General features: G+C 44.1%; 1 protein-coding gene across 1 annotated transcript; it reads right to left on the bottom strand.

Moving 5' to 3' along the window:
* Positions 1–21,683: 21,683 nt before the first annotated feature.
* Positions 21,684–50,383, bottom strand: LOC137362408 (probable G-protein coupled receptor 139; the record flags this gene model as incomplete). The annotated part of the gene is made up of 3 exons (XM_068026815.1): positions 21,684–22,582; positions 43,479–43,655; positions 50,365–50,383. Coding segments are annotated over 3 exons (1,095 nt in total), but the record flags the coding sequence as incomplete, so codon positions are not given.
* Positions 50,384–72,089: the final 21,706 nt, after the last annotated feature.

Genomic DNA, 72,089 nt, shown 5'->3' with positions numbered 1-72,089 from the left:
ATAATATCACTGGGCTAAGAATCCAGACACCCAACCCAATGGCCTGGTAACGGGAGTTCAAATCCATCTATGGCAACTGCTAGAATTTAAATACAATCAATTTACAGAAGTCTGCAATTGAAAGCTAGTCTCTGCAATGGTTCCATGAAACTACCATTAATTGCTGCATGCAGCCATTTGGCTCGCTTCTTCATTTTCAGGGAAGGAAATATGCCGTTCTTTCCTGATCTGGCCTGCATGTAGCAACAGATCCAGAGCAATGTGGCTGACTCTTAACTGCCCTCTGAAACGGCCCAGAAAGCTGTCAGGGGCAACAAGTATTGCCACGAAATGTAAACGCATTGAGAGAAAGTGGTCGGCACAAAGGGATACTACTCTTGCAAGTTCTAATGGTTAGCGACCATCCTAAAATTATCCTTGGTTGGTTAAGAAAGGCATTCTTTCATACAAAACGAACCACTGATTGGGAGAGAGGAGGATTAACAGGAATGCTGCCAGGATAAAATAAGTCCTGACTTTGATACTATATGGCAGAGAATATTCGAAAAACAACCAGAGAGAGAGAGATTGACCAAAAGCTAGACGACCAAAAGCTCCAAGAGAAAGAGTTGAGCACTTTGCCATCCAGTCTCTAATATGGATGATATCTGCTTTAGGCTGTTCATTACTGCCATGGGTTTTGCCTGTAGTTTATCTGAAAAAAAATGACAAACTTGCCTTTCCGCGAAGGCCTGCAAATCTTAGACTTTCAGTTTCTTATCCAATTTCCTCTTTAAAGCCATGATTGAATCTACTTCCACCACTCCCTCTGGCAGTGCATTCCAGATCCTAACCACTCCATGTAAAAACAAACTTTACCTCACATTGCCTTTTGTTCATTCACCAATCACCTGAAATCGTTGTCCTGTGGTTCTCGACCCCTCTGCCAATGGCTGCAGTTTCTCGACTGATTTATTATGTCTGGACCCTAATGATTTTGAACTCCTCTATTAAACCTTCTCTCAATTTTCTCTTATCGATGGTAAACAGCCCCAGTTTCTCCAATCTATCCACGTAATGGAAGTCCCTCATCCCTGGAATATTTCTCGTGAATCTTTTCTGCACCCTCTCCAATGCCTCTACATTCTTTCTAAAGTGTGATGTCCAGAATTGGGAACAATGCTCCAAGTTGAGGTGAAACCAAAGTTCTACAAATGTGCGTCATGTTTTCCTTGCTTTTGTACTCGATGTCACTTTTTATAAACCCCCGGAACCCTTATATCTTTGAACCGCTATCTCAACCTGCCCAGCCACCTTCAGTGATTGGTCCACATTTACACCCCCAGATCTTTCTGTTTCTGCACCCCCTATTACAATTGTATCCTTTAGTTTAGGTTGCCTCTCCTCCTTCTTGTTGCCTGTGGAGGTGGAAGATATGGGCGTGGTTCATAATGAATACATTGCATCCGTCTTCACAAAAGAGGGGACGACACAGACATTGCAGTCAAGGAGGAGGAATTTGAAAGCTGGATGCGGGAAATATATTGAGAGGCAATATTAAGGGGTTTAGCATCTTTGCACAGAGGAGCAAGGGAAGAAATAGCAGAGGCTCTGACCATCATTTTCCAATCCTCTCTGGTTACAGGAGTGGTGCCAAAGGGCTGGAGGACTGCTAAAGTTTGATCATTGATTGAAAAGGGAGAAAATGATACACTGAGTAATTACAGAACAGTCAGCCTAACCTTAGTTGAAGGCAAATTATTGGGGAACATACTGATAAACAGCAGTAAGCGCCACTTAGAAAGGTGCAGATTAATCAATCACAGTCAGCATGGATCTGTTAAGTGAAGATCGTGTCAGACGAGCTTGACTGATTTTTTGTGGGAGTAACTAACGGGGTCCATGAGGGGAGCAGCTCATCACCACCTTCTAAGGAAAATCAGGCAACACATTCTGGACTTGTCAACGCTGCCCATATCCCGGGAATGAACTTAATACAGTGTCAGCTCCTGTACATATAGAGTACACAGCGGGGACAAGGGAATGATTCACTCCTGTCTGGTACTGTGTGTCTCAGTGTCTTCATGCCTATGCCTCTGTCACGTTTAAAGCAAAAACAGTACACTTGCGTGGAGTCATTCTCTGGAATACATATCCCAGTGCTGTTGTAACATAAAATAGCCACCGAGAACAAATCTAAAAGTGGCTGACTGATGTTCTTGGATATCCAGAGATGTTCTGAGATAAGAAGGAGAGAGACAGACAGTCAGAAAGAGAGACAAAAAGGAGAAACGGGCCGAAAAGGTGACCCAGACACAGAGAGCGATAGCAGGATATTTGTTGTAGGACAGAGAAAGAGGAGGCTATTTTGACCCTCAATCCTGTTCCATCATTCAGTGAAATCATGGCTGATCTGTGATCTAAATCCATATACCCGTCTTTGCCCCATACCACTTAATAACTTTTGATATCAAAATCTATCAAACGCAGATTTAAACATTACCAAGTGGCTCAGCATCAATTGCTGTTTGCGGAAGTGAGTACCAAACTGACACCACACCTGGTGTATCGAGCTGCTTCATCGTTTCACTCCTGAATGGTTTTAGACTACATTTAGATTTTTAGACTCTGCCCACAATGTCTAGAATCGGCAGCCAAGTGGGAAAATCTCTCTTGCTACCCTTTCAGTTTCCCTTAAAATTCTGAAAACTTTGATCAAATTGCCGCTTAATCTTCTAAATTCCAGGGGTACAGAGTGAAGCTCCATCTGCACACTGTCTGCTTAAAGACTCCCAAGCAAAGCACAGTGTTGGGTTAGACACAGAGTAAATTTCCCTCTGCACTGTCTGATAAAACATTTGCAGGACAGGGGCAGCATGGGGTGAGATACAGAATAAAGACAGGGCCTATTGCATTATAAACAGCGAAATGGTCGTGTGCAGGACAAACTGAGGCCGGGTGAAACGCAGCAGAAGCAGAGTGAATCTCGCACTGCTCTGTCCAAAATCAATCACAGATTTAATCATTAGCAATTAAGCCATCATAACTTTCCGTTTGAAGAAGAGAGTTCCAAAATTGCAAAGAGATCCAAATGAATGATTGGACAGGCTGCTATTGTTTTCTCTGGAACAAAGAATCCTGAGGGGAGATTGAGTTGAGGTGTGTAACATTATGAGCGGCCCAGATAGAGTGGTTGGGAGGAACCGGTTTCCCTTAGCACAGAGGTCCAAAAGCGGGAACATAGATTTCAAAATGTCTAAAACCACTATCATGAGGGTGTAATGGCTGCCACAGTGGAATAGCTTGCTGGATGTTTAAATTGCAGGATATTCCTTCTGGATCATAAAAAGTGGCCGCTTAGGCCTTAATTTCATCTACATATCTCCCTCTCTCCTGATGTTTCTCTTTCCATACCTATCTCTTATATGTTTGTGCACACAGCAGTGAAGGATTACATCGAATTAATATATCTTGCATTCTCATTTTCAATCCACCCCAACAATCACTCTCTCTCCAACCTTGTCCCTCTCTACAGCGCCCTTTTCACCTGCATATATGATCCTCTCTCCATCTGCCTCTCTCTCTCCTCGTGTCAGAGATAGCAGGAGGGAGAGACAGAGAGAGGAGGACAGAGAGAGAATGTTGAAGGAACTGCACTCTAATCCTAAGCTGTGCTGAACCTGCTGTCAGAGTGTTTGATGGGCTACATTAATCGGCTGTGTACAGTTCTGTATCAGGCTGTGCAGAAGCAGAGCATGTTCAGAACACAACGAGTCAAAGGGAACGAGTCACTTGTATCTGCTACTGGGAAGAGAGACTGACCTTTACATCAACGCAGCATTTGACTGAGTGCAGCATCGAGGAGCCCAGGTAAAATTGAAGTCTGAGGGAATCAGGGGGCACCTCTCCGCTGGTTGGAGTCCTACCCAGCACAAAGGAAGACGTTTATGATTGCTGGCGGTCAGTCATCTCAGCAGCAGGACATCACTGGAGGATTTCCCATGGGTGGAGTCCTCGGCCCAACCATCTTCAGCTGCTTCCTCAATGGCCTGCCCGACATCGTAATTCCAGAAGCGGGAATGTTTACTGTTGATTACACAGTGTTCAGGGCCATTCGCACCTCCTCAGATAATGAAATCCCAGCAGAACCTGGTGAAAATTCTGAGCAGGTCAGGCTGCATTTATGGAGACAGAATTTTGGAAACAAATTATTGGGAAAATGCTGATAAACAGTCGTAATTGTCATTTATAATGGTGCAGATTAATCAAGAACAGTCAGTATGGATTTGTTAAGTGAAGATCATATCAGACTAGCTTGATTAATGTTTTGTGGGGGTAACTAGGAGGGTCGATGAGATAACGATTCATCACCACCTTGTCAAGGGAAATCAGTGATGGACAATAAATGCTGGTCTTGTCAGCAATGTCCAGTTCCTGTGAATGAATTTAATAGTGTCAACTCCAGTGCATGTACAGTACACAATGGTAACAAGGGAATTATTCACTCCTGTCCAGTACTCGGTATCTCAGTGCCTTCCGGTCGGTGTCTCTGTCACTTTTAAAGCACTAAACATAAATTAGTGAGGAGTCGTCAGTCTCTGAAATAAATGTCCCCCCCCCCCCCCCCCCCGCAGTGCTGTGGTAACATAAAATGACCACCGTGAACAAACCTAAAATGGGAGACTGTTGTTTGTAAACTCATGTTAAGTGACTGAATGGCTAATGTTATGCCTGCATTTTGTTACTGAGGTTCTCAGCGAGGATTTAGACAGAAGTTCAGAGAGAGAGAAATGGACGGAGAGAGTGACAAATAGTGGCAGACGGACCAAGCGAAGCAGTGACAGTTAGTGATGATTCAGAACAAATATGTTCAGAATAAAACAGCTGAAGCCCCAGCACTCATCCTTGTGGCACTCCATTAGTCGCAGTCTACCAAATTGAAAATGCCCTGTTTATCCCTACATTTTGCTTCATGTCCATTACCCAATCCTCAACTCTATGAGTCCTATTCTTTCATTTTAATCTTATGTGTGGCACCTTTTCGAAATCCAAGTGTAAAATATCTACTGGTTCATCTTTAGTTACCCGAATAGTTGCATCCTCAAGAAACATTTCTCTTCCGTGAAATCGTGCTGGCTTTGTTTGATTTACAATGGCACATTTGTCATGAGTGTGCAGGTGCAGAGGAAACTGAAGGTTCAAGAGCAGTGATCTTTGAAGTCGGCAGGACAGATTGAGAGAATAATTAGCAAAACATCTGGGATTTTGGGCTTCAGCAGAGAGAGAGGGAGATAGAGGGATGGAGAAACGAGCATGCAGAGGGAGAAGGAGACGGGGAGCAGGAGGGAGGCAGAGATGAACAGAAAGAGGGAGGGATAGACGGACAGAACGAGGGAGGGAGAGACAGTGAGAAAAACGGAGGGAGAGACGGGGAGAAAGAGGGAGGGAGAGACGGGGGAAAGAGGGAGGGATGGACGGGCAGAAAGATGGAGGGAGAGATGGGGAGAAAGAGGGAGGGAGAGACGGGGGAAAGAGGGAGGGAGAGACGGGGAGAGACAGGAATATTTTCGGAGAAATTTTGCATTGGAACACTTGAAAAGATCAGAATTGAAATTGTAACTGGACTGTGCATGGAAAAATCTGGCCGTGCGTCACTGCTCAAATCACACTCCATCCTGACTTGCAACTATATCGCCGTTCCTTCATTATCACTGGGTCAAGGTCCTGGAACTCGCTTTGGAGCAGCACTGTGGGCGTATCTACACCACATGGATTGCAGTGGTTCAAGAAATTCTCGTCTTGTCAATGACACACAGGTACATAAATGAATAAAAAGCAATAACAATTTGGCACCGAGTTACATAAGGAGATATTAAGACGATACGACCAAAAACTTGGTCAAAGAGTTTGGATTTAGGGACTGTCTTCAAAGAGGAAGGAGTGTTAATGAGAAGGAGAGGTTTAGGAAAGGAATTTGAGATTTAGCGCCATTCAGCTTGTTGGCACGGCAACCAATGATGGAATGATTCAAATTGAGGATACCCAAGAGGCCAGAATTAGAGAATTACAGATATTGTATGAATCTGGGGCTGCAGGAGATTGCAGAGATAGGGAGGGGTCATTTGTGGAAGACAATTCCAGAATTCAACCACTCTTTGTGTGCAGAAGTGTGAATACATTTCAACCTTGAAAGGGTTTTTGACTAAAATTCGATTTTTAGACTGCACCCCTCTTTCGAGATTCCCCCAACCAGCGAGAAGTGTTTTTCTCTACCTACCCCATCAGATTCCACGATTATTTTATAATCTTTGATCAAATCACCCATTTCCCTTCGAAATTCCAGGGAAACAGCATAAAGCTCCGGCTAAACTTTCCCATAAAATGCTGACAAGCAGAGTTAGCTACAGAGCAGGTCGATCAAAGACTCCCAGGGCAGGTACAGTTTGGGGTTGGATACAGAGTAAGAGGGTGGTGGTTGATGGCAAATGTTCATCCTGGAGTTTAGTTACTAGTGGTGTACCGCAAGGATCTGTTTTGGGGCCACTGCTGTTTGTCATTTTTATGAATGACCTGGAAGAGGGTGTAGAAGGGTGGGTTAGTAAATTTGCAGATGACACTATGGTCGGTGGAGTTGTGGATAGTGTCGAAGGATGTTGTAGGGTACAGAGAGACATAGATAGGCTGCAGAGCTGGGCTGAGAGATGGCAAATGGAGTTTAATGCGGAAAAGTGTGAGGTGATTCACTTTGGAAGGAGTAACAGGAATGCAGAGTACTGGGCTAATGGGAAGATTCTTGGTAGTGTAGATGAGCAGAGAGATCTTGGTGTCCAGGTGCATAATTCCCTGAAAGTTGCTACCCAGGTTAATAGGGCTGTTAAGAAGGCATATGGTGTGTTAACTTTTATTAGTAGGGGGGTCGAGTTTCGGAGCCACGAGGTCATGCTGCAGCTGTACAAAACTCTGGTGAGACCGCACCTGGAGTATTGCGTGCAGTTCTGGTCACCGCATTATAGGAAGGATGTGGAAGCTATGGAAAGGGTGCAGAGGAGATTTACTAGGATGTTGCCTGGTATGGAGGGAAGGTCTTACAAGGAAAGGCTGAGGGACTTGAGGTTGTTTTCGTTGGAGAGAAGGAGGAGGAGAGGTGACTTAATAGAGACATATAAGATAATCAGAGGGTTAGATAGGGTGGATAGTGAGCGTCTTTTTCCTCGGATGGCGATGGCAAACACGAGGGGACATAGGTTCAAGTTGAGGGGTGATAGATATAGGACAGATGTGAGAGGTAGTTTCTTTACTCAGAGAGTAGTGTGGGCGTGGAACGCCCTGCCTGCAGCAGTAGTAGACTCGCCAACTTTAAGGGCATTTAAGTGGACATTGGATAGACACATGGATGAAAATGGAATAGTGTAGGTCAGATGGTTTCACAGGTCGGCGCAACATCGAGGGCCGAAGGGCCTGTACTGCGCTGTAATGTTCTAATTCTAAAAAAAAAAACTACCTCTATATATGCCTCTATTTCTCCTTCTTTGAATGTTGGTACATCATACACAGAGAAGCGAATGCAATGTTTAGGATTAAAAATAATTTCCCATAAGAAAATAATAATGCTGCTGTTGTAAAATATATTTCATGTTGCATTATATTCCACGTGCCTGAAAGGAAACAATGAGAAAAACAACCAATGCTGTAACTCAGATTTATATGTCCTTAATACAAGAACAATGCATTGTGCTTATCGCTAAGCAACGCACTTTAGAAGGGCTACCAAAGCCTTCGAGAGGGTGCAAAGGCGATTTACTGGAATGGACTTGGAATGACGGAACGCAGTTGTGTCTAGAAAGCAGAATATTTGGGCTTGCTTTTCCTAAAGCTGGGAAGGTTTAGAAGAGAGTTGATCGAAGTTTCTAAAGTCATGAATTGTATTGGCAAGCTGGATTTTGTGGTCAGCGGCAAGGTGGTGGTGGTGGCTGCTAAAAAAGTGTAGTGCCATACCCGAAACGAGATATTTAACTTCTTCCTGCAGCATGGCCTCCTGATAGGAGGAGCAGTGAGGCACTTCTTTGAAGAAAAACATTCTGGGTCTGCCATGCCCTTCTGGAAACCTCCTGAGTTGAAAGCACACCCATTCATATTAGTATTCAGCTCAGAGGCAGGTAGGTGTTTTATAATGATTTATAAACCTTTTAAATACGCTTCAACTATTGTGAAATGGTTTACAATTGTTTTCTGATCTTGGCATATTTTAATGTACTGAAAAGAAATTTAACACTTCTAGAAAACTTACAATAAATGATAAAGTGCACTGGACAATATATATACAAGTTGAACTGAGTAACATGAACTATTATTTGAAAAGGCAGATAGAAAATAAAGGTGCCATAAGTTTAGTGATGAAGATTATGCGCAGACTCATCAATTAGGTTTATTGGCATCAGTAAGTGTATGGCACCCAACAATGTTCACAGAGCTTGTAGCTGCATTCAGAACAATTCCACAGACCACAGATCTTTGGGGGGGGGGGGGTGGTGGTGGGGGGACGGGGTGGGGAAATGACTGATTTAATGCAATCTGCAAAGGTTTGTGGTGGTCTTGGATTTTTTTGATTTCAATTAAGATTTAAAATATAAAATGTTATGTAATGAAGGTCTTGTTTGTGGGTAGTGTTACGACCGAGGCAGGAGGAGTGCACTGCTCTCGTCCCCCTTCTTCACATTTCAGAACATATTATTTTACATTTTTCCTCATCATACAGCGGACTTCACAGTGTCTTTTTTGGAATTGCTGGAAAGCGAGCTGGGTTGTGTCTTTCGTCCTTACTTGACACCTCAGCAGCTGACATGACTATCCCATTCCACCACACTGACACACAGCCAGAAAGTGTGTGGGTTTTGTGCCCATTGCAGCTGCTGGACTTGTCCAATCACTCCGCCCCTGTACCCAGGGTTCCATTTCTGTCTTCAACTTGAGTCATGTGACAACCAGTAACATTGTTGCCAATCCGGTTCCCTCAATGCCTCAATGTCAATGTCCCTGATGACTCTCTTTAAAAAAAAGATCTGGCCTAATATTAATTCAGTTTAACTTTAAATTCACTTAAAATATTTTGACAAAAAAAGAGTCACTTTCATAAAAACAGGTTGATGCGAAGTCAAACGGTCGGAGCAGAAAGTGCTGTTTTATGTGGTTGTAATGATCTCTTACCTGCACGCCATAGAGTGGAGGTGTGAAATTGTTTTCAGTGAATGAAAACTGTCTCCAAATGTATCATGCAGGCTAATAAGGAATGACAAACTAATATTTATTTGACACGTATTTTTATAGTAATTTGGCTCATAATGCCTTGGAACATTTATTGACCAGCGGTGTTGCAGCCTTTCTGAAGGATATTAACGAGTATGAAGAGAGGGCCATGCAGCGGGTGGGAATCAGCAATATTGTCATTGGGTTGTCACCTGGTGGAGAGAGCGATGTTTTCCGAGTGGATAAATTGCATCAACATTGGAGCAAAATAATTCCACAGGGCTATGAGATTAGAGCAGGAAGATGTTACTGACTAGATTGTTCAATAGAGAGCCAGCATGGATTCGATGGGTTGAATGGTTTCCTTTTGTGCTCTGATGACACAAAAGGAGCACCTGTATTGCAGGGTACCCCGTTAATTCCAATGGATGTGAAGGACTGATACCCGTAGAGAGAGTAAAATTGATATTTTCCGGGTAGCAGTAGGTAGCGGGAGAAGGCGCTGGTACCTGGCTGGAAGAGGGGCCAGTTCTAGCGGATAGGGATTGGTGACTTCCTGTGCAGGAAGATGTTGATCATTCAGAGTAATGGATCAATTTCTAAGAGGGTGAAGTGCTGATAGCTTCCAGGCAAAGACAGACTTCCTGGGGAGAGAAAGGTGAATTTCCCCGAGGCGCTCGAGGGGTGGAACTAATACTTAAATGGGTTGCAGCACATATCCACGGTGAGTAAAGGACACGTTTTGGATGCGAGCAACACCCCACGGAAAAGGGCAGTGGCCAATTTCCATCTGGAAAGGGGCGAATTTATGCAGAGGGGAACAATTAATTGTGGCAGGGACCGTGGATTATTCCGTATGGGGAGGGGTGGTGGGCGTGCTCGTGGAAGCAGAAAGTCTGCTGTGAACCCAGGTTGGACGTTGTTGTCGGAGCTTGAAGGGTTCAAGGAATGATACCTTAGAGAGGGGGGACAGACATTCGCTACCCACGGGGCTGGGAGCTGTCAACCACATAGAAATGCTGTTAACCAAATAAGGATATGCTAACACCAGCAGGGTGGAGGTAAGATTCTGAGTCCCTAGGTTGGGACTGGAGTTAACATGTACTTTGTCGGAAGAGTTGCTACGCTAATGAGGGCCTGATACCCGCGGGAGCATAGGAGCTAATTCCCACAAGGGCCACAGCCTAATTGGCGTGGAGGAGGAGCTAATACATACGGGGAGAAGAGCTCACAAACGCAGTGATAAAGATGAGCAGATGCTCGTGGTTAATACAGACTAAATACACGTGCGAGCGGCGTTGATACAAGGGAGGGGTGGGGACGTGCTCAGGTGGGGGGAGGAACTGATAGGCAAGTGGTGCTGGGGGAGTGCTGTGTTGGGGTGATAAGTGATGATACCTCTGGATTGGGAGAGGAGTTGAAACAAGCGTGTGGAGCGTTGCAGACAGACAAGTCGATCTGATATCCTCGTTTGGTGTGTGCAACTCGAGGGTGTGGAGATTAGCTGATTGGGACCTGCAGATCTAAACATGTAGCCACAATCCACGCATGGGGAGTGGCACTGATACACGCGGTGCTGGGGGGAGAAAAATAAATCTGTGGGTTATGGAAGAGGATTTGATGCCCACGAGTGGGGAGAGGATTTTATGCCCAAGGTGGGAAGAAGAAGTGATGCCCTTGGGTGGGGCAAGGCGCTGACACATGAGAGGGGCTGATGCCCACGTGGAATGAAACGTGATGATATCGAGGTTTTGTTTCATTATCGGCGGGACAAGAGGTTATTTGGGAAAACCTGGTGGACATTACTAACACAAGGATATATTGGCCTTGGAAGAACAGCGACATCTTTCTATAGATCGATTCCTCAGATAAAAATGTTTTTTGTGATATAAAATTAAGTAGTATGGGCCTGTACTCTCTGGAGCAGGGTTGTCAAACCTTTTTTGTATAGGAAGCCACCTTACAATTATTGTCTTACATTGTGGGCAATAATACAATTTCGGAAAGGTAAAAGCATAAAAATGCACCTGACTGTTAATCAAAACAAAGGCAAATGTGCTTTTTTGCGAAGAAGATTTAAATCATAGATTAACTTATTCACTTACTTTTCCTTCATGCTGTTGGACACTGATTTAGTGCGATACCTGTTTTTTTTTCTTTTCCTTGCACAACTAGCCAATGTCTGTATGCACATTTGTTGTAGCAGTTTGGACTATTCTGGAGAGATGCCCATCTGTTACGAGTGGTCTTGATCACTCTCTCTCCATCTCTTTCTCTCTCTCTCTCCGTGTCCCTGTGTCTCCACTTCCAGTGTCCCTCCTCTCCGTGCCCCCCCCTCTGTGTTCACCCCTCTCCGTGTTGTTGCCTGTCGTGTAGTCCTTGCTCTCTGTGACCCTCCTCTCTCTCTCTCATTCTCTTACTCTGCATCCCTTCTCTGTCTCTGTCTGTCGCCTCTCCATCCTTCTATGTCCACCTTTCTCTCCCTCTCTCATACCCCACTCTCTCTCTGTCCTTCTTTCTGTCCCTCCTTCCCTCTCTCTGCCCCCCGGTCTCTCTCTCTACCCTCTCTCTGCCCCTCTCTCCTTGCCTCCCTCTCTCCCATCCCCTTTCCCATCCCCTCTCTCTGCCCCCTCTCTCTCTCTCTCGCATTCCCCTCTCTCTCTGCCCCCAAGATCTGTGTCCTCCCCTATTCTCCTTCCCTCTCTCTCTGTCCCGCTGGTTCTCGCTCTGACAGATAGGGCGGCACAGTGGCGCAGTGGTTAGCACCGCAGCCTCACAGCTCCAGCGATCCGGGTTCAAATCTGGGTGCTGCCTGTGTGGAGTTTGCAAGTTCACCCTGTGTCTGCGTGGGTTTCCTCCGGGTGCTCCTGTTTCCTCCCACATGCCAAAGACTTGCAGGGTGATAGGTTAATTGGACATTCTAAATTGCCCCTAGTATAGGTAGGTGGTAGGGAAATATAGGAACAGGTGGGGATGTGGTAGGAATATGGAATTAGGGTTGGATTAGTATAAGTGGGTGGTTGATGGTCGGCACAGTCTCGGTGGGCCGAAGGGCCTGTTTCAGTGCTGTATCTCTAAAAAAATAAATAAAACGCTCAGCAGATGGTTGGTCAGTTTTTAAATTAACTCGCGCTGCCAGTTTTCACGGCTGCCAGGTTTGAGAGCGGGAAAAGCCGTTTCTGAAGTCTGGACAATTTCGCGTATTCTAGCGGGCTTTTAAAAAATACCAACCCCGCCGGAATACCCCGAATCTGAAAAATGTTAGAGAAGTGTTGTTCCTGATCGAAACATCTGTCATCTATGAAAATGACTTGCAACCTTTTTATTAAAGCCAGTTTTCAAGAAGAAGCCATTGGGAATTGTTTTTATCCGTGAACTTACCAGTCACGGCGCCCTGGCGAGGATGAGGATTGGCCTTGTGCATTCTCCATCTGCGGGCTTCATTCTGGATCACAAGCCTGCGCTAGAGTTTGGAAGAATGAGGGGTGATCACATTGAAAGGTGCAATATTGTTCAATGGCTTGACTCTTTAGATGCTGCAAGTGTGTTTCCACTGGCGAGAGATTCTAAGGCTAGGTGTCATTGTCTCACAATAAAGGATTTAAGCCAAAGGTGAGCAGAACGCTTTTCAGTGAGAGAATTGTGCATCTTTCGAATTTTCTGCCCCAGAAGTTTATGCATGTTCAATTGCTGTGTAAATTTAATACTGAGATTTTCATTATGAAGACTATCAAGAGACATGGCAGTGAAGCGGGAAAGTGTTTTTGATGTTGAAACTCAGCCATGATCTTATTAAATGGTGGAGAAAGTTGGAGGGTCTGTATGCCCTGCTGTTATTTCTTGCTGTTTTATAAGAAGAGACAGCAAACACTCAACAATATGAATGGTGTGCTGGAACAGTGAGACGTGGCAAACCAGGACAAGTAGAGGACGCTGTTAAAGCACATAGGCTATTGTTCTTTGTGCTTTTTGTTTAAGAGAGGCATGGAACACAAAAGTAAGGACATTATGAAAGCCTTTAGAATGCATTGCATAGGTCTCAGCTGGAGTACTGGGACCAATATTGGACAGAATAATTTACACACAGTGAAGGGAAAACACATCGTCCAAACAATCAACAGAGCTGAGATCAATATCCTTCTGGAATGACTGTTAGTGCTGTTAGGGAGGTTTTAATCCAATTTGGAAAGTGGTGGGCCAATTGAATGCAATAGAAAGAAGAAACAAAAGCAAAGTTCACCAAAGGATTATGAGAGACAGGTACCTTTGGAATAAGAAATAGTAATGTATCAGATTGGTTCAGAATAAGGTCTGAAATCAATTTACTGTGCATGCATGTTAACACACAGAAGGTGCTGAATAATGCTGGTGAACCTCAGGCGCAGGTAACGAAATGGAAGTGTGATGTCATGAAAATGGAAACCTAACTCACAAATGGACAAGACTAGTTAGTAAATATTCTTGGATACAAGGTGTTCGTGAAAGATGGGAATGAACGAGATGAGGAGTGGTTGCAATATAGATTAAGGAGAATACTACAGAGCTGGAGAGAAAGGATGTTTCCGAGGGGCCAAGAACAAAATCCATTGGGTTAGAGTTTGGAAATAATAGAGGTACAGTATAGCCAGTATTCCATAGGCCATCAAGTTAAGGGAAAAATATCGAGCTCCACATTTTCAAGGCAGTTGCAGAGATGTGTAAAACAATGTGGTAGTGAAGTTTGATCATTTTAATATGGATGTGGAAATAAATACAGTAAATATGGACAGAGAGGGGAATAGTTTTTGATGTGTGTTCAGCAACATTTTATTGATCAGCACCTTCCTGGTCCAACAGGAAGAAGGCATTGCTGTCATTGCAATCTTTATTAACCTTACTCCCATCACTCCATATATGAGATATCCGGAGACAAGATTTGTGTGGACACATTATCCAGTCTCCCTCTCTCCTTTTTTGTCAAGCATTTGGAGCCCAGAGCTGTGCACACACTCATCGGGCCTGAATCTCTCCATCCCTCCCTCTACATATCTAGTCGATGGACACCCCCTGCTCTGGGCATGCCTTATCTAGCCTTCAACCCACTATATGTCTATTATATTCAGCTTAGCGTTTACACACTATACATCCAGCCTCCTTGCTTCTATATGGCCTGTACCTGAAGCTCAGAGCTGTACGCATTCCATATTTACCCTCCCTCCATCTCTATGTATATCTGGTATCCTGAGCCAGGAGCTTTCCCACTCCATTTCCAGCCTCCCTCCTCTAGTTATCTGGTGTCTGGAACATGGACCTGTGTGGACTCCTTACCCAGTTTCCATTCCTCTCTCCATCGAGATATCTATTATTTGGAGTCCTAAGCTGTACTGACTCCTTATCCAGCTTTCTTCCACCTGCAGAACTAGCATCTGGAGGCCAGTGCTCTGAACATTCCTTTTCCAGCCACCCTCACACTCTCCATATACCTGGTATATATGCAGACTCCTTATCTGGTCTTTTCCCCATCATCGAAATATCTACCATCTGGAGAACAGGTTATTGCACGCTGCAAATCCAGCCTAGCACACTCACCTATGTATATAATATCTGGAGTCCAGAGCTGTGCACGTTCCTTATCCAGTCGCCCGCATTCTCTCCCTCTATATATCGAGTATCTGGAGCCCACAGCTGCGGACACACTTGTCAAGCCTCCCCGCTCACTCAGTCTATATAACTGGTCCCTGGAGCCGACAGCTGAGCACATTCCTAATCCAGACTCACTCTCTACCCGATGTATCTTGGAATTCAGCCCAGAGCTATACACACTTCTTATCCAGACTCTCTCACCCGCTCCATCCCTCAATCGCTTTATATATTTCGAATCTGGAGCCCAGAGCTGTGCACATTCTAATCAAGCCTCCAACCTCCCATAACTGTACAATATCCTTATCATGCCCCCCGCTCTCCCTCTATATATATAGTATCTGGAGCCTGGAGCGGAGCACACACCTTGTGCCGTTTCTCTCCACACATCCCTTTATCTATTGCCTGGAGTCCAGGGCTCTGTACGTTCGTTCCCAACCTGCCTCAATGCCTCACTCTATATATCGAGTAAGTGGAGTCCAAAGCCCGTCCCGCTCACTGCAAGCCTACCTCACACTTTATATTTAGTCTTGCCCACCCAAAGCTTTGCACACTGATTATTCAGTATTCCGCCCTCTCCATATAATTCACATCTGTAACGCAGAGATGTGCGCAGTCCATATCTAGCATCCCTCCTGTCTGTACTGTGTATATCGATTATTTGGATGCCAGTGCTATGCACATTCCTTGTTAAGCTTCACTCCCTCTGTCACTTCAGGTAGTTAGTGCCTGGATCCAAGAACTGTGCACAGTCCACAGCCTGCCTCCCTCCCCTAATTTATCTGTATAGCTAGTACGTGGAATCCAGGGCTGTGCACACATTTTGCCAGCCTCCCTACTTGTGTTCTTCTCTCTATCTAGCATCTGGAGCCGAAAACTGTATACACTCATCCAGTTCCCTCATTCCCTCTATAGTTCTAGCATCTGTAGATCAGAACTGTGAAAGGACCTTATACAGACTCCTTATGTCCATATATATAACAAATATCTGTGGACATCACTTGTCCAGCCTCCATTCCCTCCCTCATTTTCATTAACTGGTATATGCACACTCGTTATTCAGCCTACCTTTCTACCTCTCTCTATGTGTTCTAGGATCTGCAGCCCACACATTAACCAGCTTCCATCCCTTCCTCTATATATTTCGTATCTGGAGCCCAAAGCTGTGCACACACCATATTCAGCCACCCTCTCCGAATCCATCTATATATCTAGTACTTGCAATCCAGGGTTCTGCATTAAGTTGCCGGCCTGCTGACGTGTCACCCCTTCTATGTCTAGTGTCAGGAGGCCACAACAGTGCACAATCATTATCGTAAAAGCAAAATATCGCAGATGCTGAAAATCTGAAATAAAAACAGAAAGTGGATGGTCACAGACCTGACACTTTAACTCTGCTCCTCTCTCCACAGATGCTGCCTGACCTGCTGATTATTTCAAGTACTTTCTGTTTTTATGTGCACACTCATTTTCCAGTCCATTCCATTCTCTGACTTTCTAGTGTCTCAGAGCTGTGCCCGGACCTTATGCAGCCTCCATCCCTACCTTTATACTTCTAATATATGGAATTTAGAGCTGTGGACATTACTTGCCCAGACTCCATTCCTTCTATCATTTTATTTTACTGATACGTGCGGCCCAGAGCTATGCACACTCCTTATTGCGTCTACCTCCCTCTATGTATCTGTCACCCCCACTTGTGAACCTTAACCATCCTCCCTCACCTCATCTATATATATATATTGTACCTGGAGCCGACAACTATGCACGCATATTATGCAGACTTCCTCCATCCCTCGTGATCTAGTGCTCGGAGCCCAGAGCTCTACACACGACTGATTCAACCTCCCTCGCTCCTTCCCTCTATCTGCATATCAAATCAAAACATTTACAGCACAGAAGGAGGGCAATCAGCCCATTGTGTTCATGCCACCAGAAAGGGAGCCATCCGGCCTTATATCACTTTCCACCTTTTGGTCCATAGCTTTGCAGGTTACTGCACCTCAAGTGCAAATCCGAGTAACTTTTAAATATTGTGAAAGTTTCTGCCTCTTTATGCCAGATCCCCACCACCATCCGTGTGAGAAAACTTCTCCTGCAATCCCCTATCAACCTCACACCACTTACCCTACATCAATAGACGTTCGTTATGGACCCCTCGGCAACGGGGAAGAAAGCTTTCCTATCCACTCTATCCAGACCCTTTATGATTTCATATGCTTCAATCTGGTCTCCTCTGTTCCAAGGGTAAGAACTCTATCTAGCCTCATCACTATAATTCTCCAGTCCAGGGAACATCCTCGTGAACTTCCTCTGTCCCCTCTCGAGTGAAATCACATCTTTTCCATAGTGTCGTGACTAGACCTGCATGGAAAATCCCAGCTATGGCCCAACTAGTGCTGTGAACGTCCCCCTTTTAAATCACTTTATATTTCAGCAGTCCTTGCCCAGTACGGGGTATATTTCGCTCTATAGATGAAATCAAATATAAATATTTTACTTAACAGCAAAAGTTCATAATGACAATTTAGTAAAGAGTATCTCTTTGACTTTAGACACACACTGACAGTGAAGCTTATTGATACGCAGGTCTGCGTTTGGAATGTATTCAGCCAAGGTCATATGTGTATTTCGAATCAAAAATATTAATCTCAAGACATGTTTCTTTCTATTGACATCAGTGGATAAACTATATTTTTTGAGATGTGAACCACGTGCTTTACAGATAACTGATCATCAGTTTGTTGCTTTCAGTGATAAATAGCTTTTGTCTCTGTAAATTCCTTGTTTGTCTTTTGTATAATGCAATCATCCATTGATATATTCAAAAAGAGCTGCCAAGCAAGACAAATAAAGAAGATATACTGAGATAGCGAGAGCCTTGGCACTCAATCTATTATAAAGCGGTTGAGTGTCATTATCTTGCCTATTTATTTTATGTTGGCTGAAGCACAGTTACAAATGTTACAATTCGTTTTCGTGCTACTGCACCGAGAAAACAAAACACCTCAGATTTAATATTTGCTCTTCTTGATTATACATTCACAAGCTGTTTAATCTCTTGAAGAAAAATATTGAGATGTAGAATTGGCTAGAAAAACGTGAGGTAATTTCAAAGCAGTAAAGACTTTTCAGAAAGTTTTGTTTTCTGAAGATCCGCTAAAGTGTTTGTCTTAAATTTGATCAGGGATATCTTCATTTTCTTGCCTTGAAGTCGGTTGCCACACGACCCAGATGTGGCTAGTGTCCTTTTGTTGGCCTGTGAAAATTCATGGTAGATGTAGTACAAGTGGTTGCCTATTTTTAGTTTCATTTCAGTGTGAAGACAGATTTTCATTTTATTTTCCTTTTCTACTTGCCAAAAGCATTTAAACCCCAGGCAACATGTTTTCACAATCGTCAAAATGGCTGGAGTGAGGAACATAGAAACATAGGAGCAGGACGAGTAGGAGGAGCAGGAGGGAAGCAGAATATCTGGAGTGAAGCGTTGTGTTCGATCCTTATCCAGCCTTTGTCCCTCCCACCCTCTGCATATCTGGAGCCGTGACCAGTGCAATGCCTTGATTCAACCTCCCTACCTTCCTCTCTCAAAATATCTCGTATACCTGGTCTTTCAAGTCTCCCTCCTTCCCACTACATATCTAGTACCTGGAGTCCAGAGATGTGCTTATTCCATACACAGCCTCCCTATCTACCTCCCTCAAAATATCTTGCATCGGGAGCTCAGAACTGTACACTTTCCGTACAGGAACGTAGGAACAAAGAAGCAGGAGGAGGCAATTCAGCCCATCGAGCCAGCTCCTCCATTCAGTACGATCATGTATGATCATCGACTACAATGCCTTTTCCCCAGAATATCCTCAAATCCCCTAATGTCACCTGGATTTAGAAATCTGCCGATGTCTGCTTTTAACATATTCAATGACTGAGCTTCTACAGCCCTCTTGGGTAGAGACTTCCAAAAGTTCACAACCCTCTGATTGACGAACGTTCAACTCAACCCTCTCCTAAGTGGTTGCTTCCTTATTTTGAAATTGTGCCTCCTGGTTCTCGACTTCCCAAGCAGGAGAAGCATCTTACCTGTATCTACCCTGTCTACCTGTTCCTGTATTTTGTATGTATCTATGAGATCTTCGAAACTCCAGAGAATATGGACCCATTTCCCCCGTCCCTCTTCATAGGATAGTCCCGCCATCCCCGGAAGAAGTCTGGTGAACATTCGTTGCACTCCCTCTATGGCAATAAAATCCTTGCTAAAGTAAGGGGAACAAAACTATACACAGTATTCCAGGTGCGGTGTAACCAATGTTCTGCACAATTGAAGCAAGACTTCACGACTCCTGCACTCAATTCCTCTTGCAATAAAGGCTAACATTCCATAGCCTTCTTAATTGCTTGCTGCACCTGCATGTTCGCTTTCGGTGACTTGTTGACAAGGACACCCAGATCCCTTTGTACATCTACACTTTCTAATCTCTTATCATTTAAGGAATACTCTGCACATTCGATCCCCCTACCAAAGTGGGTAACCTCACATCTTTCCACATTATCTTCAATCGGCCATCTTCTTGCCCCCTCAATACGTCATTCCACATCACCTTGAAACTACTTGGCATCTTCCTCACAACACATATTCCCACCGAGTTTTCTGTCATCCGCGAACTTGGAAATAATACATTTGGCCCGCACATCCAAATCATTGATATATATTGTGAAGAACTGGGACCCAAGCACTCTTCCCTGCGGTACCCCCTAGTCACAGCCTGACAATGCAAGAATGACCCGTTTGTTCCTACTATCCGTTTTCTGCCTGTTACCCAATCCTTAATCCATACCAGTATATTACCTCCTATCCTATATGCTTTAATTGTGGTAACCAACCTCCTATGGGCGACTTCACCAAAGGCCTTCTGAAAATCTAATTATACTACTTCCACCAACTCCCTGTTTTCAATTCTACAGTAACAACCTCAGAAAACTCCAACAGGGTCGTCCAACATGATTTACTGTTCATAAATCCATATTGACTATGCCTTATAAGATGGTTATTATCCAGCTGTCCATTTATAACATCCTTTAGAATAGATTCTAGCATTTTCCCAACGACTGATGTAAGGCTAACAGGTCCGTAATTCCCTGTATTCCCTCTCCCTTTCTTCGTAAACAGTAGGGTGATATTTGCGACCTTTAACTCTGCAGGAACCGCTCCAGAACGTATAGAATTTTAGAAGTTGATCAGCAATGCATCCGCTATCTCCATAGCTACCTCTTACATCGCTGTAGTATGTAGATGATCAGGCCCTGGGGACTTATTAACCTTCAGCCCTATTAATTTCTCCAATACAACCCTCATACTAATAGTAATTTCCTTCAATTTCTAATTCTGGGAGATTTCTTGTATCGTCCTCAGGGAAGACAAAGACAAACTAAGCATTTAGCTCTCTGCCATTTCTCTATTCCAAATTATAAATTCTCTCGACTCTGCCTGTAATGGACCCACATTTCTCTTAGCCAAACGTTTCCTTTTCCATACCTGAGGACAGTTTTAACGCCCGTTTTTATGTTTTTATTTTTGTTCGCTCACATACATATTCTATTCTCCTGTCTTTATCAGTTTCTTAGTCCTCCTTTTCTGGATTCTAAAATCCTCCCAATCCTCAGGTTTGTTGCCGTTTCTGGCAATTTTAAAGGCATTTTTAAAAATCCTATACAATTCTTAACCTCCTTTGTTATCCACGGTTCACTGCCTTTATTTTTGGGGTTCTTGTGCTTTGAAGGAATGTATAGTTGCTGTAAACTATGTAACATTGATTTCAAGACTTTCCATTGCATATGTACTGCCATACTTTTTAATACATTTTCCCAATCCAGTTCAGCCAATTCGCCCCTCATACCTTTATAATTTACTTTGTTTAAACTGAACACCTTGGCTTCAGATTGAACTATCCCACTTTGCAACATCATGTGAAATTCTATTGTATTATGGTCACTCATCCCTAAAACTTATTTTACAACATGATTATTAATTAGCCCATTCTCATTGCATAATATTAGATCTAAAATAGCATGTTCTCTCGTCAGCACCTCAACATAATGCTCTAGAAATCCATCCTGAACACACGCCAGAAACGCGTCCTCCAGCCTCTCTCCCTTCCTCTTTCTATATAGTTTAGATTGAGGCTGAAGCTTCTCACCATTTTCTTTCCTTCTATTATCTGCTGTTCTTGTTGTTTTCTTTTGTTTATCCTTGTTGTTGATGGGGCTGCCTGTGTTACTTTTCCCTCCTGCACTCTCTCAGCTCTCCGTGAGTTGAGAGTGGTGAGGAGCTTGCAGCCGATATGCCCCGCCTCCTGTCTATTGTGTCATCACCATGGCGTCCAGGCTGTGCCCTCATCAAATCATGGTGTCGTTAATGAGAGTAGGCCCCATCCAATTAATCTCTTCCTGCCATCACCATGGAGATCTGGAAGCGGCTCCAAAAATGTATCAAAATTGTGTGAAGCCCTGTTCCCTCAGCTCGCCCACAAACGTGCGTTGTCAGCTACTTGGCCGGGCTTGCATTCCACTTTGTCAACTACAAGACAGGCCCCAATATCACTGTGTTGCCATAGTGACAGACCCTACTGCTCTGCATGGCAGAGATCTAGATTACAGAAGCAAAATACTGGGATGCTGCAAATCTGAAATTACATCAGTGAATACTGGTTATATTACACAGGGACAGTTATTATGAAGTTTGACTCGACACCAGGAAGGATCTATATGATTGACACCTTCGGGGAGAGTTGGTTGAAATGAGGCTGGTTTCAGTTCTGATGCTGGTTAGTCTACAATTTTTCTGATCATTTAATTAATTGAACAATTCGAGTAAAGGGATATTTCACAACATTCTTGAACTGCTCTCGGAACTTCGCCTGTGTCACGGCATAAATACAAGTGTGTGTGCAACAACTCAGAAGCTGCAGCATGAAACCCATTTCTTCCACAAAATCAGCTAACCATACAGACTGATACCCCAAACCCCACATTCTGGCCCATATATAATAGAGCATTAACATTGCCCATAACAGTATGAAATTCCCCGAGATAACTACGAGCAGAATAATGGATTTCCTTCGGCTCTGCATCTCTGGGTCTCTGGGACTCTCCCCTCTGCTGTGACCTCGGAGTCTCCTGCGTACTTTGCTGCTCACTAAAATGTGGCTAACGGTGAATGCGTTGAACAGCAGAATCAGAAAAAATGGGACACAAGGGTTTAGAATGTGATGAAGGAACTCAATCGTTGTCCAGGCTGGAGAGAACCAAACATCAACTGTTACAAAACAAAACCAGGGCGTGTTCGCTAACCGATAGTGATCTGTTAACATGAAATACCAGAAAATGTTCTTTAAACAACTCAGCACAGTCACTGTTCCCAGGACCACAATCGCCGTTTTCTCGGTGCAATATTCAATTCTCAGATTCTGGCGACAAATGGCCACAAATCGATCAAAGGTGAAAGTGACGGTGAACCAGACAGAACAATCTGTGGTTGCAAAGAGCAGGACAGCATGGATATTACACCCACGGATGGACTCCAAGAAAATAAATTGTTTGTTATAGACAATTGGAATGTGCCTCAATATCAGGTCGAATATAATGACCAGTAGATCTGCCGCTGCCATGGCCATCAGGTAGTGAGTGACACATTTGGAGAGACCACACTTTCCTCGAGACAGGATCACAATCGTTACTAAGTTAACTGTAAGGAAGGGTAATACACAAGGAAAATACATATCAACCTGGGAAGACAGTTATCAGTTTCACTTATTACGTTTTGAAATTTAAAAACGTGCTACAGTCTCCAGTAATGTATTGAAATGATTGTACATGAAAGAAGAAACGGAAGTTCTCTGATATGGTAGAAGGCAGAAGAGATCAATTGATGAAAGAATGAAAGAGAAATTATTGAACTCAATTTTGATCATAATCCCATCCTCCCTTCTTTCCCTGACTGGCTTATAAAACTGTTTTATATTTAAATACTCCCAAATCTCATAAATATTACCATCTTGAAACATTAATTCTGTTTTTTCATCCACAGATGCTGCCAGAATCACAGAGTTTTTGCAGAGCTGAAGGAGGCCATTTGCCCCATCGTTTCTGTACTGGTTCTCTGAAAGAGAAATTCCCTCAGTCCCATTCCCCTGCCTTCTCCCCATAACCATGCACATTCTTATTTTTTTTAATTAACTGTCTTATTCCCTTTTGAATGCTTCAAGTGAACCTGCCTTCACCACGTTCTCAGACAGCACATTCCAGACCTTAACCACTCACTGCATGAAAAAGATTTTCCTCATGTCACTTTTGCTTCTCTTTCCAAATAATTTAAATCTGTGCCCTCGTTCTCGATCCTTTCATGAGTGGGAACAGTATCTCTCTATATACCTTGTCCAGAACCATCATGATTTTGAATACCTCCATCAAATCACCTCTCAGACGTCTCTTCTCCAAGGAGCATAGTACTAACTTCTCCAATCTATTTTCAGAACTGAAATTCCTCATTCCTGAAACCATTCTCATGAATCTTTCCAACGTCCTCACGCCTTTCCTCAAGTGTGCCGACCAATGTTTGACACAATACTCCAGCTGAGGCTGAACTAGTGCCTTATACAAGTTTCATATACTGTATGCTTTATTAACTGCTTTCTCAACCACTTCTGCCACCTTCAATGAATTATGGACATATACACCAAGGTCCTTCTGCCCCTGCACCCTCTCTAGAATTGTGCCCTTTATTGTATATTGTCTCTCCATGTTCTTCATGACCAAACAAATCACCTCAGATTTCTCTGCATTCAAGTCCATATGCCACCTAAGTGCCCATTCCACCAATTTGTCTTTGTCCTATTGAAGCTCTACAATATACTCCTCACAGTTCACAATGCTTCCATGTTTCGTATCATCAGCAATATTTGAAATTGTGCCCTGTTCACCAAGATCTACGTCATTAATAGATATCAAGAAAATCAAGCGTCCCAACACTGATCCCTGGGGTAATTGACTACAAACCTTCCTCCAGCCTGTAAAACATCCATTAACCACTATTCTTTGTTTCCTGTTACGAAGCCAATTTCGTATCCATGTTGATACCGTCCCTTTTATTCGACGAGCTACAACTTTGCTCACACGTTTGTTGTGTGGCACTGTATCAAACGCCTTTTGAAAGTCCATGTACACCACCTCAACAGCATTGCCCTCAACAACCCTCTCTGCTAAACCCTCAAAAACTCCAGCAAGTTAGCTAAGCATGATTTTCCCTTAGGAAATCCATGCAGGCTTCCTTAACTAAGTCGCATTTGTCCACGTGAGTATTGATTTTGTCCCGAATTATTTTTTCTATAAGTTTTCCCACCACCCAAGTTAAACTGTCTGACCTGTAATTGACATGCTTATCTTTACATCCTTCTTTGTACAAGGGTGCAACTTTTTCAATTTTTCAGTCCTTTGGCATAACCCCTGAGTCTAAGGAAGACTGAAACATTATGGCCTGTGCCTCTGCGATTTCTACCCTCACTTCCCTCAGTATCCTTGGATGCATCTCATCTGGCCCTGATTCTTTATCCACAATTAGTTCATGCAGCCTAACTAATAATTCCTCTAATCAAATTTAAATCCCTCTAGTGTCTGACTTACCTCCTCTTTCAACATTGCTGCATTTTCTTCCTTGGTAAAGACGGGTGCAAAGTATTAATTTAATATCTCAGCCCTCTTCATCCATGTGTAAATCCCCTTTCTGGTCTGTAATCGGCCCAGTCCTCTTTTTAGTACCCCTTTACTATTTGTATTCTGTAAAAAGGTATGGAATTTCTCTTTATGCTAGCTGCCAGTCTCTTTTCATGCTCTCTCTTTGCTTCTTTTATTTGCTTTTTGACTTCCCCTCTGGAACTTTTATATTCAGGCTGGTTTTCAATATTATTTTCTCCATGGCATCTGTCATAACACACTTTTTCTTCTTTATCTTAATCTCTACCTCTTTGGTCTTCCAGGGAGCTCTGGCTATACTTTTTCCCATTCAAGGGAATATACTTTGACCGTGCCCGAACTAAGTCTTCTTTGAAGGTAGCCCATTATACATCTACCAATTTTCCTGCCAGCTTTCGACTCCAATTTTTTCGCCCAGCTACATTCGTACCCCATTAGACTTGGCCTTCACCCAGTTAATTATTCCTACCCTGGATCGTTCTTTCTCCATTTCCATAGTTACCCGAAACCTTCTGATGCAATGATCACTATCCCCTACATGCTCCCCTACTGATCATTGATGCACTTGGCCCACATCATTCCCAAGAACCAGAACTAGCAGTCCCTCCTTTCTTGTTGGACTAGCAACACACTGGTGCAGAAAACTTTCCCAAACACACTCTAGGAATTCTTGACCTTGACTTCCATTTGCAGTACTATTATCCCAGTCTATGTTTGGATATTTAAATACCCCCATTAAAGCTACACTATAATTCATGCCGTCTCTGTAATTTCCTTGAGCATGTCTTCCTCCAAGTCCTTTCCACTAGCTGGTGGCCTAAAGACAACACCGAGAAATGTAACTGCACCTTTTTTGTTCCTTAGCTCCAGCCAAATGGATTCTGTCCTCGGCCCCTCTGGGACGTCCTTTTTCTCCAGCTCCATAATGCTTCCCTTAATCAATACTGCCACCCTATCCCCTTTTTCATTTTCTATCTTTACTGAACATCTTGTATCGAGGAATATTTAAACATAAGGAAGAATTCCAAGAGTGGGACCCACCATCCGTCATTAACTTAAACAGTTAATGGTGGTATTAACCTTAAAGAAAACGCCTACAATTGCATAAAGAAGGAGGTTGGTCAGAAGATTGGACGTAATATTAAAAAAGGCAAAGAATGACTTGAAAGATTGATAAGGAAGGTAAAATTAGAGTACGAGGGAAAGATAGCTAGAAATACAAAGACGGAGAGTAAGAGTTTCTATAAATACTTAAAAAAAGAAGAGTGAATAAAGTTGGTTCTATAGAAAGTGAGTCTGAGGAATTAATAATGGATAATAAGGAGATGGCAAATGAATTGAACAGATATTTTACAACAGTCTGCACTATTGAGGATACAAGTAACATCACAAGTAACTGTCAGTCAGGAAATGGAAGGGAGGGAGGAACTCAAGAAAATTATAATCACCAAGGAAGTGGAACTGAACAAATTGTTGGAGCTGCGGGCTGACAAGAACCGTGTCCTGATGGATTTCATCCTAGGATGTTAAAAGAAGTGGCTACTAAGATAGTTGATGCGTTAGTTTCAATTTTCCAACATGCCCTAGATTCGGGAAGGCACCACTAGATTGGAAAATAGCGAATGCAACTCTTTTATTCAAAAAGGGAGAGAAATAGAAAGGAGGAAATTGCAGGCCAGTTAGCTTGACATCTGTCTCAGCACAAATGTTGGAAATTATTATTAAAGACGTAACAGCAGGGAATTTAGAAACAATCAAAGTAATAAGGCAGTGTCAACATGGTTTTATGAAAGTAAATCACGTTTAACCAATTTATTGGTGTTCTTTGAGGGAGGCATTGGTGATCCCACATCTTTAGTACACTTCTGGTTTTCTTATTTAAGGAAGGATGTAAATGCGTTAGAGGCAGTATGGAAAAGGTTCACTAGACTAATACCTGGAATGAATGGGCTGCCTCAGAAGGAAAGATTGGACAGGCGAGGCATGTATCATTTTGCAATTTAGAATAGTAAAAGGCAACTTGATTAACACATATAGGATCCTGAGGGGTCTTGACAGTGTGGATGTGTAAAGGATGTTTCCCCTTGTGGGAGAATCTCGAACGAGGGGTCACTGTCGCAAATACAAGACAGAGTTTAGTTTTAGTTTAGAGATACAGCACTGAAACAGGCCCTTCGGCCCACCGAGTCTGTGCCGACCATCAAGCACCTATTTATACTAATCGTACACTAATCCCATATTCCAACCACATCCCCACCTGTCCCTATATATTTCCCTACCACCTACCTATAACTAGGGGCAATTTGCAATGGCCAATTAACCTATCAACCTGCAAGTCTTTGGCGTGTGGGAGGAAACCGGAGCACCCGGAGGAAACCCACGCAGACACAGGGAGAACTTGCAAACTCCGCGCAGGCAGTACCCAGAATCGAACCCGGGTCCCTGGAGCTGTGACGCTACGGAGCTAACCACTGTGCCACTGTGCCGCCCCACAGTGATGAGTAGAATATTTTTCTCTGAGAGAGTCGTGAGTCTTTGGAATTATTTTCCTCAAAAGGCGGTGGAAGCAGAGTCTTTAAATATTTTAAGGCAGAGGTAGTTGGATTCTTGATAAATAAGGGGGTGGGGGGTTATTGGGGGTAGTTGGGAATGTGGAGTAATCAGTTTAGCCATGAACTTATTGAATGTCGGAGCAGACTCGAGGGGTCGATTCGCCTATCCCTCTTCCTAATTCGAATGTTCGTATGAGTTACCTGTGTGGTTGGTGAAGGGGAACCGGTGGATGTATTGTACTTTGTTTTCCAGATGTCATTTGATAAGGTGCCGCAACAGAGGTTATTGCAGAAAGTAAAACTCATGGAGTAGGGAATAACGTTTTGGTATGGAGAGAAGATTGGCTAGCTAACAAGAAACAGAGATTAGGCACAAATGGGAATTTTTTGGGTTGGCAAAGGATAACGAGTGGTGTGCCACAGGGATCTATGCTGGGGTCTCAACTTTGACAATGTATATAAATGACGTAGATGAAGGGACAAAAGGTATCGTTGCTAAATTTGCTGATGACACAAATATAGGTTAGAAAGTAACTTATGTGCGGATATAGATAGGGTAAGTGAGTGGGCAAAGACCTGGAAAATGGAGCATAATGTGGGAATGTGGGAAATAACCCATTTTGGCAGGAAGAATATAAAAAGCATATTATCTAAATGGTGAGAGATTGCAGAGCTCTGAGCTGCAAAGGGATCTGTGCTCCTGGTGGATGAATCACAAAAAAGTTAGTGCGTAGGTATAGCAGTAATTAGGAAAGCTGTCCTTTACAAAGTAATTCCTGACAACGCAGCGGCTCGCTGACGTCATAAGAGCGCGCCAAGTTTCGCACATGCGCATAGCATCTTGGCAGGACTAAGTGGGCGTGGAAGACTTAACCGCGCAGCGCAAATGTCATCGCTAATCCACACCTGGCCCATCTTCCTACCTGCACGATGCAGCATCATCGGGCATCCAGCCCCCGACTGGGCTGGAACGAGCGGCACAATGGGAGACTTTGAGGCTGGACCTTTTCCCCCGAGCTCCACGCCTCGATGCTTCGTCACCTCAGCTGCTCGCTCCAGACTTCGCTGCTCCCCTGCCCGATTGTTCTCTCCTCAGCACCCGGTCTCCAGCCACTCGCACCCAGCTGCCCCCCAAGCCCCCCGTCCAGGCCTGACCGCTTCCCTCTTCTGAGCCACTCGCTGCAACGTGCCACGTCACCTCTTGTTTCTTCGAGCCGCATGCGGAGACAATCAAACGTGGGAGCGACTGGCCAACAGGAGGGAACCGGTGGGGCCTGGAGTGAGCGGCTGAGGGGGGAAGCGGCTGTGGGGGCAGAAAGCGATTCGCCGAGTGGTAAGAGCGGCCAGTGGGGCGGGAGCTAGTAGCTGCGTTCGGGTGAAGTCAGTCATTCACACGCATCTAATCGAATCATTATAACGAATTGGCAGCACATTTCATACTCTGCCCGATTTCCTTTTCCAACTATTGAGGTGCCAATTCATTGTCTTCCAAGAGAAATGCAGTCATAAAATTACTTTTGTATTTCATAGAATTGCTGGAATATTAAATGGATCTGAAGATTACCGTTTGTATCATATAAATACGTAGTAACATGTTACTGGGCGTCCATGCAACTTAATGTAAGGTTAGTTTGCTGGAACGATATAGCAATAAGAATTTCCTGTGACAAATTGAACAGCGCCATCTTCAATAAAAGCAAAATACTGCAGATGCTGGAAATCTAATATAAAAACAAAAAATGCTGGAAATCCTCCGTAGGTCTGGCAGCATCTGTGGAGAGAGAAGGAGGGGGAGCGTTTCAGGTCAGTGACCCTTCATCAGAACTGACAAATATTAGAAATGTAAAAGATTTTGGACAAGAAAAGCGGGGAGAGTGGCAAGAGATAAAAAAATAAAAGGTGTTGATAGGACACGGTCACAGAATAACTGACCAGAAGCTCATGGGGCAAAGGCAAACAATATGTCAATGGTGGGCTGAAAGGCAAAGAATTAGTACACATAGTTTGAGAATAGACTATAAAGCACAAAGAACTCCAACCACAAACATTAACAGACAACATAAACGGTGGTAGGCACAGTAGAAACAAACTAAACACCCTAAAAAATCCGAAATAAAATCACTAAATAAAAAAAGACAAAAGGAAAAATAATAACTCAACTGTAATAGGCTCATGCTCTGAAATTATTGAACTCAATGTTCAGTCCGGCAGGCCGTAGCAGGCCTAATTGGTAAATGAGAAGCTGTTCCCCGAGCTGGCATTGATGTTCGCTGGAACACTGCAGCAATCCCAGGACAGAGATGTGAGCATGAGAGTGGGGGGTGGGTAGTGGGGGTGGGGGTGGGGGTGGGGCGGGGGAGATGGTGTTGAAATGGCAAGCAACTGGAAGCTTGGGGTCGTGCTTACGGACTGAGCAGAAGTGTTCTGCAAAGCGGTCAGCCAATCTCCGTTTGGTCTCCACAATCTACTGGAGACCACATCGTGAGCAGCGAATACAGTATACTAAATTTAATGAAGTACCTGTAATTCGCTGCTTCACCTGGAAGGAGCGCCATCTTTAGACCTGGCAGCTGCCTGAACGTCGCAGACACTGATGTTGCAGTTGAAGAGCCTGCATTTGCGCAAGTGCAAGTATTGTGCCACCTGGTGACTGCGTTGTCAGCAAACACAGCCTACCGTTTATTCCGAGGGGAATTGAATACACAAGTCGGGTGGTTTTGCTTCAGCTACAAAGGGCATTGGTGAGACCACATCTGGAGTACTGTGTACAGTGCTGGTCTCCTTATTTAAGGAAGGATGTAAATGCGTTCGAGGCAGTACAGATAAGATTTACGAGACTAATTCCTGGAATCTGTGGGCTGTCATGCGAGGAAAGACTTGACAGGCCAGGTTTGTATCTCTTGGAATTTAGAAGAGTAAGATGCGACTTGATTGAAACACATAAGAACCTGAGGGGTCTTAACAGGGTGGATGTGGAAAGGATGTTTTCCACGTGGAGAATCTAGAACTAGGGTTCACTCTTTCTAAATAAGTTGTTGTCCATTTCAGACAGAGATGAGGAGAAATTTTTTCTCGCAGAGGGTCGTGGGTCTTTGGACTTCTCTTCCTCAAAAGGTGGTTCAAGAATAGTCATTGACTATTTTGAAGTGAGAGGTAGATAGATTCTTGATAAGCAAAGGGGTGGAAGGTTATCAGAGGGAGGTGGACATGTGGAGTAATCAGTTCAGCCATGAACTTAATGAATGGAGGAGTAGGGACAATGGGCCGAATGGCCTACACCGACTCCTCATTTGTATGCTCGTATATTTAACACTCAGTCATGCACTTCTTTGAGCCAGGTTTCCGTTTTAGCCACACCATCATATTTGCACAAGGATATCTGCACCTATACCTCACCAGTCTTATTAACCACACTCCATGCATTCACAAAAATGCACATTAGCCTGATTCATACTTTATTACATTTACCACTTACTCTGACCCCACTTACTAACGTACTATTCCTAACTCTCGTGCTATCTGTCTCCCCAAGTATGCTGTTCCCCTTTTGTATTCCTCTCTAGCATTTGTTCCTTTTCCCCATAACCCTGGCAAGTTATCAGCTTTGCTGCCTTCCAATCTGAGTTCCCTCTCAGGATCCTATCACCTAGCAATTAAGTTTTAACCCTACCCAACAGCACTCGCAAAGCTCCCTGTCAGGATATTTGTCCCAGTCTTGCTAAGATGCAACCCGCCCATCTTGTACAAGTCCCACCTGCCCCAGAACTGGTCACAATGTCTTACAAATCTGATGTCCTCTCTCCTACACCATTGCTCCAGCCGCGTGTTCAATCGCTCAATTCTCTTATTCCTATGCTCACTCACACGTGGAACTGTGAGTAATCCACAGATTACTGATTTTGAAGATCTGCTTTCCACTCTCCTTCCTAGCTCCCTAAAAGCTGCGTTCAGGACCTCATCACCCTTCTTACCTATGTCATTGGTACCAATGTAGACCACGACCTCTGACCCTCCCCCAGAAGAATGTCCTGCAGCCTCTCAGTGACATCCTTGACCCTGGCACCAGGGAGGCAACACACCCTCCTAGAGTCACGTTTAATGTCGCAGAAACGCCTGTCTATTCCTCTAACTAATGCATCCCCTATCATTACGGCTCTTCATCTACTTTTCCTCCCCTGCTATGCAGCTGAGGCACCTGTAGCGCCACAAACCTGGCTTTGACTGCACTTCTCTGAGGAACCTTCACCCTCACCAGTATCCAAAATGGAAAACAGATTAGCGAGTGCGATCTTATCAGGGGGCTCCTGCACTACCTACCTGGTTCTCTTAGACTGTCTGGTGGTAATCCATTCCCAATCTGCCTGCATTCTCCTAATCTGTGGTGTGCCCATCTCCCTAAACGTGCAATCCACCTAATGCTCCACCATGCAGATGCACAGCAGTGACTCCAGTCACTGCTCGAGTTCCAAAACCCAGAGCTCAATCTTCTGCAGCCGGTGACCACTTTCTGCATATGAGTTTGTCTGGGACAAGTGGTGCGTCCATGATTTCCCACATGCCACAGGCTGTACATTCCACTCGGCAGAGCAGATCTGCCATACCTTAACTTTATTATGAGTAGAATAGCTTGCCGGGTACTCACAAAACAGCTCCATCCACTGCACTGAAGTAAGAAACAAATACTGAAGGGTTAAAAGTAGAAATAAAGTAAAATTGTGCCCACTTCACGGAATGCACCACTCACCAAACTCGCATCTTAACACTCAGTTTGCAATCTGCGCACTGTGAATCTAATAAACCTAAAATGATAATAAAGCTTCGCTAATATTAACAAACCTTACTATCAGTAAACCTTATAAATTCTGATAAACCCTAATCATGCTAAATGCAGCTTATGCATTATGTTGTCCTAATTTGAACTAATGCACTTTCTCACTGCGTATTGTAAATGCTAAAATTCGCTTTAGTTTTTAGTTTATATCCTAATATATCGATCAGGTCTTACAATATATTTGATCTTAATTATATTAAAATTAAAAGCTTAACTGTGCACTCAACATGTGACTATTCAATACTCTGTGTCCCTGCTCGCTCTGTTGATTGTGACCTCAGTCTGATGTCACTTTTCAATTTTACCCCGACTCCTGTTTTAGTCTCTCTGTCTCCGGCCTCGGATTCTTTCCCTTTTGGTGTGCTTTTTTAAGCGCCGCTCCTGCTGTGCTCACTCTCTTTTTCTCTCTCTCGGCCTGTCTCCAGCTTCCCACTCTATCCCTTTTGCTGCCCTTTTTAAATCTCCGCCCCTATTGTGCTCTCTCTCTCTCTCTCTCTCTCTCGGTCTGTCTCCAGCCTCCGACTCTGTCCCTTTTGGAGTACGATTTAATCCTCCGCTCCCGCCGTGCTTTTTTCTCTCCCTTGGCCTGTCTGAATATTTTCAGCATTTTCATATTTGAAGCTCCCACAGTACTTGGGTCTTGTACAAGAATTTAATGCTTGATGGACTACAATATGTTCTCACCTGTGACAGGTAGCATGGCAATAAATTATGTTCAAACAATGATTGGAAATGAAGACATTAAAAAGTCAATGGAACAAATAATCACGGCCGTCACTAAGTTACCTGTAAACAAGGGGGATTATCAGGGAAAATATACATCCCATTGGGAGAACAGAACAGCAGTTGAAAGGAGTTCAGGTGGCAGTTGTACATTTGTAACCACATTCAGTGAAAGATCTAATGATTATAACTGTGACAAGGCTTCCAGATGGAGACAGGGCTTTAATTAAATAATTATGATTGGACATGGAAATAGAGGAAAAATAAAACAAAAAACGGAGATGTCAGCTACATTCCGATGCTGATTGAGAAGTAAATAAAATAAAATAATTAAATTATACTTGTGTAATAGCAGATTTGTAATAAACCAGAAGCCCTGTATATATTGATGGGGCTGGTAACAGACGTAAGGGTGCCTTTAATCGCCATTGTGGTGATTTTTTTTCGGACTGCAGGGATGTCCTTAGTGTTCTCCAGGATTCCGTACTAGGCTTGCAGCTGTTTCTGATATACATTAATGAATTGGGTGTCGGGGTAAAGGGCATAATGTGGAACTGTGAGTAAGACAAGCAGATTGTAAATATAGTGAAGAGTGAGGAAAATAGTAATGACCTTCAAGAGGACAAATGCAGGTTGTTGGAATCGGTGGGAAAGCAACAACAACCACAACTTGTAGTTGTACAGCGGCTTTAAGGTCAAAAAAGGTCCCAAGGCGCCCCATGAGAGCTTTATAAAACAAAATATGACAGCAATCCACAGAAGGAGAGATCGGATCAGATGGATAAAAGCTAGGTCAAAGAGTTGTTTTAAGGAGGAAAGCTAGGTATAAAGATGGAGGGGTGGAGGGAGGGAAATCCTGAAGTTAGGGCTTTGGCAACCGAAGGCACGGTCAATAATGGTGGATCAATTGAAATCAGTGATGTTAAAGTGTGCAATTATCTCACAGAGTTGCAAGATGGAGGATATTACAGCGATAGGGATGGGCAAGGCCATGGAGGGATTTGAAATGAAGGATGTGAATTTTAGTATCAAGAGGCCGCTTGAATGGGAACCAATGCAGACCAATGAGCATAGCAGTCATGGGGAATAGAACTTGATGGAGTTAGGACACGAGCAGCAGAGTTCTTAATCATCTCAATTGTATAGAGTGTAGAATGTTCGACTCCAGCCTGGAGTGTATGGGAATAGTTAAGTTTGCAAGGAACAAAGACACGAATGATGCTTTTGGGAGCAGGTGGCTTTGACAGGGAGGACGTCAGTTGACACTATGGAAGGTTAAATAGGCGCTCTTCGTGCTGGCGTGATTATGTGATCAGAAGTTCATCTCGAGGTCTCATATTGCACCAGGGTTGTGATAAGTATGTATAATATCAGGCAGTGCCAGGCAGAGGGATGAAATATGTCGCCAGGGAAGGGATTTTGAATTGGGGACCGAAAACAATGGCTTCAGTCTTCCCAATGTTTAATTGGTATGACTGATGTGGGAGGAAGTACATTTTGGTAGGGGTGAAAGAGGAGAGACAAAACAAACTAAATTATTCAACTTTAAAGAACGTTGACGAGCAGAGAGCCCTTAGGGTGTTTGTACGCAACTCATTGAAGGTGGCAGGACTTGATAAGAAAGCAGTTAATAAAGCAGATAGTAACATCGATTTTATAGATAGAAGCATCGAGTACATAAGCCAGGATGTTATGCTAACCCTAAATACAAGTATACATACTTTCGCCCCAGGCTGCCTGAAGTATTGCGTCCAATGCTGCGGACCAAGAGTTTGACCAGCACAATTCTTGGGATCATGGTTACAGTTATGTGATTAGACTGGAGAAGTTGAGATTGTTCTCCTTTGAGTAGAGACGTTTAAGAGCAGATTTGGTAGAGGTGTTTCACATTATGAAGGGGTTAGATTGATTAGAGTAAGAGGAACGGCTTACAATGTCTGAAGAGTCGATCACCAGAAGACATAGATGTAAGGTGAATGGAAAACGAAAAATAAGGACAAAGGAGCAGGAATAGGCCATTCCACTCATCGTGCCTGCTCTACCATTCAATGTGATCATGGCGGATCATCCACTTCAATGCCTTTTGCGCACACTATCATCATATTCCTTTATGTCATTGCTTTAGATGGCTATGAATCTCTGCTTTGAAGATACTCAATGACTGAGCTTCCACAGCCCTCTGGCGTCGAGAATTCCAAAGATTCACAACCCTCTCAGTGAAGATATTTCTCCTCATCTCTGTCCTACGTGGCCCCTTATTTTGAAATTCTTCCCCCTCGTTCGACAATCCCCAACCAGGGGAAACATCATAGCTGCATCTACCTGTCTATCCCTTCAAGTACTTCGTAAGTTTCAATGAGATCACCTCCCATTCTTCGAAACTCTAGGTAATACAGGCCCAGTTTCTCCAAACTCTCTTCACTGGACAGTCCCGCCATCCCCGGAACAAGTCTGGCGAACTTTCGTTGCGCTCTGTCTGTGGCAATAATACCTTTCCTAAGGTAAGGGGACCAAAACTGCACAAAGTACTCCAGGTGCGGTCAAACAAAGGTTCTATGCAACTGAAGCAAGACTTTGATATTCCTGTACTGAACTCCTCTTGTGATAAAGGTTAAAATACCATCAGACTTCCTAATTTCTTGCTGCACCTGCATATTAGCTTTAAGTGATGGAAAGATGAGGACACCCAGGTCATTTTGTACATCTACACTTTCTAACCCCAGATGGGACATGAGAAAAATCTACTTATGCAACGAGTGGTTAGGATTTAGAAAGCGCTGCCTGATGTTAATATAGAAACATAGAAAAATAGGAGCAGGAATAGGTCATTCGGCCCTTCGAGCCAGCACCGCCATTCAATACGATCATGGCTGTTCATCCAAACTCGGGACCCTGTTCCCGCTTTCTTCCCATATCCCTTGATCCATTTAGCCGTAATAACTAGAACTAACACTTTCTTGAATATATTTAATGATTTGCCTTCAACTGTTTTCTGTGGTTGAGAATTACACAGGTTCACCACTCTCTGGGCGAAGAAATCCCTCCTCAGCTCAGTCCTAAATGGCTTACCCCTTATCCTTCGACTGTGAACCCTGGTCTAGCACTCACCGACAATTGAGAACATCCTTCCTGCATCTAGTCTATCCACTCCTGTCAGAATTTTTAGTGTTTCAATGACATCCCTTCTCATTCTTCCAAACTCTAACGAATACAAGCATAATCGACCCAACCTCTCTTCATATGTCAGTCCTGCCATCCCAGGAATCATTCTGGTGAACCTTCGCTGCATTCCCTCCATAGCACGAACATCCTTCCTCGAAAAGGAAACAATACTCCAGATGTTGTCACAGCAAGACTTGTATAATTGCAGCAAAACACCCTTGTTTCTGTATGGAATCCTCTCGCTATGAAGGCCAACATACCATTTGCCTTCTGAACTGCCTGTTGCACCTGCATACTTACATTCAGCGACTGGTGCATAAGGACACTCATGTCACGCTATACCTCCCCCTTTCCCAATCTGTTACAGTTCTGCCTCTGTTTTCGTCACCAAAGTAGATAACCTCACATTTCTCCACATGATACTGCATCTGCCATGTATTTCCCCACTCACTCAACCTGTCCAAATCACACTTGCACTTCTCTGCATCCTACTCACAGCTTACACTCCCACCCAGCTTTGTGTCGTCAGCAAACTTGGATATATTACATTCCGAAGAAGAGTCACTGACCCGAAACGTTTACTCTGCTTCTCTTTCCACAGATGCTGCCAGACCTGCTGAGTGATTCCAGCATTTCTTGTTTTTGTTTCAGATTTCCAGCATCCGCAGTATTTTGCTTTTATATTACATTTAATTCCCTCATCTATATCATTAATATATATTGTGAATAACTGGGGTCTTCGCACTGATCCTTACGGTACCCTCGTAGTCACTGCCTGCCACTCGGAAAAAGACTCATTTATTCCTACTCTTTGTTTTCTGAATGCCAACCAGTTCTCTATCCATGTCAGTACGTTACCCCCAATCCCATGTGCTTTAGGTTTCCACATTGTAATGTGGAAACTTATCGAAAGCCTTGTGAATGTCCAAATACACCACATCCACTGGTGCTCCCTTATCAATTCGAACACGGTGGTGGATACAGATTAACCAGTAGCTTCCAAAGGGGATTTGGATAAATATTTTCAGGAGGCAAATAATCACGGATAGTGGGAGAGAGCCGGTCAGTGGGATGCACTGGAATTAAAAGACGTTTGATGAAGTAGCAGACAATAGTCTTGTTACCAAAATTGAAACATATCGGATTAAAGGGCCAATGGTAGTATGGCTCGGAAATTCGATGAGCGACAGATAGCATGAGTGAACTGTTGCTTCTCAGATCGGCGGGGAGTATTGGCCAGGGATAGTATTGCATCAACTGCTCTTTTAATGCATGTTAATGCCACGGACTTGCGTACACAGTGGATAATTCTTAAGTTTTCAACTGGCATGATATTTGGAACTGTTAATAAACTGTGAGGGGATACCAACCGACTTCAGGAGGATCGCGAGCGACTGGTGATATGGGCAGGCACCTGGCAGAAGCAACTGAACGCAGACATATTTTGGAAGGAAATATGAGGGAAGGCAATGTAAAATAAAAGGTACCATTTCAAAGCGGGTACAGGAACAGAGAGACCTGGGTTGTACGCACATGCATCTTTGAAGGTGGCCAGACAAGTTGAGAGGTCTGCTAGAAATGCACATAGTTTCCTAGCTGTACAAAACGAGACATAGAGCAATGGAAGTCAGGAAGAAATGTTTATCTTTTATACATCATTGGTCAGCCCAAAACTGGAGAATTGTGTCCAATTCTGAATACTAACATTTTGAAAGGATGTCGAGGATAAAAGCACAATACTGTGGATGCTGGAAATCAGAAACAGAAACAGAAAATGTTAGAAATACACAGCAGGTCTGGCAGCATTTGTAGAGGGAGAAACAAAGATAACGTTTGAGGTCGATGCCTTTTCATCAGAAATTGCTAGAACTTCGTGAAGATGCAGACTGGTTTACCAGAATGATTCCAGCGATCTGGAACTTCATTTAGTTGGAGAGATTAGAGAAGCTGTGGTTGTTCTCTTTCGAGCAGGGAAAGGTAAGGGAAGATTTCATACACACAGATTTTCAAAGTCATGAAGGGTATTGACAAAGAAGTTAATGCAAAACTGTTACCATTGCCAGAAAGTTTGGTATTAAGAAGGCAAAGATTGAAAGTAAATGGCAGAGGTCCAGAGGTGAAAGGAGGAGATTTCTCTTCCAGAGCGAGTAGCTGGGATCTGGAATTCACTGCCCGAAAATATAGAGTCATAAAGACATAGCAATAAGCCATTCGGCCATCAATCCATTCAGGCTCTCTGCAGAGAAATCTGGTCAGTCCCATTTCTTTGCTTTATTCCCGTTGTTGTGTAAGTATATTTCCATCAGGCATCCATTAAAATTCCTTTTGAAATCATGTATTGTCCCCACTTCCAGCACCCTCATAAACAGCAAGTTCCAGTTTACAACCACTCGCTGCATTAAAAAAGACATCCTTGCAACTTCTGCTGAAACCTTAAATCAGTCTCCCCTGGCCCTGGTACCATCAGGTAATGGGAACAGCTTTGCCGTGTCTGGCTTACCATAATATTGTGTGCCTCGATCGAATCACCCCTCAATCTCCTTTGTTTCAAGGAGAACAGCACGAGCTTCTACACCCAAGCCTTGTAAGTAAAATCACTGATCCTTGGAACCATTCTGGTAAATCTTCTCTGCACACACACAAAGACCCGCACATCCTTTTCAATGTGTGGCGAACACAACTGGACACAATACTTTAGTGGGGACCTAACCAGTGTTTTATGCAGGGTCAGCATAATTTCTCTGATTTTGTACTCAATGCCACATTTTGATGAAGCACAAGGTCACATACGCTTTACTAACTATTGTCACAATATGCACCGTCCTCTTCAAATATAGATGCACAGGAATACCTCCAGTTGCCTCTATCCCTGTACACTGCTGAGAACTGTGCAATGTAGTCTATATTGCCTATTGTTAACCCTTCTGCCAAAATACATCACCTCACTCTTCTGTCTATTAAATTGCATATCTCACTTGCCTGCCTGTTTTTCTAGGTTATCCACGTAATGTTATCGTCTATTGGCACCATCTTCACTTTCTTCCACAATCCAAGATTCTTTCTTTCTTTCTTTCTTTCTTTCTTTCTTTCTTTCTTTCTTTCTTTCTTTCTTTCTTTCTTTCTTTCTTTCTTTCTTTCTTTCTTTCTTTCTTTCTTTCTTTCTTTCTTTCTTTCTTTCTTTCTTGCTTCCTTGCTTTCTTTCTTCCTTTCATCATTTCTTCCTATCTATCTATTATTCATCTATCCATATCTGTCTATCTATCGACCTATCTATCTATCTATCTATCTATCTATCTATCTATCTATCTATCTATCTATCTATCTATCTATCTAAAATAAAAGCAAAATACTGCGGATGCTGGAAATCTGAAACAAAAACAAGAAATGCTGGATTCACTCAGCAGGTCTGGCAGCACCTGTGGAAACAGTTAACTGAACTGCCGGACTGAACATTGAGTTCAATAATTTCAGAGCATGACAACCCCCCACTTTACTTTCATTTTTAGTCATTTTTAGTTATTTTTTCTTCCTTCTTTTTTTTTTTACATTCCTTTTTACATTTTTTACAATCTTTTTTTGCATTTATTTCATTTCATCTTAGTTTGTTCAGTTTGCTTACCCACTGTTTTTTTCAGGTTGTTTTTCTTCAGGTTTGCACTTGCTGCTGTTCAATATTCAGTATATTCACACCTAATCTGTACTAATGCTTTGTCTTTCAACACACCATTAACATATTGTTTGCCTTTGCTCCGTGACCTTTTGGTCAGCTATGTGGCCTGGTCCAATCTGCACCTTCTCCTTTGTTATCTCTTGCCCAACCCCCACCTCACTTGTTTATAATCTGTGACTTTTCTAATATTTGTCAGTTCCGAAGAAGGGTCACTGACCCGAAACGTTAACTCTGCTTCTCTTTCCACAGATGCTGCCAGACCTGCTGAGTGAATCCAGCATTTCTTGTTTTTGTTTCTATCTATCTATCTATCTATCTATCTATCTATCTATCTATCTATCTATCTATCTATCTATCTATCTATCTATTTATCTATCTATCCATCTATCAATCCATCTGTACATTGTTACGGTCAGGTAAGGAGGCTCGAAGGGCTACCCTTTTTTCCATCTCCCTGTCTGAACACAACAGGTCTATTTCTTTTTATTAAAGTAGATGTACTGGCCAATTCAGTAGTTATTTGATTACTTGCATGCAATCATCATAAATTGAACAAATCTGGAAGGTTTTCTTGAGTTTAACAAAGAAAGAGGTTAACTTTGTTGTACTAAACAGAACTAATGAAAATAATAAATAACGCACCAACTTTCACTCGCTCACACACAGACAGACACACACACACACACACACACACACACACACACACACACACACACACACACAAGGATTACAGACAGACACACAGCACACAGACTGGCGAAAGGTAGATTGGTTGAGTTAGCGTCCTTAGAAAATAGTTCTGTGGGGTTTGGTGATTTGGCTGTCTTCCAGCTGACTTTGGTGTTCTGATGCTTTTAGTTTTGAGAGGTAGATGATTGGTTTGGTTGATCTCCTGGAGACACCGATGCGGGAGATTTCCTCCAACAGGGTTTCTGACTGCAGCTGGAGGATGCAAAGGTCAACAGGCAGAGTTCGATGCTTGTAAACCAAAATGAAGAGAGAGAGAGAAAGGCCTTTCAGAGTCTAGAAGCTACTCATTGCTGCTATGGACATGGTAGTATTGTTTCCAGTCTGGCAAAAAACGACAGATAGTTCTTTTAAACATCCTGTGTCTTGGTTCTTGATCGGATGAGCAGGCATTTCATCTCGACATCACAGGCCTTGCAACGTAGTATACTATAGGATAGAGTGTTGCAAGTTAGGTGGCCATCTTTAGCTGCCAGCAAAATCATCCTTCACCTGTTCTCTTTCAAAATTCTTCAAAAAATAAAGATTCTAATCTCCAGTCAGAGGATTAAAGAAATTGAGCAAAGCAAGTTGGTGTGACTATCTCTCTCTCTGTCTCTCCTTGAGCTTCAATTCTGTCAACCATCCTTTCTAAGTGACACTTCGTGAAACTCGTTCTTAAAATCCATATGGTCAGCACCATCGCCTTCTCTTCATCAACGTTCACTGTTGCACAGACAAAAAAAAATCCATGATATTTGTCAAGCACGCTCTGCCTTTTACAAATCCGTGCTGACTATCTTCAATAAGCTGTGCCTGCTAATTTTATCCTTGGTTATTCTTCGGAACACCTTACCCAACACTGATGTTAAAATGACTGGGTGCTAGATATGTCCTTGCACCCTCTCTCAAGTGTCACGTTGTCCCATCCCCAGTCCTGTAGCCTCTTTACCCGTATCTAGAGAAGATTGGAAGATTATGGAAAGCCCTTCCACTATCTCCACCCCGACTTCTTTGGCAACCTGTGGTGAAAGCTACCCAAACCAGTTATCACATCCACTTTAATCATTGTCAGTCTTTCCATTACAACGAACCTATCAATTTTCACTCCATCCATTACCTCTCCCATCTCTGCTTCTACCTATTTTCTGTCCGCAGCATCTTCTTTCGAAATCCCCAATGCAAAAGTACTCATTTAGTGATCTAGCCTTGCTCTGTTCTCTAAGCCTATAATCACCCTATTTTTCCCTAGTAAGCTACACAGCGCCCCCTGCTACCCAATGACTATGCATATGCAAAATAAGATTTTTGGCTTCCCTTCCATGTTGACTACCATTTTATCCTCATTTTCTCTCTTTGCGAGTCTGATTTTCCTCTCTCAACATGTTCTATTTGACCTGGTTCTGAATTGAAGACTTCACCTGATATGCATCACGCACCCTTTTTTGTTTCATCGTATTCTCCATCTCCCCTGTCAGCCAAGAAGCCCTGGCTTTGATTTCACTGCAGTTCGCCCTTTTTGGAATGTACCTCGCCTTTACCTGCAGCATCTGCTCCGTGAAGTTCACTCATTGTTCCATTATATTTTGTTCCTGTCAGTCTCTGGTCACATTTTATAATTTAAAAATAGATCCTTTCACATCCCAATGAATTAGACCTCTTCCAGCCTGGAATTGCCTGAGATTGTCCCTTGCTCTTCCCTATTACGAGTCTAAAACTCATAATGAATTAACCACTCTTGGACAAGTGTTCCACATGGAGACCAGCTTCACATAGCCCACATCATTCCCCAGCTCCAGATCCTAGTTGGGCCGAGAGCATCCAGGTCAAGGACGTTTTCCTGAACATATTTCAAATAATCCTCCCCTTTCTTTCCATTTACTCTTAACACGATCCCAAACGATATTTGGGTACTTTAAACCCCAATTTTACTCCATATTCCAATTGCACCTCTGTGACTTCCCTAAAGATTTGCTCCTCACTATTTGAACGCCTATAAAATAGCCCCAGGATTGTGATCAAATGCGTTTTCCTTCTGAACGCCAACCAAGTGAATTCTGTCCTTGCTCCCTCAAGGGCATCCTGTTTTTTCCAACAATAAGATGTCTTCTATAGTCAGTGCTGCCACCACACCTCCATTTTTTCCTTTCCTATCGTTTCTGAACACTTTGCATCCTTAAATAATAAGCACTATGACCTCATCATTTTATGCCACGTTTCTTTTAGTGCTGCTACACCACATTCCACATGGTCATTTGTCCTTTTAGCTCACTAATCTTATACTCCACACTTAGACGTTTACATACATTCATTGTGAACTTCTCTTTTCATTCCTCAGAGTCCATCTCAGTCCATTCCTATATAACAGACTACTACTCTCTTCTCTACCACTATACAACACGTTCACTTTATGCCTTTCATTCACATACTGCTAGACACACTCTGATTGAAGCTTTAAATTTCCCACCTGCTGGTTTATGATAATGTACCAGTTTCGGAGAAATACTCACCAATCAATCACTAAGCTGCTTTCCTGTCACGTCACACTGTGTTTATTTTTTTGTCAACACAGTCAGCTTGCTCTGAACCAGCACCCAGACCTTTCATCTTCCCACCGTTCTCTCTGTGTTCTCACTCTCAATGCAGCTCTGTCACCAGTATTCCCCCCCCCCCCCAACCAGGCTCGCTATGATATTGCTCTCGGTGCTGCACTGCCACCACTCTTTTAACCATTCTGCCGGTCTCACAATGTGTTGTGCGGCATGAGAGGATGTCGTTTTGTTTAAAGGAAATGCCAATGAGTTGATGAATTCGCTATTATTGACACCCACATGAGCCCATTACACCTCTTCTGGCATTGCCGGCAGGTATTCGGCGCTGGACTCTTGCATTGACCTCCCTGGGCACCTTCTCCCATTGGCATTGGCAGCAGTTCCTTGAGGGTCTCCAACCCCTACACCCCCAAGAAATCATTGTCTCTCACCTCCTTTCAACCTCCATGACTTCGCTCCCCAGTACTAAATCAGTGAACCGCGAACCTCTACCGTATTCCATTTGCCTTGTCTCCATTGCATTGTTCATAGTCAGCAGCAGCAGCCTGCTGTGATTCAGTGGATGTAGAGATTTAATGAGGGGAAACATCAGCTGCAAGGATGAAAAAGTAAATTGCAAGAACAGTAATGCAGTTAAACATGGTTTCTAGAATTAATAACGGGATAGAAAGACTAACCAGGAACGCCAACAATTGCAAGGAATGGATAGTAAATGTAGCAAATAATTTCAAGTGCGTATTTAATCCGATATTCTAATGGTAGCAAATCGTAATACGTGGAAAGATAGTGAAGATCCGAGGATAAACTCCTGTCCATTCTTGTAATATTCCAATCCATTGTTCTCAGTGTCTGATCTATCCACTTCCTGTTTCTGAAGCCGCTGATCACTGTTCGTGCTGAAGCTGCTGGTCCTACTAATATTATGGGATAACACATTGAAAGGAGTCCCTTATTAATAGAAGAGGGAAACTCTCCAGTGACACAATTAGGATCCATGGAGACTGATGTTAATCACATTCACTGAACAAATAGATTCAGTTAACCCATTCCAATGTAATACCATTTGTGAAACAACAAAATTGAACGTTTACAAGTTCTGGATGGGATGTTGGAGGGTTGTTGTAAGAACAAATGTTGGAAATAACAGAGACATTGGCCTCTTTCAATCCTCCTTGGACCTATCAGTGGTACAAGATCATTGGAGAGTTACAAATGTTCGAGCTTGTTCATAAAATGCGCGAGAGATGAACCCCGTAACCACCACCAGTCAGCTTAACGTCGATGAAACACTGGGAAAAGTTTTAGAGTTTATAATCTGGGACAAAATAATTTGTGGTTTGGAAAAGAATAAAATGAGTTTCCAAATGTCAAGCAGCACAGAAATGGTAATACAAAATCGTGTATGGCAAATGTGATCGAGTCATTTAATAATGTAATGGAGAAGGTTGATGAGGGTAGCATGGTTGATGTAATATACATTGGCTTTCTAAATGCGTTTGATTAAGTGCCATTTAATAGACCACTTAGAAAAACTGAAACCCAGAATTAAAGGGGCACTCTGGGTATGACACTGACTAAGGGGATAAAGAAGGTGTGAGTGGTTGTTGTCCAGACAGAAGGGGAGTATTTTATTTATTTTATTTCGAGATACAGCACTGAAACAGGCCCTTGGGCCCACCGAGTCTGTGCCGACCATCAACCACCCATTTATACTAATCCTACACTTATCCCATAATCCTTCCACATCCCCATCTGTTCTTATGTTCCCCTACCACTTACCGACACTAGGGGCAATTTATAATGGCCAATTTACTTATCAAGCTGCATGTCTTTGGTGGTGGGAGGAAACTGGAGTACCCGGCGAAAACTCACGAAAACACAGGGAGAACTTGCAAACTCCACACAGGCAGTACCCAGAATTGAACGCGGGTCGCTGGAGCTGTGTGAATGTTAGCGGGAATGAATCTGGAAGAATCACTCGACACTCAGGTCTTCTACAATGTCAGACAGTTTATTGAGTTACGCCAGCGGGGAGCAGGTCACTGGGCTGTCCAGATGCCTCTCCATTGAACAAAGGAAAATCATCCATACTTATACATTATTCAAACAGTTACTCAGCCCATCCTGGCTGGACGTGATCCAATCATAACCGTTATTGATTACATACATTACACATATTACCAATTAGATTATTCATTACGCATCATGTGGCTACGTGATCAGCTCACAGCAAGCCCCGATCATCTTGTGATGTTTCCCAAACCCCCTTATCAACTATCCTTGAGTCTTCACAATGAATCATTCTACCTTTATCAAGCTTGCATTCCTGATTGCTTCGTGCAGTCTGCAGTTACACAAAGCAGCTGTCTTATACACTGATATGAGGGGGCCTCCTTGGTCAGGCTAATTGCCTGTGCTAAGCAGTACCATGCTCGAGGCTGCAAGCTAACTAACTTGTCCCACAATGCCTTGGGTAAATACTCCATTTTGTAACAATATGTGGCTATACTTTCAACTTGTATATGAGTAGATATATATATTATTTTGGGCCTCCTTATCTCGAGAAACAATGGATACTCACATGGAGGAGGTCAGTGGTTTGTGAAGCAGCACCTGGAGTGGCTATAAAGGCCAATTCCAGAGTGACAGGCTCTTCCACAGGTGCTGCAGAGAAATTTGTTTGTCGGGGCTGTTGCACAGTTGTCTCTCCCCTTGCGCCTCTGTCTTTTTTCCTGCCAACTGCTAAGTCACTTCGACTTGCCACATTTTAGCCCTGTCTTTATGGCTGCCCGCCAGCTCTGGCGAACGCTGGCAACTGACTCCCACGACTTGTGACCAATGTCACAGGATTTCATGCCGCGTTTGCAGACGTCTTTGAAGCGGAGACATGGACGGCCGGTGGGTCTGATACCAGTGGCGAGCTCGCTGTACAATGTGTCTTTGGGGATCCTGCCATCTTCCATGCAGCTCACATGGCCAAGGCATCTCAAGCGCCGCTGACTCAGTAGTGTGCACAAGCTGGGGATGTTGGCCACCTCAAGGATTTCTGTGTTGGAGATACTGTCCTGCCACCTGATGCCAAGTATTCTCTGGAGGCAGCGAAGATGGAATGAATTGAGACATTGCTCTTGGCTGACATATGTTGTTCAGGCCTTGCTGCCATGGAGCAAGGTACTGAGGACACAGGTCTGATACACTCGGACTTTTGTGTTCCGTGTCAGTGCGCCATTTCCCCACAGTCTCTTGACCAGTCTGGACATAGCAGTGGAAGCCTTACCCATGCGCTTGTTGACTTCTGCATCTGCAGACAGGTTACTGGTGATAGTTGAGCCTAGGTAGGTGAACTCTTGAACCACTTCCAGAGCGTGGTCGCCAATATTGATGGATGGAGCATTTCTGATGTCCTGTCCCATGATGTTCGTTTTCTTGAGGCTGATGGTTAGGCCAAATTCATTGCAGGCAGCCGAAAACCTGTCGATGAGACTCTGCAGGCACTCTTCAGTGTGAGATGTTAAAGCAGCATCGTCAGCAACGAGGTGTTCCCTGATGAGGACTTTCCGTACTTTGGACTTCGCTCTTAGACGGGCAAGGTTGAACAACCTGCCCCCTGATCTTATGTGGTGGAAAATTCCTTCTTCAGAGGATTTGAACGCATGTGAAAGCAGCAGGGAGAAGAAAATCCCCAAAAGTGTGGGTGCAAGAACACAGCCGTGTTTCACACCACTCAGGATAGGAAAGGGCTCTGATGAGGAGCCACCATGTTGAATTGTGCCTTTCATATTGTCACGGAATGAGGTGATGATACCTAGTAGCTTTGGTGGGCATCCAATCTTTTCTAGTAGTCTGAAGAGACCATGTCTGCTGACGAGGTGAAAGGCTTTCGTGAGATCAATGAAATCAATGCAGAGGGGCATCTGTTGTTCACGGCATTTCTCATGCATCTGACGAAGGGAGAACAGCATGTCAACGGTCGATCTCTCTGCACGAAAGCCACACTGTGCCCCAGGGTAGACGTGCTCGGCAAGCTTCTGGAGCCTGTTCAGAGCGGCTCGAGCAAAGACTTTCCCCACTATGTTGAGCAGGGAGATTCCACGGTAGTTGTTGCAGTCACCGCGGTCACCTTTCTTTTTATAGAGGGTGATGACATTAGCATCGCGCATGTCCTGGGGTACTGCTCCCTCGTCCCAGCACAGGCATAGCAGATATAGATATTCACGAGGATTATATGAATCTACTTACTCAAATAACATTTAAACATTATAATGTTTGCGGCAGATGCCTCTGCGCTTTGGAGTGTTCTTCAACAGGCTGTTAGGTGCGAACCACTGCGCACTGTGCCGAGTATTTCCTGGTGTTCCCCAGGCATCTGTAGTGGGGCTCCTGTTCGTTTTGACACATATGAATGACATAGACATATATGTGTATATATACATACATACTTACATCAAACGCTTAATTTCAACGTTTGCAGATGACAGGAACTCGGAAGTGTAAACCATTAAGAGGATAGTAGCAGGTTTGAAGAGGCCATAGACATATTAGTAAAAGAGGAAGTCGCACGGCAAATGAAATATAATGCAGAAGAGTGTCAAGGACATAATCTGGAGTGCGTATGAGAAGAGGCAATATAAACTACATGGTACTATTTTGAAAGGGGTCCCCTTGGTGAGTGGATGCACACACGCACTTCGTTCTCACTGGAAGGAAGTATTGATAGTATTGTAAAAACTACATCCAGGATGTTAGGCCTTGTAAGTAAAGACATGGGGGAAATGTCTTTGGGCTTTTAAGGCTGGATTCATGCCGAGCAGGTTGTCTTAATTAGGTGGGAGGTGATATTTCGATCTGCGATGAGGGGTTCAAATGTGGAGATGAAGTCAGTGGCTTGTTTGTGGCGGGTCGTGCCTCACACCATCCTATGGCGTGTTTCAATATTTAATATATGTACATGTCAGGAACACCTTACAATTAACTGAAGTTGGTTGCTACCTGCCGGATTCAGTCAGTGCCGCATCGGAATCTCATGGCACTCGGTTCACGTTCATTTAAAGTTGTATTTTGTTCTGTGGTCGCTAGTTTTCTTTCTTGAACTCTTTGACACAATGAAAGGTAGCATTAAGGTGAATTGTTGTCGGGGAGGGGTGTGGCGGTGTTGAGAAGTTAGAGTTTTGGTCCCTGGAGGTGCAGAGCAGGTAAGGGCCTAGTATTCAGAGTGTAGTTTTGGTGTTGTTTGGAGTGTGGGGTTACAACAGTTAATGCAGATGAGCTGCATGATGGCCCATGAAGGGAGGGGTCAACATTTTCAAAGTTGGGCTGCTGTGTGGAGAACACAGGGTGCTGGCCGGTGGAGGGAACGGTCACAGTCATCGGGGGTCGTATGATTAGATAGGGGCAGATCCATGTCATAGTCAGGCTGGTGCCTCAAAAATATCTGGGAGCTGTGAGTCTTGTGAAATATATTCATCACAGTTCCCTGGAAAACGAGCACCGACATGCATGCTTTTTCACCGGTGGTATTTCTTTTCCGAAGGTAAGCAGGCAGGTGAAACATGTGATAAAAAAGGCAAATGGTAGGTCGGCCTTCTTCGCGAGAGGATTCGAGTACATGAGCAGAGATGTGTTGCTGCAATTATATCGGGCATTGGCGCGGCCACACCTGGAATATTGTGTGCACTTTCAGTCTCCTTATCTGAGGAAGGAAGATCTTGCAACAGAGCGAATGCAGCGAAGGTTTACCAGACTGATTCCTGAGATGGCGGTACTGACGTAGGAGGAGAGATTGAGTCCGTTAGAATTATATTTACCGGAGTTCAGTAGAGTGAGGGGAGATCTCAAAGAAACCTACAAAATTGTAACAGGAGTTGATAGGGTAGATGCAGGAAGGATGTTCCCAATGGTGGGGGAGTCCAGAACATAGTATAGGAATACGGGGTAAACCTGTTAGGACTGAGATGAGGAGAAATTACTTCAATCATAGAGTGGTGAGCCTGTAGAAATTTCTTCACCCAGTGAGTGGTGAGCCTGTGGAATTCGTTACCACAGAAAGCAGTTGATGCCAAAACATTGTATGTTGTCAAGAAAGAGTTAGAAGTAGCTCTTGGGGCGAAAGGGATCAAGGGAAATGGGGGAATGCAGGAACAGGTTACTGAATTGGATGATTAGCCATGATCATAATGAATGGCGGAGCAGGCTCGACAGGCCGAATGGCCTACTCCTGCTTCTATTTTCTATGTTTCCATGATCACAAACCAGTTGAACGTTCAAAGAGTAATAGCGTTTGAGATTCACAAAGGCAGCAAGCTTGTCCCAGGCAGCTCCAATGGCCACATGAGTGCAGTCAATGATCACCGCCCCTTCCCACCCCCCAGTACTCTATGGAAACGAGCAAAACGAGCAATGACGCCGAAGGCTACTACAGCTGGCTGCTGGGTGACAAGTTATACCCCCTGGGATCATGGTTGATGACGCCAATGAGGCAACCCAAAGCATAGTTAAAGAGTGGTATAATGAAGTCCACGCCTCAACTAGATCCATCATTGAACGCTTCCACAGCCTTGACTTGTCTGCAGGGATTCTGCATTACGCATCAGCAAGGGCCTCAGGAATAGTCATAGTCTTCTATGCATTGCAGAATCTGCTAATGCAACACGGACATCTTTTGCAACAGGACGAGCAGGAGAAGACCAATTTGCTCAGATGAGGATGAGCATGAGGTGGAAGCCATGAATGTGAATAACGCTTTAATGGATGCTAGGGCCAAGCAAAGACGTTTTTCTTATTCATTCATGGGCTGTGGGCGTCGTGGGCCACGCCATCATTTTCTGCCCATCCACCATTTCCCCTTGAGAAGTGGTGGTGAACTGCCTTCTTGAACCGCTGCAGTCCATTTGGAGTAGGTATACCCACAGTGCTGTTATGAAGAGAGTTCCAAGATTTTGACCCAGCGACAGTGAAAGAACGGCGATATTGTTCCAAATCAGGATGGTGTGTGACTTGGAGGGGAACTTGCAGGTGGTGGTGTTCCCATGTATTTTCTGCCTTGCCCTTATTGTTGGTATAGGTCGCAGGTTTGGAAGGTGTGTCTAAGGAGCCTTGGTGCATTGCTGCAGTCCATCTTGTAGATGGTACACACTGCTGCCACTGTGCAGCGGTGGTGGAGGGATTGAATGTTTGTAGATGGCATGCCAATCAAGCGGTCTACTTTGTCCTGGATGGTGTCGAGCTTCTTGAGTGTTGTTGGAGCTGCACCCATCAAGCAAGTGGAGCATATTCCATCACACTTCTGACTTGTGCCTTGTAGATTGTGGACAGGCTTTGGGGAGTTAGGAGGTGTGTTACTCGCCTCAGGATTCCTAGCCTCTGACCTGCTCTTGTAGCCACGGTATTTATATGACTACTCCAGTTTAGTTTCTGGTCAATGGTAGCCCCTAGGATGTTGATAGTGGGGGATTCAGCGATGGTAATGCAGTTGAATGTCAAGGGGAGATGGTTACATTCTCTCTTGTTGGAGATGTTCATTGCCTGGCACTGGAGTGCCACGAATGTTACTTGCCACTTCTTAGCCAAGCCTGGATATTGTCCAGGTCGTGCTGCATTTCTGCACTTCAGTAACCTGAGGAGTCACGAATGGTGCTGAACATTGTGCAATCATCAGCGAACATTCCCACTTCTGACCTTATGGTTGAAGGAAGGTCATTGATGAAGCAGCTGAAGATGATTGGGCCTAGGACACTACCCTGAGGAACTCCTGCAGTGATGTCCTCGAGCTCAGATGATTGACCTTCAAAAACACAACCATCATCCTTTGCGCTAGGTTTGATTCCAGCCAGCGGAGTGTTTTCCCCATGATTCCCATTGACCTCAGTGTTGCTAAGGCGCCTTGATGCCATACTCGGTCAAATGCTGCCTTGATGTCAAGGGCAGTCACTCTCACATCACCTCTTGAGTTTAGCTCTTTTGTCCGTGTTTGAACCAAGGCTGTAATGAATTCAGGAGCTGAGTGGTCCTGGCGGAACCCAAACTGAGCATCACTGAGCAGGCTATTGCGAAGCAAGTGCTGCTTGATGGCACTGTCAATGACACCTTCCTTCACTTTACTGATGATTGAGAGTAGGCTGATGGGGCGGTCATTGGTCGTGTTGGACTTGTCCTGCTTTTTGTGTCCAGGACATACCTGGGCAATTTTCAGCATTGCAGGGTAGATGCTAGTGTGGTAGCTGTACTGGAACAGCTTGGCTAGGGACACGGCAAGTTCTGGAGCACAGGTCTTCAGTACTATTGCCAGAATATTGTCAGGACCCATAGCCTTTGCAGTATCCAGTGCCTTCTGTCGTTTCTTGATATCACGAGGAGTGAATCGAATTGGCTGAAGTCTGGCATCTGTGATGCCGGGGACTTCAGGAGGAGGCCGAGATGGATGATCAACTCGGCACTTCTGGCTTAAGATTATTGCAAATGCTTCAGTCTTATCTTTCGCACTGATGTGCTGGGCTCCCCCATCATTGAGGATGGGGATATTTGTGGAGCCACCTCCTCCTGTTAGTTGTTCAATTGTCCAACACCATTCACGGCTGGATGTGGCAGGACTGCAGAGCTTATATCTGATCCGTTGGTTTTGGGATCGCTTATCTCTGTCTATCGCATGCTGCTTATGCAGTTTGGCACGCAGATAGTCCTGTGTTGTAGCTTCACCAGGTTGGCACCTCATTTTGAGGTATGCCTGGTCCTGCTCCTGGTATGCCCTCCTGCACTCTTCATTGAACCACGGTTGGTCTCCTGCCTTGACGGTAATGTTAGAGTGGGGGATATGCCGGGCCATGAGGTTACAGATTGTGGTTGAGTACAATTGTGTGGCTGCGGTTGGGCAACAGCGCCTCATGGATGCCCAGTTTTGCATTGCTAGATCTGTTCAAATTCTATCCCGTTTATCACGTTGATAGTTTCACACAACACGATGGAAGGTATCCTCAATGTGAAGGCGGAACATCGTCTCCACCAGGACTATGCGGTGGTCACTCCTCCCAATACAGTCATGGACAGAAGCATCTGCAGCAGGCAGACTGGTGAGGACGAGGTCAAGTATGTTTTTCCCTCGTGGTGGTTCCCCTGCCACCTGCCGCAGACACAGTCTCGCAGCAATTTCCTTTAGTACTTGGCCAGCTCGGTTAGTAGTGGTGCGACCAAGCCACTCTTGGTGATGGACATTGAAGTCCCCACCCAGATTACATTTGTGCCCTTGCCACTCTCTGTGTTTCCTCCAAGTGGTGTTCAACATGGAGGAGCACTGAACCTTCAGCTGAGGGAGGGCGGTAGGTGGTAATCAGTAGGAGGTTACCTTGCCCATGTTTGACCTGATGCCATGAGACTTCTTGGGGTTCCTGAGTCGATGTTGAGGACTCCAAGGGCAACTCCCTCCCTACTGTATAACACTGTGCCACCACCTCTGCTGGGTCTGTCCTGCCGGTGGGACAAGACATGCCTGGGGACGGTGATGGCAGCGTCTGGGGCATTGTCTGCAAGGTATGATTCCGTGAGTATGACTCTGTCAGTCTGTTGCTTGAGTAGTCTGTGGGACAGATCTGCCAACTTTGGCACAAACCCCCAGATGATAGTAAGGAAAACTTTGCAGGGTCGACAGGGCTGGGTTTGCCGTTGTCATTTCCGGTGCCCAGATCGATGCTGGGTGGTCCGTCCAGTTTCCTTCCTTTTTATTGACTTCGTATCGGTTAGGTACAACTCAGTGGCTTGCTAGGCATTTCAGAGGGCATGTAAGAATTAACCACATTCCTGTTGGTCTGGAGTCACATGTAGGCCAGACCAGGTAAGGACAGCAGAATTCCTTCCCTGAAGGACATTCGTGAACCAGATGGGTTTTTATAACAATCGACAATGGTTTCATGGCCATCATTAGACTAGTTTTTTAATTCCAGATTTATTAATTATATTCAAATTCCACCTTCTGCTGTGGTGAGATTCGAACCCATGTCCCCAGAGAAATACCCTGGGTCGCTGGGTTACTAGTCCAATGATAATACCACTACACCACCCAATGGGATTGCAGGGACAACCTTATATTCGCACGTTTTGGCCAGGATTGGGTCATTTTTATGATTAGTTTTCAATTGCCGGAACTCCATTGCCTTCCTTGGATGTTGCCCTACCCCTAACAACCACCTTCGCCGTCCAAACTCAAAATGGACGCCCTGTGCCAATTTCGAATTGCATGGGAAGTGAAGCTTTGATAAGCACATTCGCTGGAGATTACTGAATCTGAGAAAATCTGTGCTGCACTTGCACATATGTCTATCATCCAAAGATGAAAACTCAATGAAAGCCAGAACCTTACTAACAGTACTTTCTGGACACCTGTTCCATCTAACGTAGAAGCTCTGGACAGCTGAAACTGCATATAGAAACATAGAAAAAATAGGGGCAGAAGTAGGCCATTCTGCCTTCGAGCCTGCACCGCCATTCAGTACGATCATGGCTGATCATACAAACTCAGATCCCTGTTCCCGCTTTCTCACCGTATTCCTTGGTCCCTTTAGCCCGAAGAACTATATATAACTCTTTCTTGAATATATTTTGTGACTTAGCCTCAACTGCTTTCTGTAGTTGAGAACTCCACAGGTTAACCACTCTCTTGCTGAAGAAACCCTTCCTCGTCTCAGTCCTAAACGGCTTACCCCTTATCCATAGTCTGTGACCCCTGGTCCTGGACTGCGCCGCTATCAAGAACACTCTTCCTGCATCTAGGCTGCCCAATCCTATTAGAATTTTATAGGTTTCTATGAGATCCCCTCTCATTCATCTAAATTCTAACGAATACAAGCCTAATCCATCCAATCTCTCTTCATACGTCAGTCCTGCCACCCCAGCAATCAGTCTGGTAAACCTTCGCTGCACTCCCTCAATAGCAAGAACATCCTTCCTCAGGTAAGGATACCAAAATTGCACACAGTACTCCAGATGACGTCTCACCAAGGCCTTGTAAAATTTCATCAAGACATCCTTGCTCCTGTACTTTAATCCTCTCGCTGTGAAAGCCAACATACTATTTGCCTTCTTAACTGCCTGCTGCACCTTCATGCTTACTTTCAGCGAATGGTGCACAAGGACACCCAGGTCTCGCTGCACCTCCCCCTTTTCCAATCTATTGCCGTTCAGATAATAATCCACCTTTCTGTTTTTGTCACCAAAGTGGAGAACCTCACATATTTATCTACATCATACTGCATGTGCCATGCATTTGCCCACTCATTCAACTTGTACAAACCACACTGGAGCTTCTCTGCATCCTCCTCACCACGTACATTCCTACCCAACTTTATGTCGTCTGCCAACTTGGATATATTACATTTAATTCCCTCATCTATATCATTCCTATATATTGCGAATAGATGGAGTCCTAGCACTGATCCCTGCGGTACCCAACTCGTCACTTCCTGTCACTCGGAAAAAAAGACCCATTTATTCCTACTCTTAGTTTCCTGTCTACCAACCAGTTCTTTATCCATGTCAGTACCTTGCCCCCAATCCCATGTGCATTAATTTTGTCTGCTAATATCTTATATGGGACCTTGTCCAAAGCCTTCTGAAAGTCCAAATATACCACATCCATTTGTTCTCCCTTATCTATTCTACTAGTTACATCCTCAAAAAAGTCCAGTGGATTTGTCAAGCATGATTTCCTTTCTATAAATCCATGTTTACTTTGTCTGATCTTGTCATTGTTTTCCAAGTGCTCTGCTATTACATCTTTTCTAATGGACCCTAGCATTTCCCCACTACTGATGTCAAACTAACCAGTCTATAATTCCCCTTTTTCTGTCTACATCATTTTTAAATAACGGGGTTAGATTAGCTACCCTCCAATCCGTTGGAACTGTTCCAGAGTCTATAGAATATTTTTAAATGACCAGAAATGCATCTACTATTTCTAGGGCCACTAATAAGCCATGTCCCACAGACTGTCGAGTACTAAACTGGACACACTTTAAAAATCCTTGAAGAATGAAGGAAAAACAAAACATCTTTGGATAGGTATATGGATAAAGGAGAATGATGGGGTATAGATTAAATTGTCCTTGACAGAGGACAAAGGATCGGCACAACATTGTGGGCCGAAGGGCCTGTTCTGTGCTGTATGTTCTATGTTCTATCTTCCACAATATAGGCCATGCCCGTTACTCCTCTCTGTACATGAAAGCGTGCCTGCCATCAGGCATGTCACTACATTTAGCTGTTAACTCGGTAAGTCTCGAGACATGGAACATGTGTACAAATTAATAAAGCAGAAGAAATAAACTGTGCAATATTTACATGTGTGAGCTTGAAAACCCGTGCCATCATCGTGCTCAGAAATACTTAAGTTTATGCTTCTTCACTCTACGTCTTGGTGCGACTCCAACATCAGCAGCTGAGGTAGAGGCAGTCTGCTCATTGTGTTGCCACGTTGTTGTGGATGGCCGTTTTAGCCTTCCTCCCGAGCTTTGGGGCCTTGGGTGTTCCATCCTACAGCTGGTCTGCTGTACTGGTGCAGGTGAATCCCCTTGGCTTCACTGGCAGGAGGTAAGGCGGTCAACGTCAGGAGGGATGAGAAGATGCGACTGACATTAGGGGTGTCCTGAGACGAAGCCCCTGGACCAGCTAACACGCATCCTTCCTCCATCTGGGGGCTGTCTCCCTGGAGGAAATGTGCACCCAAAGGGAGCTCCAGGCGCCTCGTCTTCGCTGCTGCACTGAGTTCATAGCTACAGTGATGCAATGCAAGCCAGAGTACATATAGATCGAGTGCTAGACCTGGCCATCCATAACAGTCGCCTTGGCCTCCACGGAGGAAGCCATGCATTCACATGCCTTGGACATAGCAGACGTCATGGCTTGCGAGGACTACTCCATCACCCGCACAAAGCTACACATGACCTCTGGCATTTCCAACTCATATTCCCCAATTGTTCACTGCATTTGCTGCACGTTCCTTGTGCCCCCGACTCAGCATGGGACTCAGCTGGGGCCGAGTCCCCAGAAGTTCTCTGAATATCAAGGGACTTGTCTGCAATATTCTCCCTCGGCGGCTGGGTCATAACTGTGCCATCCTCGCCAGGCTTTGACCCTAATTCGAAATGGAACCGCACCTGCCCCCGGATCCTGTGAGTGTGACTACACTGGCGGAGGATGGTGTAGAGGCAGGTGACATTGTAATCTCTGGAGCATTGGTATCATATTCCCCAGTAATGGAGTGCACGGAAGTCGGGTTTCTCATAGTTCTTGTAGTGCAATTGTGGGCACCTGCTGTGGAGAACAAACAGAGCAACGTTGAAAATAATCACAGCATGATCACATCACCTTTATAGTGTAGTCCCCTTGTGTGCCCATATGCCAGTGACAGTAAGTTTGGCTCTTCATCTTGACCCCTAGATGATCTTTACTCCCCATCTCTAGTGGCATGTCCCCCCACCTCTCCTGCTGTCCCGACAGCCTGCTCCTCTGCAAACGTCAGGAGACTTTCACCTGGCATTTCTCCTACGTCTTGGTGCACAGCCGATGACTGTGGTTCTGCTTGTCCTGCACAAAAATGTGCTGAGTTAATTCCATGTCAAGTGACACCTAACGTCCCCATCTCTGCATGCATCCCCATCACACGTACTAGCCTGTTTATTGCACGTTACATCCCGTGTAAACTTATGCCAGACTTCCATATACTCTGGCCAAAATGTTCATGTGGCGCCAAGGTTAATGACACATGCAACGCTGTGGCATTGATGGCCACTGACAGATACGTTTTGATGAGGTCACGAGAGACCATTTGTTGCGATTCTGCCGCATCATTTGCCCATGCCGATCTGAGCAGGATATTAACCCATTTCCTAGACAGCACCCAGGTTATAGGTTGAACCTCGTGGCTCCACACCTCTCCTGCCACCTCTGTCAAGGCGGCCTTAGTCAGGTATCATCGGTCTTCTGATGCCATCTGCAGAAAGAGGGCCACTCGCCTTTCTCTAATGTTCCGGAGGAGCACCTGCAGGGAAGAATCATTGAACCATGGGACATGGCTCTGCTTGCAAGCAGACTTGGTGGTGTTGGTGATGAACTGAACCACATAACTACAGAGTGGGGTGGTGATGTTTTTGAGAGGTGTGAAGACGGGTGTGGGTGGGTCGGAGGTTATATTAAGTTAAGGGAAATAAACTTAGAATATTCGCCTTAAAGCCAAACGGTCGCCTGATTAACTTCCCTAATTATCCTGAAGGACTATTTATAGCCACGTAGTAAATTATGTTTCACTGACTGAGGGCAGGTGACAACAAAGGAAAGTGGTGCACGCCGCATGATCACGTGGTCACTGGCAACCCTCTGATTTTCAATTTTAAATCACGTGGGAGCTGGCAAAAAGGGAGGGAGCAAAAGCACCGCCCACTTCCAGTTCTGTCGCCTGAAGGGGCACAACATGGATACATTATAGACAGCAGAGTCAGACAGTGACAGGGACAGGAACTGAGGCTGAAACAACTGGCACTCACACGCATCACAGTGTCCCACAGTGGCAGGGACAGTACATGACACAGAATAAATCCCATACTCAAACATTGCACATCGTGAGACAGTGAAAGGGACAGGAAGTAAAACTGAAGAAATCCCACTTTCACACATTTCACAGTCTCAGTGTTAGGGTCTGGAACGTAACTTGGAGCCGTTTTGACTCAACGAATACAGAATAAATTACGCACATGTATACAGTACAGTGCCAAATAGTGACAGTTACAGTGACTGACATTGAATACATCCCGCACTCGAACACTATATAGAGTCATACGGTGCCATATACAATAACAGAGGCATTGCGAATGCCACATTCGCCCTCAGTACAGTGTCAGACAGTGACAGAGATAGTAAATAGCATTAAATAAACTCCACACACTGTACAGAGACAGACACTGTGTAAGTCTCACACTCACGTCGAGTACAGTGTCAGACAATGAGCCTGGAAGTAGTCCTGTTTCCTCGGGTAGCTCCCTAGGCCCAACCATCTTCAGCTATTCATCAATAACCTTCCCTTCATCATAAGATCAACAGTGGGGATGTTCAGTGATGATTGCACGTTGTTTGGTACCATTCCCAACTCCTCAGATACTGAAGCAGTCCGTGTCCATACCCAGCAATACTAGGGCAACATTCAGGCTTGGGCTGATAAGTAGCAAGTACCATTCATGCGATACAAGTGCAACGCATTACGATTTCTAATAATAGAAAATCTAACCATCTACCCTTGACATTACATGGTATTAACATCGTTGAATGTCACAGCATAAACAACATGCGGGTTTCCATTGACCAGACATGCTGTGGCTCCAAGTGCATGTCAGAAACAGGAACTTCTGCGGCGACTAGCTCACCTCCTGGCTCCCCAAAGCATTTCCACCATCTGCAAGGCACAAGTCAGGAGTGTGACGGATAACTGCCGTTCCAACAGCACGCAACAAGCTCAATATCATCCAGGGAAAAGCAGCCCGCTTGATCAGCACCCCATCGCCACGTTAAAAGTTCATTACCTACACCCCTGACACACAGCGGCAGTGGTGTGTGTCATGTACAAGAAGCACTGCAGCAATTCACCACACCTACTTAGACAGCAGTTTCCAAACCAGCGATCTATTCCACCTGGAAAGACAAGGACAGCAGACTCATGGAACAACTATCACCTGCATGTTCCTCTCCAAGTTACACAAGGTCCTGACTTGTAAATACATCGTCGTTCCTTCACTGTGACTTTATCAGAATTCTGGAACTACCTCCTTAACAGTACTGTGTGTGCAACCATACGAGAAGGGTAGCAGGGTTTCAAAAATGCAGCTCACCACCACCTTGTCGAGGGCAATTATGGATGTGCACGAAATGCTGGACAAGCCAGCGAAGCCCACATCCTCTCCTATGAAATAATAAAAAGACAAACCACCCACGTCAACTAGTTATTAAAATAAATCCCACTATCACAATACGTAGAGTGTGAGACAGTGACATGGACTGTAACTAACACTGAACAAATCTCAAACTCACACCGAGTACAGTGTCAGGCAATGACAGGAACTTTAACTGACACTGAATGAATCCCACTCTCACAACATTGCAGTGTCAGACAGTAACAGAGACAGTAACTGACACTCATGTATCCCACACTCGCACACAGACGAGGTAATACATTTTGGTGCAAGAAAGGGAGGTTATTTTTCACGTAGAGGGTGTGATTCAATGTGGGGTAGAGGAACAAAGGTATCTCGACGTACAAATAGATCAATCATTAAACGTTGCACTGTCAGGTTAGCAAGGCCATTAAGAGAAGCAAGAACAAAGTTTTATTTTCCAGAGCTATAGAATTGAAAAAAAGGAAGTTATAAAAACTTGCATCATACCGCAATTGGACCACAATTTCAGTATTCTCCTGTGATTGCAGGGGAAGGTGCTGTATGAAGGGGATCGTGGTGGTGGGGGCAGTGGCGGCGTGGACCAGGGTGTCACGGAGGGAAAGATACAATTGGAATGCTGACAGAGGAAGGGAGGAGAAGATGCATTTGGTAGTGGCATCACGCTGGAGGTGGCAGAAATGGTGGAGGATGATCCTTTCGACATGCAAGCTTAAGGGGTGGAAAGTGAGGACAAGGGGAACCCTGTCGTGGTTCTGGGAGGGAGGAGAAGAGGTGAGGGTAGAGGTGTGGGAAATGGGCCGGGCACGGTTGAGGACCCTGTCAACCACAGTGAGGGGGGAGGGGGAGGGGGAATTCCTCGGTTGAGGTTAAACGAAGACATATCAGAAGCGCTGTCATGGCAGGTAGCATCATCAGAGCAGATGCCTCGGAGAAGGAGAAACTCGGAGAATGGAATGGAGTCCTTACAGGAGGTAGGGTGTGAAGAAATGTCGTCGAGGAAACTGTGGGAGTCGGTGGGCTTGTAATAGCTATTAGTAGACAGCCTATCCCCGGAGATTCAGATACAGAATTCTAGGAAAGGAAGGGAAGTGTCAGAGGTGGACCATGTAAAGGTGCGCGAGAGCTGGAAATTGGAAGCAAAGTTGATAAAGTTTTCCAGTTCAGGGCCGGAGTAGGAAACAGCACCTGTGTCGTCATCAATGTACCGGAAAAAGAGTTGGGGGAGGGTGCCTGAGTCGGACTGGTACAAGGAATGTTCAACATACCCCACAAATATAAAGGCATAACTCGCAACCATGTGGGTATCCATTGCAACACCTTTTACTTGAAGGAAGTGAGTGGAGTTGAAGGAGAAGTTATTCAATGTGAGAACAAATTTAGCCACGCGGACGAGGGTGGTGGTGGATGGGGACTGGCTGGGCCTCTGTTCGCACAGCCCCCAAACAGTCCACCTACTTCCGTGACTCTTCTGACGGCCTAGTCATTTTGACAATTTCCAGTTTCCTGGCCCCTATCGCCTCCTCTGCATTATGGAAATCAAATCTCTCTACACCTCCATTCCCCACCAGGAGGGCTCATTATTGATTAAGATTTCGTTTTTATTTTTGAATAAAAAGTTGCTTTTTGTTGATTAACAAACCTGGCCGGTGTGCTTTATTCTGGGGGACAAGGTGAGGAGGAATTTGGCTGTTGTTCTGTGGTTGGGAAGATTTATTGATATGCTGTGACCGCTGGAGGTGTGAGACTGAAGTCACAGTCCGCTCCTCCTGCCATGGTCATAACAAGGTTCAGCAACTTTGCCGAGCGGAAGACCCATCCATAAAGGGCCTGGCATCAGAGCACCAGGTAGTTTATTGCCTGAGCACCACTGAATTGCGCTGGGTTGGGGCTTCGAATTGTGTGTGCTTCTCCTCAACTTTTCAGCCCTCCGTCAGGAATTCCACTGGCTCCATTAAATTCTGCTCCCTGCCTCCAGCAGAAATCCCTGTCACTGGTACAATAATTAGATCCATCACTAAATGCATGAAAAATTGTACAAATGTCACCCTAAATTCTGTCAATCCGTTGTTTTTATTCGCAGACTGATGTATAAATGCCTTAGTAATTTCCAATGGTGCTGTTAACATAGTGGCGATTGATATTATTTGTTTCACTGATTTTTCAGTGGACTAATTTCCAAATGTTGCTTTGAAACAATTGAATTCTGTGCAGCCTGTAACAGGTGAGGGAAACTCTCAGTCAGTCCAACATTTAACTTTCCATACAATAGGAACAGGGAGCAGATGCTGCACATCTGACATAAAAACAGGAAATGCTGGAAATATTCAGCAGGTCTGGCAGCATCTGTAAAGAAAGAGATGGAGTTAATGTTTCAGGTCAGTAATCCTTCATCAGAACTGGGAGTGATTAGAGATGGAACAGTTTATAAACTAGGCAAAGTAAGGGGGGGGGGTTATGGTCAACGTTGATTTTAACAATTTCAATATCATATCTTTGTCATTTCATCTCTCCTACCTTTCACTGTATCGCAGACATCCCCATTTGTTCTTTCAGGTCCAATCATTTCAATGCATCACTGGATACAGGTACACATTTATATTTCTCAATAGGTCCTCAATCAAATTGGCAACTTTGCTCCCAGCATGATGTATAATTTCCCTCTTTATTTTCCTTCCTCACAGTTAACTTGCTGACGATTCGGATCCTTTATCGGGGAAAGTGTGGTCTCTCCAAATGTATTACTTGCTACCTGGTGGCCATGTCAACGGCAGATCCTCGACCTGATATTGAGGCACCTTCCCATTGTTTATCGGGAAAAGTTTCAATTCCTGGACTAAGTTCCCTTGTGTAACATCCACGCCATCCTACTTTACACAGCCACAGATTCTTCTGTCTGGTTCACCGTCACTTTTACCTTTGATCGATTTGTGGCCATTTGTTACCAGAAGCTGAAAAGTAAATACTGCAGCGAGAAAACGGCGGCTGTGGTTATGGCAACAGCTACTGTGTTGAGCTGTTTAAAGAACGTCATTTTTTTATGTAAAGAGGTCGGTATTGGCTGGAAAACGTCCCGGGGTTTTGTGATGTAACGCCATTTGTCCCACTTGTGCTGATTTTATTGTTCAATGCCCTCACTGTCCGATTCATTATAGTGAGCAGCAGAGGACGCAGGAGGCTCCGAGCTCACAGCCGTGGGGAGAGTCACAGAGACCCAGGGATGGAGAGCCAAAGGAAATCCATATTTTACTGTTAGCTATCTCGGCGAATTCCATCCTGTTAACGGCAGTGTTAATCGTATATGCAACATGGCGGCGGGTGTGGAATTTGGGGTATGAGCATGAGTTTGGGTCTGTTTATGTACCTGATTATCTGGTAGAATTGGGCTTCATGCTGCAGCTCCTGAGTTTCTGCACAAACATTGTAATTTATGCTGTGACCCAGACTCAGTCCAGAGAGCAGTTCAAGAATTTGATGAAATATCCCTTTCCTGCAATTGTTAAATTTGTTTAATGTTGTGAGCAGCTGAATCACTGACTATTTCCAGCAGCCTGGGACAGAGCCTGCCACTCTGCTGACAAATCAGGTGCGGGGCCTGTCGCTCTAGTGACAGAGCAGGGCGGGTCGTTTCGCTGTGTTCAGAGAGTGGTGACGGGTCTGTAGCTCCAGCCACATAGCGATGGCAGGCCTGTCGCTGTTGTGACTGAGCAAGGGCGGAGCGAGGGCCTGTCGCCATGTTACCAGAGCAGAGACAGAAACGGCAGGTGTAGTGATAGAGGACGGCGGGTCGTTTCACCGTGGTGACAGAGTGGAGGCTGGGCCTGTAGCTACAGTGAGAGTGCGTGCGAGTCATGTCACCACAATGAGAGAGCAGGTATAGTGCCTGTCGCTTTAACGCTTTATAGTGGTTCATGAATGTGTTTCTGGCTGGAGGAAGGGTTGTTGTGGAGTTTCCCAGGGATTGGTGTTGGAGCCCTTGCTTTTACTGATATATATCAATAACCTAGACCTTGGTGTGCAGAGCAGAATTTCAAAGTTTTCAGATGATATGAACGTTGGAAGCATTGTAAAGTGTGAAGTGGATACCTCAGAACTTTACAAGGACATAGACAAGTTGGTGGGATGGGCAGACAGGTGGCAGCTGAAGTTCAATGCATTCAAATGTGAAGTGATTCATTTTGGTAGGAAGAACATTGAGAAGGAATATAAAGGGTACAATTCTAAAGTGGGTAAAGGACCAGGCGGACCTGAGTGTATACGTGCATAAGTCATTGCCGGTGGCAGGACAGGTTGAGAGATCGGTAACTAAAGCATACAGTATTGTTGGCTTTATTGAAAGTGGCAAAGAGTACAAGAGCAAGGAAGTTATGTTGAACCTGTTCGGCCTCAGCTGGGCGCCACACTTGAGAAAAGACGTGTGGGAATTGGAGAGAGTACAGGAAAACAGCTGGAGAATGGTTCCAGGGATGAGAAATTTTAGTTATGTAGATAGATTGGAGGAACTTAAAACAATTACAATCACCATGAAAAAGGTACTGAAAAAAATAGGAGTAGGTAAAACTGATAAGTGCCCAGGTCCTGGTGGACTTCGTCTTAGGATCTTAAAAGAAGTGGCCGCTGAGAAAGTAGATGCATTGGTTTTAATTTGGCAAAATTCACTGGATGCTGAAAAGGTCCATCAGATTGCAAAATAGCAAATGTGAGTCCTCTATGCAAGCAAGGAGGGAGACAGAAATCTGGAAACTACGGGCGAGTTAGCGTAGCATTGGTCCTGGGGAAATAGCGGAATATATTATTAAGGAGGTGATAGCGGGACACTTAGAAAATGTTAATTTAATCCAGCAGAGTCAACATGGTTTTATGAACAGGAAATAATGCTTGACTAATTTATTGGAGTTATTTGAGGAAGGAACAAATAATGTGTGGGTAAAGGGGAACCTGTGCATGCAGGGTACTTGGATTTCTGGACGGCATTTCACAAGGTGTCACAAAAAAGGTTACTAAGCAAAATAAGAGCTCGTGGTGTAGGAGATGACATATTAGCATGGACAAAGGACAGGTTGGCTAACAGGAAGCAGAAAGTAGGCATAAATTATTTTTGTTCAGGTTGGCAAGCTGTAATTAGTGGCGTGCCACAGGGAGCAGTGGTAAGGCCACAACTATTTACAATTTATATTAATGACTTGGATGAAAGGACCTAATGGACGGTTGCTAAATTTGCTGATGATGCAACGATAAGTAAGAAGGTAAATTCCACCTCCAGGCGCGTATCCATTGTCTCTCGAGATAAGGAGGCCCAAAAGAAGAAAAGAAGAAAAATTGTGCAGAGGACATACGCAGTATAGGGGTATAGATAGATTACGTGAGTGGGCAGAAATTTGTCAAAAGTAGTATCTTGTGAGAAAATGTGAACTTATCCACTTTGGCAGGAAGAATAGTGAAGCAGCATATGATTTAAATGGAGAGAGATTTCTGAACTCTGAGGTGTCCTGGTACCTAAATCAAAAAAGGTTGGTCTGCAGATGCAACAAGTAATTAGGAAAACACGTAGAATGTTGTCGCTTATTGCAAGGGGAATAGAATATAAAAGTAGGGATGTTTTGCAACAGTTGTATAGGATATTGTTGAGATCACATCCGGAGAACTTTACACATAGTTTTGGACTTATTTCAGGAAGAATATAAATGCATTAGAGACAGAGTAGAGAAGGTTCACTCGACTGATACCTGGGATGTGGGGGCGTCGGGTTATTTGAAAAGGAAAGTTTGGACAGATTGTGTCTGTATATATTAGAGTTTAGAACAGTGAGACGTGAACTTATTGAAACATATAAGATCCTGGGGGGACTTTACAGGGTAGATGCTGAAACGATGTTTCATCTGGTGGGAGAGACCTGAACTCGTTTAAAAATAAGGGGTCACCCATTTCAGATGGAGATGAGGAGATTATTTTTTTCCTCTTAGAGGATTGTGAGTGTTCAGAACTCTCTTCATCAGAGAGTAGCGGAGGCAGGTTCATTGAATATTTTTAAGCCATAGGTAGATACATTCTGATCGAAGAAGGGAGTCAAAAGGTATCAGGGATAGGCGGAAAAGTGTGTTGAAGCCACAGTCAGATCAGCCACGATCTTAGTAAATGGTGGCGCAGGCATGAAGGGGCTGAATGGTTTACACTTGCTCCCAATTCGTCTGTTCACATAATACTTTATAACATTTTATCATACTTTATAATCCGTTAGAACTCTTTATATTCGTTGACAATCCTTTATATTCCTTTAAATCCCTTTATAATCCTTTATAATATTTTATATTCCAACCCGTTATAACGCGTTATAATCCTTCAGACGTCTTTATATTCCATTATAAACCTTAATAATAGTTTATAATCCTTTATATTCTTAAAATCCATCACAACAGACTATAACCGTTTAAAACTCTTTAAAATCCTACATAAATATTTACATCCTTCACAATCCTTTATAATGGTTTATAATACTTAAGAATCCTTTACAATACTTTATACTCCTATTTAATACTTCATAAAATAACAAAGAAAAAAGCACAAAGCACAGTACAGCACGGGCACAGGCCATTCGGCCCTCCAAGTTTGCACCAATCTTGATGCCTGAATAAAGTAAAACCTTTTGCACTTCCGGGGACCGTATTCCTCTATTCCCTTCCTATTCATGCATTTGTCAAGACGTCTCTTAAACATCGCTATCGTAACTGCTTCCACCGCCTCCCCAGAAGCAAGTTCCAGACACTCACCACCCTCTGTGTAAAGAACTTGCCTCGCACATCCCGTCGAAACTTCCCCTCTCACCATAAACCTATGTCGCCTAGTAACTGACTATCCACTCTGTCCATGCCGCTCATAACTTTGTAAACCTCCATCATATAGCCCTTTTTAACCCCGTACAGCCATTTGTAACACTTTATGAACTTGGCTAATCCTTCATAACCCTTGAGATCCTTCATAATAATTCATGATTCTTTATAATACTTTACAATCCTTATATTACATTGTTGCATATTATAATACATTATAGTCCTTTCACACCCTTTATAATCGTTTAAATCCTTATTTACTTTATGATCAGTCGATAATACTTTATAACCAGTTTACAATTATTTATTATCCTATATAACATTTTATAAGACTTTAAAGCTCTTAAAATGCCTTTATAACACATTATTCTCGTTTATAACACTTCAAAATCCTACATAAACGTTTTATATCCCTTTATAACCATTTCTAATCCTTTCTTATCCATTTCTCACACTTTCAACTTTATAGTCCTTTTATTCCTTTACAATCCGTTATAACTCTTTATCAAAGAATCATAGAAATTTTACAGTGCAGAAGAAGGCCATTGGGCCCATCCTGTCTCCACCCAGTTCAATTCCACAGCCTTCTCCTTGTAACCCGGTGCATTCTGCCATCTCATACAACAGTTGAATTCCTTTTTAAATGCTTCAACTGAACTTGCCTCCACTGCACTCTCAGGCAATGCATTCCAAATCTCGCTGCATGGAAATGTTGTTCCTCATATCACTTTTGCTTCTCTTACCAAATACTTTAACTCAGTGCCTTCTCGTTCTCGATCCTTTCACGAATGGGAACAGGATCTCCCTACGGGGTCTGCACACACCCCACATGAATGTGAATGCCTCTACCAAATCATCTATAAGTGTTCTCTTCTCCAAGGAAAACAATCATAACTTCTCCAATCTATCTTAATAAATTGAAGTTCCTCCTTCCTGGAAACATTCGTGTGAATCGGTTCAGTACTCTCTCCGATGTCCTCTGAAAGTGTGGTGTTCAGAACTTGACGTAATACTCCAGCTGAGACCGAAATAGTGTCGTCTACAAGTTAACGTGATTTTCTTGCTCTTGTACTTTAGGCCCCGGTTAATAAAGCCCACGATACTGTATGCTGTATTAACTGTTCTCCAAATCTATCTTGCCACCTTCAATGACGGACGCACACAGACTCACAAGCCCCTGTGCTCCTACTCCCCTTTCGAATTCTCAGAGTCATAATCATAGAGTTACACAGCACAGAAAAAGGCCCTTCGGCCCATCGTCAATGTGCCGACCATGAAGCACCAAACTATTCTTATACCATTTTCCAGCATTTGGCCCGTAGCCTTGTTTGCTATGGCGTTTCAAGTGTTCATCTAAATACTTCTTAAACGTTGTGAGGGCTCCTGCCTCTACCACCCCCTCAGGCAGGGCGTTTCACATTCAAACCTCCCTCTGGGTGAAAAAAAACCTCCTCAAAGCATCTCTAAACCTCCTGCCGCTTATCTTAAATAAATGCGGTTACATACCCTCGGCTAAGGGAAACAAGTTTCCTCCTATCTACCCTTTCAATGACCCTCTTAATATTGTATAACTCAGTCAGGTGCCCTCTCAGCCTTCTCTGCTCTCCGGAAAACAACCCTAGCCTATCCAATCTCTCTTCATAGCTGAAGTCCACTAGAACTCTGTGAGGATGTAACGAGTAGAGATGATCAGGGGATGCCTGAAGATGTGGTTTATTTGGACTTTCAGAAGACTTTCGACAAAGTCCCACATCAGAGATTAGCATGTAAAATTAAAGCACATGGGACTGCGGGTAGTGTATTAAGTTGGATAGAAAATTGGTTGGCAGACAGGAAACAAAGAGTAGGAATAAATGGATCTTTTTCTGAATGGCAGGCAGTGACCAGTGGGGTACTACAAGGATCGGTGCTAGAACCCCAGCTATTCACAATATGTATAAATGATTTAGATGATGGAACGAAATGTAATATCTCCAAATTTGCAGATGACACAAAACTGGGTGGGAGGGTGAGTGGCCAGGAGAATGCAGAGAGGCTTCAGGGTGATTTGGATAAGTTGAGTAAGTGGGCAAATGCATGGTGGATGGAGTATAATGTGGAAAAATGTGAGGTTATCCACTTTGGATGCAAAAACAGGAAGGCAGATTATTAACGGAATGGCTATAAACGGAGAGGGGAATATACAACGTGACCTGGGTGTTTTCGTACACTATTCATTGAAGGAAAGCATGCAGGTGCAACAGGCGGTAAAAAAGGCAAATGGTATGTTGACCTTCATAGCAAAAGGATTCGAGTACAGGAGCAGGGATGTCTTGCTGCAATTATACAGGGCTTGAGAGAGGCTATACCTGGAATATTGTGTGCAGTTTTGCTCTGCTTATCTGAGGAAGGATGTTCTTGCTATAGAGGGATGCAGGATGTCCTCGATAGTGGGGGAGTCTAGAATCAGGGGTCATAATCTCAGGATACGGGGTAAACTTATCAGGACTGAGATGAGGAGAAATTTCTTCACCCACAGAGTGGTGAGCCTGTGGAATTCTCGACAACAGAAGGCAGTTGAGGCCAAAGCATTGTATGTTTTCAAGAATGAGTTAGATATAGGTGTTGGGGCGAAAGGGTTCAAAGGAAATGGGGGGAAAGCAGAACAGATTATTGAATTGGATGATCATAATGATCATCCAGCCATGATCATAATGAATGGCGGAGCAGCTGCAGAGGGCCGATTGGCCCACTCCTACTCCTATTTTCTATTTTTCTTTGTTTCTATGCTTCAAAGTCGTTTCTGACCTCGCCCTCCCGTGAGCTGACCATTGAACTGTCCCCTGGTCTGGCTGCAGCTCATTCGTGCTAAGTGACTCAAACTGTGTACATTCCAGCTCTATACCAGCCTCTATGGTACACGCAGTCCTAGTATTTGATCTGGTGACTGTGAATATCAGAACAAGTGATGGGGCTTAACCATCAGTGCTGTCTGCTGCTTTCTCTTTCTGTCTCCTTGAGCTGCTGTGAGTGGGAAGCTGGCAGTATTGGTTTATCGTTAGAAAGTATAAAATCGGAAGGGGAGGGTTGGGGTGAGGGTTTAGGGTTGGAATGGAAAGCAGGAGGTGAATGGCCCCATCATCTCCAGCTTGCACATCATCCCAGACAGCAGGATGAGGGGGAGGTGGGAGTTAAGAAGGGACATAAGGCAAGAACAGAGCATCACCCTGAATGCTCTCAGTTTTTCCGGATGCTACGGGCTCTTTCACATCCGGTCCCATCATGTGGAGAATCATCTCCTTGCTCAGGCTCAGTGGATAAAGGTATGCCTGGCCCCGCCGGTTCACTGTTGCTCCCCGTGATTATGTGCCACCTTGTCCTGTTGGAGAGAGGGCATAATGTCAGTAATTGTGTTGCACTGTGCTTAGGGGAAGTGTCTGCCATAGCTGAATGGTTGGAGGTATGTGGAGGCATTGAGAGGTGGGTGTGAGACTGGTATCAGTAGACGGCGGGTGAGTCGGAGTATGTGAATGTTAGGTGCGAGTCCTGAGTGTTAGGGACTGCTGATGGGTTATTGATGCGGGTGTGGTACATTGAGCAGTGTGAGACATTGGTGGTTTTGGGGGTAGGAGATGCCATGTGGAGATGAATTCACTGACATCCACCACCCGTGCGAGCTCATTAAACTTCTTCTGTCACTGCTTCCTCTTCCTTGGGGCCAGACTTCTGGCATTGACCTGCCTGGCCACCTTCTTCCATTCCCTTCGAAGGGTGTTCCTTGAGGGTCTCCGCCCCACCACATGGAGAGATTGGCTTTCTCCTCCAGTCAGACTCCATGACTATGGTCTACATACATGAGAAGCAGAGCCCTCTCTCTGGCCCAGTATTCCATTGAACTTGTGTCCAATTGCCACATTCACAGTTAGCAGCATCAGTCTCATGTGATTCAGTACAGCTTCCCTTTAAGAGGGACAGACTGTCTTTAACAGCTGAATCCTGGCTGAAACAAGTGCCATCCTCACACACAGTTAGGTCATTAATCGTGCAGACAGACAGCTGCGCGGGTCACACTGGGCGGCACGTAGAATTCATGGAAATAAGGAGGCAGCAGAAGGTTTGTGTCTCACCTGCCTCAACAGGAACGGGCACGGCAGATAATGACACCTCTGCCCAAAAAGCGATGCAAACCCGATTTTCTCACTCTTTCCCTCTTCACTCTCACTCTCCATCTCTTGCTCATTGAGTCAGAGATTTATGCTGCACACATGGAGGCTATTCGGCCCATTGTGTCGATGCTGTCTCTCTGAAAGATCTATCTAATTAGCTCCAGTCCCCTCCTCTTTCACCAAACTCCTGTACTTTCCTTTTGTTTTCTTTCCCTTCTCAAGTATTTGTTCAATTCCCTTTTGAAAGTTATTATTGAATCTGCTTCCACCATGTTTTCAGGCAGTGAATTCCAGAACAACAACTCGCTGTGTAAGAAAATGCTCATCATTTCACCTCTGTCAATTACCTTCAATCTGTGTCTTCTGAATACTGAACTTTCTGACACTAGAAACAGTTTCACATTAATTACCCTATAAAAACCCTTCAGAATTTTGAACTTCTCTGATAAATCTCCCCTTATTCTTGACTGCTCTAAAGAGAACAATTCCAGCTTTTCCAATCTCTCTACGTAACTGAATTCACAGATCTAGGGTACCATTATAGTAAATCACCTCTGTATCTTCACTAAGTCCTTGCCATCCTTACCAAAGTGTGGTGATCAGAATAGGACACAATTCTCCAACTGGGTTCTAAAAGATGATGTGTAAAAATCAGCATTTTCTCCTGAGTTTTATTACTCTGTGCCTCTCTCTCTCATACCAAGGACACTACATGCTACCTTTAAAGATCTGTGTGTGTGGATACCCCAGGCCTCTCTAATTCTGACCCCACTTTATAATGGTACCATTTAGTTTATATTGTTTCTCCTCATACTTCCTACCCAAATGTCTCACTTCACATTTCACTGTGTTAAATTGCATCTGCCATGCGCCTGCCCATTTCACCAGTCAGTCTCTGTCCTCATGAAGTCTGTTGCTACCCTTCTCACTGTTTATTAACATTTCTGAGATTCCTGCCATATGAAAACTTTGCCATTATCCCCTCTGTATGCAAGCCCATAGTATTAACATACAGCAACATTGATCCCAACAGCGACCCTGGGGAACCCCACTGTGCACTTCCCTCCAGGTTGAACCGCAAGCACTCTTCACTACTCTCTGCTTTCTGTCACATAGCTAATTTCCTTCATGCTGGCACTGAAAATAATAATTTTTAAAAATGTATTTATATACTGCCTTTCATGGACAGCAGACGTCACAAAGCCCCTCACACACAGTGAGTACTTCTTAAAGTGTAGTCATTCTTGTAATCTCTGAAGCACAGCAAATTCCCACAAGCAGCAATGTGTTAATGATCAGATCTGTTTTTGTGGTGTTGACTGAAGGATAAATATTGGCCAGTCCACCGAAAATAATTCCCCTGCTCTGCTTCTAAATAGTGCGATGGGATATTTAGCAGCCACCTGAGAGGGCAGACGGGGCCTTGGTTTAACGTTTCATTCGAAAGATGGTACCTGTGACAGTGCAACACTACCTCAGAACTACGTTGCAGTGTCAGACTTGATTCTTGTGATCAAGTCCTGCAGTGATACTTGATCCAAAAAGCTTGTTACTGAAAGGAGAGAGAGAGAGAGAGAGAGCTACAAACTGAACTACGGCTGACATTAGCCCTTTAAACCCATGTGTTTATAATTTGGTAACACGGCTGTTTTGTGGCACTTTATCAAACGCCTGTTGAAAGGATAGGAATGTCGGGAAAGTACAGGCAGAACAAACATAGAATTATTGAATAGCATTCCACCGAAGGAGATCATTTCGCCCATCAAGTCAGTACTGGCCCTTTTGAATAACTTCCAGTTAGTCCCACACCCTGGCTATTTCCCAGATCATTCCACTTGTTCTACTTAAGATATCCATCCAATTCCCTTTTTAAATCTACTTTTGAATCTGTATCCTTCAGCTTATCTGACAATACATTACAAATCCGAAACATCCATTGCACAAAATAAAATCCTCATGTCACATCTGCTTCTCTTTCCAATCTCCATAAATCTGAGTCCTCTGGTTAACGGCTCCTCACACATTGGAAACAGTTTCACTTTATTTAATTCATCCAAACCCTTCATAATGTTAAATATCTCTGTCATATCTCCTTTTAAATTCACCTGCTCTGAGGAAAACAATCCCATTTACATTACTGTAATCCGTCGTCCCTGGAAAAGTTCCAGTAAAACTCTTCTGTCTCCTCTCCAAAGGTTGAATGCCCTTCCGAATGTGTGATTCCCAGCATTGGACACAATACTCCAGGTGGAGCCGAACGCATCTTTTCCACAGGATTAGCATAACATCCTGATTTTTGTAAACGATGTCACTATTAATAAAGTCTAGGAATCTACTTGCTTTGTTAACTGTTTGTTAACCTGTCCAGCTAAATTCAAAGATTGCACGTCAAGCCT

This window comes from Heterodontus francisci, unplaced genomic scaffold (genome assembly GCF_036365525.1).
Source record: "Heterodontus francisci isolate sHetFra1 unplaced genomic scaffold, sHetFra1.hap1 HAP1_SCAFFOLD_52, whole genome shotgun sequence".
Taxonomy (NCBI): domain Eukaryota; kingdom Metazoa; phylum Chordata; class Chondrichthyes; order Heterodontiformes; family Heterodontidae; genus Heterodontus; species Heterodontus francisci.
Note: the sequence above shows the minus strand (reverse complement) of the source record. Positions and strands in the feature narration are given on the sequence as shown.